We start from the raw sequence: 72089 nt of genomic DNA, 5'->3' as shown, positions 1-72089 counted from the left end.
AAATCCCCATTTGGGGATTTTGAAAATAAACACAGCTCAGTGTCAAAAATATATTTAGTACATTTGACGTCTTAATTTTATTCTATGTATACAGTATATGTCTGCATTGTATCTAGCAGAAAGAGTATGTTTTGTTTCGTTTTTTATTGCTTCTTTGATTATATGAAAATTAACAAAATTTAAGAAAAAAAATATATTTTTAATTTCCTTTTTTGTATTTTTCCTTAATTTCTTTTTTTGTATTTTTTTAATGTTTCATGTTCCTTAAGTTTATGGAATTTTATGTTCGTTAATTAACATATTGACTACCGTGTTGAATTTCTTACAATGTAATTTATATTGGACCACTGGTCACCAGTGAACCCCATGGCAGTTAAAGTGTTAAATAATTTAATAATGTGTGTTGTTAGAATGACTGAGACTCCAAAAATAACGTTTGGAAAGGAAATTAAACTTTATTTTTTGCACCAATGTATTTAGTATTTCTGTGAAGTTTCTGAAGTATTATTTTGTTAAAATAGAAACAATTATCAAAACTTAAACTGTTAAATGAGCTTTATAAACATCAATTAGTTTAAGCTTTTGTTATAAAATGTGATAAATTGTTTATTTTTATCTTGTTTTGCAGAAAAACTTTATATTCGTGTTGTCAAATTTTCTCTCCATTGGAAATTGGGAAAAAAAAAAAAAAAAAAAAGCTTTCATTATTTTAATCAATATTCAGATTTTTTTTATGAACTTTCGTGATCAAATTTATGTTCAATGAAATAATTAAATGTGATTCATGTTTGTTCCTGAAACTTATTCCTATTCATGTGCAGATGATAGAAGACATTCGAACATTTTCTTTTAGTAAAATTAAACAGTATTCAGATAATAATTTACTAAAATAATATTCTATATCAAATACTGTTAATTTAGCATAACTTTCAAAAAAATTTTTTAAAGATATATAATTTAGAGCAGATATTTAGGGATAAATATTTTTTTAAAGAATCAAAACAGCATATCTTTCAATGCATTTTTCCAAATTTTAATTTCCTGTATTTGATATATAAAGTACTCCTTAAAATTTGCAACATCATAATTGTTTCTGTTTCTCAAATGTTTCATTGAAATTTAAATATTAAGTTTTGTTCTGTAATAATTTATAACCTGTAATTTCTGAGCAGTCATACAGTCGTTATAAGAAAACTCCCAGTACTGCAAAATACTGCTGTGGCTGCACGAGTGTACCTTTCAAGGACTTACCAATCGATACAGAATATCGGTTTGTTGTGGTTCCCGATTAAAAGTGAGCTCAAAGTGTACCACTTTCATTTGTGCTGATGTAAACATGGAAATTATTATGAACCATGATCATTTCCTGCCTAAATTTTCAATTCTTCGATAAGTGAGCTTATAAAAATATGCAACAAAAAGGAGTAGGGGCAAAAAAGCCTACGATGTCGAATTTTTCCAGCTTCAAAATAGCTATTTTATATACTATTCCGGCTCCTTCCCCCAGTTGTTGCCTTTACAATAGAAGATACAGATTTATGTATCAGAAACACGTTGTTGGGCGCTGGACTATATAACCATTGTGAAACTGTATACCTTATAATCCAGAACAAGTAATTATGTGAATCTTGTTGATTGATTTGCAGCTGTTTCGATGTGTGAAATCGGGAATTGCCATCAGAGACCGAAAGAAAATAAAGTTGTTTGTAGCGAACTCTTGTATAAAGAAAGTGGACCTAGAAAGACTCTGGTGAAGGAATAAAATCTTGTAAAAGACAAAACTCTTGCGAGAAGAAATTAAAAAAAAAAAAACTCTCTTGCGAGAAGAAATTTAAAAAAAAAAACTCTCTTGCGAGAAGAAATAAAAAAAAATTCTCTTGCGAGAAGAAATAAAAAAAAAATTCTCTTGCGAGAAGAAATAAAAAAAAAAATATCTTGCGAGAAGAAATAAAAAAAAAAATTATCTTGCGAGAAGAAATAAAAAAAAAAAACTCTCTTGCGAGAAGAAATAAAAATAACTCTCTTGCGAGAAGAAATAAAAATAACTCTCTTGCGAGAAGAAATAAAAATAACTCTCTTGCGAGAAGAAATAAAAATAACTCTCTTGCGAGAAGAAATAAAAATAACTCTCTTGCGAGAAGAAATAAAAATAACTCTCTTGCGAGAAGAAATAAAAATAACTCTCTTGCGAGAAGAAATAAAAAAATAAACTCTCTTGCGAGAAGAAATAAAAAAATAAACTCTCTTGCGAGAAGAAATAAAAATAACTCTCTTGCGAGAAGAAATAAAAATAACTCTCTTGCGAGAAGAAATAAAAATAACTCTCTTGCGAGAAGAAATAAAAATAACTCTCTTGCGAGAAGAAATAAAAATAACTCTCTTGCGAGAAGAAATAAAAATAACTCTCTTGCGAGAAGAAATAAAAATAACTCTCTTGCGAGAAGAAATAAAAATAACTCTCTTGCGAGAAGAAATAAAAAAAAAACCTCTTGCGAGAAGAAATAAAAAAAAAACCCTCTTGCGAGAAGAAATAAAAAAAAAACTCTCTTGCGAGAAGAAATAAAAAAAAAACTCTCTTGCGAGAAGAAATAAAAAAAAACCTCTTGCGAGAAGAAATAAAAAAAAAAAAACCTCTTGCGAGAAGAAATAAAAAAAAAAAAACCTCTTGCGAGAAGAAATAAAAAAAAAAACCTCTTGCGAGAAGAAATAAAAAAAAACCTCTTGCGAGAAGAAATAAAAAAAAACCTCTTGCGAGAAGAAATAAAAAAAAAACCTCTTGCGAGAAGAAATTTAAAAAAAAAATCTCTTGCGAGAAGGATAAAAAAAAAAAAACCCTCCTGCAAGAAGAAATATAAAAGGAGAAAAACTCAAAGCCAAGTTACTTTACATCAACTTCTTGCCATTCACAGGAGATAGCTTCTGTTCGAAGCGGGCTCTCCTTAACCACCACCACCTCCATTTAGGAGATGTGGGGGAAAAATAGAAAAAAAAGGGGAAAACCTCTTGCAACAGAAATAAAAAAAAAATAACTTGTAGCAGAAGTGGAAGAAAAAGAAGGCAGGAGAAGAAATAAATAGTTGTACGAAATGGGAAGCCTGGAAGAAGGAATAAGCTCTAACTTTTAAGGAACTAATTTTTACAGAGTTGATTTTAACTTTGAGTTAAATGAAAAAGAATATACCGAAAATAATCTGAGAAGAAGTCGTTACTATACTTATCTTTTGAAAGAAAAGAGAAGTGTTGTACCCAACTGTCTTACGAATATAGCCTCTTCGACCATACGTTGAGCAGTGTACTGTGACAGGCACCACTGTACGCTTATGGACTCTGAACTGACTTTAAAACATCAAATGTTCTGTATTCAGTATGTTTCTTGAGCTGTTTGCCGATAAACTGAAAGGAAACATTAGTCTCATTTTTATATTCCTTCCATTCGGCGCACAAGCAGCCTTGTAATAAAGCAATTATTCCTTTTGAATTTTTCGACTGAATGTGACTGTTTTCTGCTAATGATGTTGCAATTTTCAAAATATGTGTTTTTAAAAAATCAACGTTGCATCATTTTTCATTTTTTGTGATCGAATTTCTGATTTAAGCGTAAAATGAATTTCATGTTAATCATGCCATATGTTCGGGATGTTGAAATTTTAATTTGATGTTAATTATACCATATGTTCATGGTATAATTAAGTGTAATAAGCAATTTTAAGTGTAGTACTACGTTTGCAGAAGTTTATTGTAAATTATTAAATGTATATGCATATTTTAATGCAGAATTAAGACATGGCACATTTCCGCTGATTTCAGTGTTTTCAGTATGTAATTTTATTATTATTGTAATGGATTATTTTATGTAATAATTCTAAAAAATTGTAAATATCTCATGCACCTTTTGTTTAAATTCATTTTACCGTTCAACTATTACTACTTGATTTACTTTTTGGTATTTATTTAATATTTAGTTCATTATTTAATATTCAGCTTTTTTCCAAAGTCTGTGTCATGTCTGAGAAATTGAGTATGAATTTAAAAACAAAAAAGACAATGTTTGTTAAATACCTAATTTGAAAGAAGAAATGCATTGGTGCAAAGAGTGTTTTTGCTTAAATGATAGCTTCGATAGGAGCACATCAACTTTATATAGTAAAACTTCTCCAGACTTTGTTTCTCAAGTTGATAAAAAGAGTGTGTTATTTTAACAAACTTTTTCTATTATTTTAACAAAGATTTTTCTTTGTTTTTAATAAATAATTTTAGAAAAAATGATTTGCGAATATTGTATCCATTGACTTAATAATAAGTATTTTTTGATGAAATTCACAAACTCCAAATCTTGCTTATCAAGATTGATTAAAAATTACGAAATTTGATTTTAATCATTTGAGGAAAGAATAAGTTGTAAGCAGTCGGAATTATCAATATGTTAAAATATGTATAGAAATACAGTTATTTTCTTTTTTGGCGTCTCAGTCGGCAAGCAAACATTTTAATTTCAATCATTGTGAAAGTGTCATAAATGTCTTTGAAGTTATCATGCTATTACAATTTGGGATTTGCCAAATTTGGGACTTGCCAAATTGTAAAATTCATTACTTTTCTATAAGGTTTGGCAGAATTAATCAAATCAGAAAATATCATTTTTCGGCTTTGATTATAATATTTTATCTTAAATTTAATTTTATATTGTGTGTTTCATGCATATGCTAGGTTAGCTCCAGTTAAAACCGAAGCCCATGCAGGGCAAATTATCTAAAAGAATTCATGATCTCTAGAAATTAGATTGAGATTATTTTCCTTTTAATAGTAAATGATAATAGTTTATGTGGAAGCAAATTAATGCAATATTGGCTAATATCAAAAATTTGATATTAACACTATAACGCAATAATTCTTAAATTTTATTTTCATTTAAATTATGAATATAATGATAAAATAATTTAATACATTTTTTATTTTATAATAGGATAATTTGGTTTATAGTTCCATTATAAACCAAATTTAGAAAAAAAAGTAATGATTTAGAGTTCGTAATGATTTATTAAAGTTTAGCTTTTAAAAATTAAGCTGGAAAATTAATATTCTATTTCTCTACTTCTATTACATCGATTTACAGAAATGTGGTTGAAAAAAAAGGCGCCATGTAGGGCTAAATTGTATTAACTTTTTGTATTAATCTAGTGATAATGTATGAAATATGCCGTATGTTATTCTGTATAGCTTATCTGTATTAATATTGTTAAAGGGGAAAATGCAAATAAATATAAAAAATAAAAAGAAAAGAAATGAAAAGAAAAAATTATAATATAAAAAAAGAAAAAAAATTGAAAAAAGAAAAAAAATAATAATAATAAAAGGAAAAAAAAAGGAAAAAAAGAAGGGAAAAAAAGAAAAAAATTAAGGAAAAAAAATGAAAAGAAAAAAAAAAACAAATAAAAAGGAAATTAAAAAATAAAAAATGAAAAGAAGAAAAAAAAAAAGTGATGAAAATGAAAGTAATAATTTCCAATTCTAAAAATGCTTTTACTTGTAATCTGTGTATATTTTGATATTTTATGTTACCAATTTCTGATGCAGAACTTTTGTGTATAATGCATATATATTACGTTGATGTTCTTTTTTTGGAAATTATGGGTTTATGAGACTTGTAGCACATTGACTGTCTCAAAATTGTAATTGAATGTAATATTAAAAAGTATTGTCTTAATTTAGCAATTTATTAAATCTGATTGGTGCAATTTAAATTATCTAAATAGAGCTGTTGCAATTTTTTAATGTCTTGTTCTATTAATGAATTATGATTCTTACACTTAATATTATGTGTCTTTTTAAATAAATTTTTATATAAGTAAATCTTAAGATGAGTAAATAAAAATTTAAATATTTATTCTTTGATTTTTCTTAAATTAAAATTATTTTATTAATTTAAATTTTACGTGTATTAATATCAATTTTGGAATGATAGGCAATTTTACTTAACACATTTTATTTTTATTTCGTAATCGTTAAGTAAGGAAATATTAAGACTTTTTGAGCAAACTGGAATTTTTGTAAATTAGCAGTACTTATTAAATAATTATAAGTAAATCAAATCTATTCAGCATTGTGTTGTAAGTTATGACGAAACATTCCCTTCGATCTAATCTGCCAGAGGAAAACAAGCGCCATTTAATTGTATTATATAATTTTCTTATAGCATATTTGCATTATATAGTTCTATCTTATCTTTAAAGTCAAGTAGACGGAGTGCCCTAAATTATTGGAAATTTATCAGTTATAATTTAAAAAATATCTCGCCAAGATAAGAATAAAATTCTTCGAAGCCCTTTCATGAATCTACTTGCCAACAAAAAAGTTTAAAAGTTTTTAAGCATCAAATAATTTATTATAATGATTAATTCCTCAGGGATTTTATGTGTTCCATTGGTTAGAAATTCAGTTCACCGCAAAATGTTATTTTGGGTCTTAATTTTCTGAAACTATTAATGATCATAATTGAAATGTGTTTTTTTTTTAAATTCAATTATACGAAAATTTGACATAAAAATAACTTGATCCTTGTAGAATTGAAGGTTGTAGAATCATTTGTAAATAGTTACTTCCTAGTATTTTTGAGTACTTCATGTATGTCCTTAAAAAGATCTTTCCTTATGAATACGGAAAATTATACAAAAGCGTCCATTTATTTTTTTGATAAAATAAATCAATCTAATGCAGTGAATTATAAATTTCATCAATACTGTATTTTAAATGTCAGTGGTTATCAGGATTTTAAAAAACAGCGAGAAGATTGATTCAAATACATTTTTAAATATTAAATTCTTTCATGCAGTTATTTTTACAATCAATTAGTGATATGAATTTCGTAATCGAATTTGACAAAGGATCTTTTTATCATATGTGAATAGTCAAAGCTCAGTCGTTAGATTATCAAAATAGTGTTGTCTAATTTAGGCTTATGTCATAGCTTTCCTGAGTAACTTATGGATTAATTTCAAAACTGGATATTCGTTTAGGGATTTAATCCAATTTTTATTGCACATCATATTTATGACTGAAAGTACTTTTTCTGATATAAAAAGAAATCAATTAAATTTGTCCTTTTTGTACTATTATTGTATCTTTTATATTGCAAAGCGGATATCAAATTTAAGATTTTTGTTCTGATTTGAATAATGTTATTGAGATATATCGAAACAAAAAATATTTGAAAAAAAATCTGCTAAGTTGTCGTTAATTTTTAAAATTAGAATTGAATTGCTATTAAAGGTTTAATAATTCATTGGCAAACGATTTGGTTTCAGTTGGACATCATTGTACTAAATGAATGACAGATTCGCACTTAATTTTGAGAAAGATGACTTAAACGTTATTTAGTTAATAACGTTAGTAATAACAATATTTCTCCATAAAACAAAATTGTAGCTGCTTAAATCATTTCCTTATCATTTGAGACTCAATTATTATATGAATTTGTTAAATTAGATTGGAAAACGCTTAAATCATGCAATTGCTACCTAATTTTATGGTACAAAAATAAAGCTGTGGAAAAAAAATATATTTAAAATTCAGTAAAATCAATGAGTAGCATATATTTTAGGATATTCTAGCGAAGAAATAATTAATATCTTGCTTTGTATTTTTACTTATATGAAGAAGAGAAAGTATTGTAATCACAAAATATTTGAACTTGAAATTTTGCGGAATCTCCATGTTTTAGACCTCTCAGATTTTAAAAACAGATTTTCGGCATTATGCTTATTTCTGACAAAGAAACCTCAAACACTTTAAGCTAGACGGATGAAATTTAGTATACGTTCTTCATGCCATATTTCTAGATTTAAATCAAATTTTAAGGAAAACAATTCAATCGCAGTTTGTCAGTTCATTGGATGATTATAAATTATCGTGATAATTACAAAACGAAAAGATCTAGATAGATTTAATATATGTCAATTTTGAGTTTGACCCAACAAGGGATTGACTGTCTGTCGATTTATATAATCTTAAACGAATCAAATTTGTTATGTTTTTTTTTTGGTATATGCAGTTTTATGTTAAATTTTTCTTTCAATCCATTGGGAAAAAACACGTCGAAAACCTAAATTCGATTTTCATATACTTACTATTAACCTTATGCTAGGGATCAATTTTTAAAACCTCTCCAAGGATCCCACAATAGATTCGACCAAAAATGCTGAAATTCCACGCCAAAGGTTAATATCTTTATACCAATGTCACAGAGGGCGTTCTCTGGAATAACACCTTTATTAATGAGTATGGGAGAAACTTTTAAGGAGACCATTTCTGCTGATTTGTTTTCTAAATATAATTAAATATACCCAGTTTTGTTGGAAATTTCGAAGACAGCGTTTCATTTTGGAAAGAGGTGCTCAATGTATTTATTTTATTGCTTCTTTGCGATAATTAATGACTGCTTATATTATCTTTTTACCTGAAAATAAATGCTCAACAATTCAAAATTTAATAATAGGTAAATTTAACAAAATGATTCATGTAAATTTTTTAACCAAGATTTTTGTGTTCTTTGAATAGTGAATATTTTAGATTCAAAATGTATTCGAAATTGCAAACCGGTTCCTTTTTCTAAAAACGTTGTGAATTTCACAGTTTTTAAATATAGAGTAAAACCTTTTCAAATATTTGCTATAATCACATATATTAATAAAATTGATAATATAACAATTTATATCCCATGCATTACTTATGAAATCGCTTTGTACTGATGAAATCACGTATTCGTTTATGCAACAAAATTGCAATGATAAGCAACTGCGATAAGGAGTATCGTTTGAAGGTGCGAATGTCAATTTTCAATCAAACTAGGTTGTCTCTAAGTTTTCTGTCATTAACGCAATTGAACTGCAGCATTCCCGCTGTATATTACTTCAATTATTAATTTATTTATCTTCATAATATTTAAATGTGGCAATACTCTTACATTTTTGAGCTAAACAAAAAGCATTTTTCCTTTCATATAAAGAAAAAAAATAGTTCGAAAAATTTCATTTTGCTCTAGCTCCAGTTTTCATATATTTTGCGTGTTAACAATACGTGGAATCCTCACCACCCCCCTTACATTGCTTGAAATTGTTTCAGAAAATTCATTTCCATATATTTTATAAATGGGTCGTGTAACGTTTTTTTCCACTTCAGAGTCAGCTATATTATATCAAAAATTTGAAAATAAGGATTAAGTAAATTCCTTGTTACTAAATATTAACCCTCCAAGCGGCAACCCCGGAAAAAGACGGAATCTTTTCTCCCTTCAAAACGGCGGACCCGTCTATAGACGGAAACAAAAACTCCCTTAAAACTGTCACTGCCCGTATTTTTACGGGTTCCAGTTTTTCCCTACCCCCAATCTCAAGCTGTGAGATAATGAGAAGGGAATGTGAGATAAGGAAAAGTGAATCGTTATCAGTGGACGATATGATTGATGTCTTCCTGCTCGCGCCCTTTTAAGCATTTTAAAATCTCGCTTGCGTTCTGAGGCGTTACTATTGAGATTTTGATAATAATTACGTATCCAAAATGAAATTTAAATAACGAGAATAAAATTGAAAGTATGAAAATATATACCTGGAATAAATACATACATAAACGTATTATTATTAATAATTTGAAACATAAGATTTTAAAGCTTTCTAGCATAAGAAAATAGTTAATGTAAAAAATAAATAAAAAATATATAATTAAAATTTGACAAGTTTCTTTTTTATAGCGTGCTTTCATTTAAGGATTTTAGAATTGACATTGCTTATGCAACTTATTTTTGAAAATAAGACACTAAACTTATTTACAGAATTTACTTAACGAACGAAACTTTTTAACTTTTAATGAATTATTTTTTTTAGTGTTCATTAATAAGTGTATTTCAAAACGGGGAGATATATAGAACCAATATATTAAAGCGCGATTTTTCGGAATGATTAGTATTCGTTACATTAAATACTTATTTTTATAACGTAATAAACTATATATGAAAATTGAATATTTGTTTCATTCTTTAAACCTTATAGAATTTCACACTCTTTGACGAATTCGAAAAAAAATGTAAGCATTGTAGAGATATGTTTCATTGTTTTTATATTTTTCCTCTGGTTTTTAATAATATTTTCAAAGTTAATATAAGCGCAGTTTTTAAAGGTTCTATTTTTTGTATCGAAATATTAATCTTGTTTCACTGTACAATCTTATATATACATCGCACGATTCTGTTTACATGAAAGTGGTTTATATTGACATTTTTACTTTTAATGCTGAGTAATTTAATCCACGAATTTTAATCCACTTGAAAGTGAGTGAATGTGTGAGTTAAATGTGAGAATAAATAATTTTAATTTGTTGCCATTATTTTAACTCCTTGATCTAATTTTATCTCATATGTTAGCATTGAAAAAATTTTTAATGCGTACAACTGGCATTTAGACTATTTTCTTCTCCTGTTTGGTCAGTTCGAGTTCACTGGATGTGATTTTTAACAAACAAGACGGGATATGATCTTTGTTTTATTTTATTTTTGATCACGAGAGTAAAAAAAATTCGGAAACTCCCACTTCCATGTAATTTGAAATTCTTTATTCTTAATAACCTTTAGCCTCACATTTTCATTTTTTAAAAACAGAACTAGTTTGAACAAGGGTGTCAGACATGAAGGTCGCTTGCGAATATTTCTATTAAAGTAGCGAATATCTCTAATTATAATGAATATGAATGTTCGTATTGGCGATCTCCAGATCAAACTGTTTGGCTTAGAGCGAACGCACTTCGCCATTAAATAATTAGAAAACTGTTAACGTTCACCTCGAGAGGAAATTTTCAAAATTTTAATTAAAACTTCTGTTAATTAAAAATTATTTAAAATTTTACCATTTATCAGCGATAAAATACGAAATTATTCTAATATAATTTATACAATGTGTCATTTATACATTTGAATGTATCACCAAGAAAAAGCATTCTTTGAGGTAAAATTAAAATCTTGAACTTTTAGTGTCTTATTTATTGAGATGCTAATTATGGAGCATTCTCTTCAGCCACATGGTTTATTTGTATTTCAGTAAAGAAATTTTTACCCCTTTGCTTTTAGCTTAGATCTTTTTAACCTTTTAACTAAATCATCATCAATGGGTAAAAAGCCGGAATGAAATATAAGGATAACAATGAAAACGTTTAGTTTCAATTCAAAAATAAAATATATTTTTAAAATATGCTAAAATATTTTTAATTTAATTAAAAGTGGGGGAAAAAATTTGAATTCACAATTAATGTACAAATTATTTTTCTACCGTGATATTTTCGAATGAACTTTAAAATTTTAATAATTTTTATTAACCCTTTAAAGGGCCTTTTTTTCCTAGTCATGTTGGAGTAAAATGTTTTTAAAATTAAAATTGGCCTAAGAAAAGTAATTCATTCAACTTATTAGATCAGTTTAATCTGATTTATTAATTAATTTTTTCCAATTAATAACTAAGAAATAAATCAAGACACTTCATTTTATTTGAGATAAACAATTGAAACCTCTAACCTACAATTGAAACCTTACTGAAAAATTCGTAAGAATTTATGCCAACTTACATAACTTTATTCAAAAATTGTTGAATTTGGTGATGAGCATACTTCCCTTGTCCCTTGAAAGGGTTAATTAAAATTTTAAAGAAATGATTCCCACTGTCCAATGTATGTAGATGCAGATTTTGGTAATTCTATTTCAAATTGTCTGGTCTGAAAAGTACCAATACAACCAGACAAGTAATGACACACACGCACTTGTCCATCTTTATTATTAACTTAGACGAATTTTTGTGCGTGGCGTCTATTAGATCTTCTATATATATATCTTAGTGGAATATGCATCTTAGAAAATAAAAATGTGTAAAATGTTTTTTTTTTTCTGAAAATTTTTAAAAATTATGAATTAAAAATAAAATGAGATTTTGAAGTGTATTCCATCATAACTTTCAAAATTATTACAGAATAAGAAGGAATTTTCGGAAATTTTTATTGAATAAGAGATATGAGAAATCATCCGAGTCATTTCAAAAATTAAAAAGAAATATTCAGTATATACATAAAACTTTATTGCTGAATGATTCTATTCCCTGTATTTAGAAATTTAATAAGCCTGATTGGTTTCAACAAAAAAGGTTTTGCATTAATTGAAGTTTATTCACTCCCGTTTTAAATTAAGGAATTACTATCAAGGAGCTGACAGAAAATTAAAAAAAAATCTGCAATATAGAATGGTACAATGAGTCTGCAATAGTATGAATTATATGACTATCAAAATTTGAAATTTCAAGATGTTTTGCTGAAGAAAACATTTAATTAAAAATTTTATATTGGCTAGTAACCTCGACGTAATACATGTGCTGATCACCAAAAGCAATAAATAATGTAAAAGTAATAAGTAAAAAAGATCAATGCAACTGTATTTGCAAAGCTTTTAAATTCAGATTTTTCTTTTTAATGATTCGTTTACCCCACGGTTTGTCGTTATCCGATTGCAAAATAGTAAGAGCTTTGATTCTAACCCGAAAAACTTAAAACTGAGATTTTTCAAAAATTGTAATTTATTTTAAAACAGTACTTAATATTCTGTAGGAACTTTATTTGCAGGTATTCAAAAAATTCCAGTTGCAAATGGTTAATTATGAGTCTAAATAATCTGTTTTATTTGAGTCATTTTTCCAGGCCAAATTTGTATCATGAATATTACAAAGAAATATTTTGACAATTATTTTTATTTGTTACAGTCATAAGGCACATCGACCAGTTATTTCAGCATTACTGAATAACTGGCCAATTAAATATTGTACAGTATATTTAATTATAAAATTTTAATCATGCAGATAAATACTGAAAATCGATATATTTGAAAGTGAAACATTGCATGAAATTCCCTAATTACACAATTATTTTTTTTGAATACTGACGAAACAAAGTTATAACGTAGTGTTACTTATCACAATTAATGTTTTAAACAAGCATTTTAAAATATTAAAATAAATTAACAATGCGCTGAAAGGGTTTTTTTTTAAAATTAAATCACTTGCAGGTAATGTCGAGAAATAATTTCACAGTACTACGGAATAAAATAATTTGCGAAACATATTGCAATGAAAAAAATATTAGACGAGGACTTTCATTTTATAAAAACCAGACTAGTATCAAAATAAACATGATAATAACTTATACCTAGCATAAATTTTATGTATTGTTTTATAAAATAATCGAAAAACCTCTAAAAAAACCAATCACATTTTCGCATTTTCAATCGATGTTATTGTCAATCTCTTCCTAAGCACTGAAAGAAAATTGCTCTTCGAAATCGAAAGACTACGAAAAGAAACACCTGCTACTCACAGCATGAAATTTGCTAACCACTTCCCGCCTGCAGCGCTGAACTGACCGCAAAAGGGGAAAGCAATCCTTTTGACCAAACCGCGACAGTTTTAAGGTTGAACCTGTTATTCCGGCGTGCCGCTTTCGGTAAGGATAGCAATCTGAAAGCCGCCGCCAGGAGGGTTAAAATAATTTTCCAAAATATGAGTTTTAACTTCATGCATTGTTACTTTATTTTCAAGACTCAATTCTGCAGATGCAAATGGACAAAAGCAAGGAGTGGAGTTCATTAAGGCAAGGAGTTCATTAAGATGCATTTCCAGTAGTTAAAAACAATTTTTATTTAATATGAGGTTTAATATTTATATAAAGCAGTATCCGATTAACATGAATAAAACGATTATTCCGTTATTAACGTTCTCCAATTACAATTATTTTTAGAAAATTAATGACTGAGTGTTTTCATACTTTAATTCTTTTATTAACTTAAGAAGGTTTCCTTTTTTGATAAATACCAGTAAAATGTTATAAATGAAAATTAACGATTCAACTTGTGACATTATAAAATGTCATTGCAAAGATAGCCAACGCTGAAAGCCGAGAAATAATTGCAATATTTAAGAAATCGTCTCCCTTTCATATTCTGTGAGTAATTATTTAATTTTAACATGTATAGGGAATTTTCACTTGTTAGTTAATTATTAAAACACACTAATAAGATCAGAAGAGATTTAAAATTTTCTGAAGACTGCCATCTATTGACAGTATGATTAACATTTTGTCAAAAACAACACAATCAGATTCTACAATTTTTTATATGTCTGGTCGGATTCTGAAATTTCATCATATATGAATTTTCGAAATCAACGTTTATTCATCCGTTTGTTTTAAATAATCTCGAGAAAATCCTTTCTAAATATCCTTTTAAAACGCGATTTTTTTTTCCAAAAACAGTGAAATGCTTCGCCGTTTTTTGAAAGATGATTATGGTCGAGAGATTTTAAATTTAATATTTCCTATCCTCGTCTTTCTCAGGGTGTGCAACAAGAATGGAAAATAATTTTTTTGATAAATTCAACAGAAGCGACAACATCGCAATTAAAGAAATTAAACCATATGACCTCATACTTCTGAAAAACGCCAAGCGACCTCGGCATCTCATATGTGTTTGATAAAAATTTTTGTTTTATCACGCCGAAAAATACCTTACTCTGGATAGGGGACTGTTTTTGCCGAAAAATACCTTAGATAAAATTATCTTTCCTTATTATATGAATATATAAATATATTTTCTTTTCTCTCTTTCGAAATATTATCAATAATTATCTAACTTCTCCATCTGGCGACCCTTCAAAATGTGCAACCACTTCATAAGTAATCTCAATGTCTTATCAATATTCATATCATCTGTTATGTCCCGAGTTAGGAACTTCGGTTTTAAGAACCTCGTGGGCCATCCTTCAAATAGGCAAAACAAAGGAATAGTATCCGCATACAATCTGCTGGTAAAAGTTAACTTGTTTGCAATCGATATAGACTCAACTCTACTTAAAATTTCTAAGGGATCGTTCAATGCACACTACTTTCTATTTCTAGAAACTATTTTGTAATTTTACAGTAATAGTTCGGTTTTAGCTTTTTGAATAATTGACTATCATTTGTCTGATGATATTAAACATTGATTTTATTTGTTTAACAAGTATTCAACTGTATGTGCATATCGGCAATTGAAAATGTCTTTTAATTCTTGTTTTTATTATTCTTGAGTGCGGCATATCTTAAGAAAAGTAAACGAGGTTTCCTTCTTGTCTCTATTAATGTGAATGAAAACTCTTGACTTTTTTTTCTAAAGCTTTTTTCCACAAGCATGTATAGGCAGATAAATAATCGTAAAATAAAAGTATCGTTTGATTTGTCGTGGACTCGTATATATCGACGAGAAACACGCCTTCCATCAAGCAAAATATTTATAAATGGGTATACCATTTCATTCAAAGCCGCTGCGTTTTGGTTCGTAACAAAGCTGCACTCGAAGAAACATTGGAAGGTTTTAGCTATAAGATGTAATAAACCTAAGTTAGATGCAGCTAGTTTTATGCTATTAAAATGACTATCCCTTGTAACGTAGTTGCAAAGTTAATCATGATTCGTAACTGAGAATTTTAAACGAGCTTGGACAAAAATTTGTCTTTCTGAATATTTATTTGCAGCTACCCATATTTAAATACAAAAAAGCATTGTAAAAATAATTAGAAGTCTTGAATATTTGACTTATTTAAAAATGTTAAGCTAAGGAGGTATCGCCAGAGAAGATAAAATATTTGCAGGTTTCAAAAATTTATGCTTCACAGAACGGAATGAAGACTTTCAAAACTTTACCAAAATTCCTTTTACTTACCTACATCGGTGAATCTTTCTTGTAGATCAATGGTCACTGACTGATCTTTCTCTGGTGAAAGAGAGAAACGCAATTTTCAAAAACCATTGATTGGTCTTGCTTCCCTGGCGGTAATCAAACTGTAAATACGTCTCCATTCTTACTCAAAAGAATATATTTGAACAAGCCACTGACTAGCTTTGGCGTGAATCAATAACATAGATTAAACCAATTTACTCCACTGAAGCTGGAACGACGAATGAGTGTTTCAAAAACATATCCGTTTCTTCTGGCGTACCTTAAAAGAAAAAAAAGAAAGAAAAAAAGAAAAAAAAAGACAGGAAGAATAATAATTCCGAATGAGACCAAACAGCTTTCCTTTCTTATCTTTTTTTTTTTTATTTCGCCGAATTCTATCTTGCTGCCAAAACTTGGGAAAAAAAATAAAAATTGTTTCACCAATGTGAATGAGTCTAAACAATCGAACATCGAGCGGCGAAAAGTTAATAGCTGACTACACCTAGTCTTTTTGAGAGAAATAAAGGGGATTCTTCCGTCTTTGAAAGGGAGGCCGTTGGTTTCGTAAAATAATTGCGGTTTGAATTTTTTTTTTTTTTAAGTTTGTTATTCTAGTTTTAAGGCAACAGTTTCATCACACCCTATTTACACCTTGTAACACATTTCTTCCTCGTCCCATTTTAAATACTGAAATCTTGTATTACAATCACTGGCATAGTCTGATAGTTTCAATACTGGACGAAGCGTAAGCGAGTTCCCTGCAATAATTTCAAATGGATAAACATTTTATTTTGGTACACCGCTAAAGCAGCTTCTGTTGGAACTAAATTACGGTGCCATATGACATTCAATATCATGTAATATTGTCCTTGAATTCAAAGCAGAGAACTTATTCAAGCAGTAAAACAAGTTATAGTTATCTTATTATTATAGTTATTAAGTTATAGTTATTAAATAATTTCAAATGTATATTTTGTGGCGTAGAGGAGGGTAAATGGCGCCTTGAACATAATCATTTCTTTGTCCCCGTCTGGCTTCTCTCATTAGATTTCCGAGTCGCGATGTCCTGCCTACCGGTAAGATATCGACTTCGAGGTCGAAGAGTCCTTATCACGAAATCCTTTACACCATTAACGCCCTCCCCTCCCCTCCCTTGAAAAAAATGAAAAAAATTGCAGCGTTAGGTTTGTACTCTAGTTTTTGCAAATCTTGGTGACATTTTTTTTTTTTTCTCAGGTCTAAATTATTTGGTGACTTTACGCTCGCAGCCGCCAAAAAGCTCCAAATATGCTGTTGTGGTAATTTTCTACCGGAGCAATACATTCCATGTGTATTTTATGGAAAATAGGAGATTTAGAGTTTAGGAGGCTATTATATTAAATAGATAAGTTAATAGATAAGTTAATTTATAAAATAATTAACAGAAAATTAAAAAAATGCCGTGTGCAACGCTGCCCGGTGATATGTCAGTTGCTTGCTTAGTGAATCTCTCTGTGGAATAAGGCTAGCAGCATATTTTGAGATGTGACTCAGGTGGTTTGAGAAAGTAAATAAAGCATATTATAAGTCAGTGATAATTCAAGTTCATAGTGCTGTGATGACACATTATTATCACTGCACTATTATTACTACCTTACTCATTACGCTGCCTTAAATGGGTTTGCGTATAATCGTTATCTTAGTTTGACGAAAAAGAAATCTATGTATATTTCTTTTAGGAAGTTAAATGTTTTCAAAAATCGCTGAAATAAACACAATCCGTAAATTTAGAGAAGATATCTGTATCCCATATAAGCCTCCATTGTCGATTTCGAAACTTCCGTTATCGCTATTAACTCTGTCACTTCCATCTTAAAAAAGAAAGGGAAGTGAACACGATGATTTCTTAAGAAAACATCGATTTTGGAACTAAAGTTCCAGTTCAGGGTTTGAAGCCATCAAAGATCCATTGTGCATGCGATCCTGATGTTCAGCATGTACGATCCACTGGCGTGAAGAGGAAGTTTAAAAAATAGTTCTAGTAAAGTTGATATCCTTGTTATCTAATCATGATTCAGAATTGCAAAGTCCATTTCAAGATAGGCACTGTGATTCTTCAAAATGATGATCTTCATGCAGGTAATTGTTATTAAACAATATAAAAAATGCCACCGCTCAATATCGTTGATTTACAAAATAAAGAAACAGAATGTGCCAAATGAATAAACTGCCGTATTAGCGGAAGTACATAAAAACGATTTCTTCCATTAGCAAAACCTAAGTTCATTGAGTGGAAGTGGAATGGAATTTGAAACCATGCAATATCATTCAGAAAGATATTCTGTTTGTAATAAGTATAAGTCATGAGTGGTAGCTTATTGTTGATCTCGTCTCAACGTCACTGACGCTGGCATGGAAAATTGCCTGATACTTGCACGTTTAACGCATGAGACAAATGTCCATAAAAGAGTATTGCTAGTTTCACACTACTAACGTGAAAAACATTGTTTGAATTTGGGATCATTTACAACTTTTACTCTTCAGTTCTTATCACCGACTGTATTTTACCATCAAGGAGCTTTACAGTCTGACAATGGGGATGGATGTAGTCGTTAACCCTCCTCTCTATGCCACTGACTATTACTATAGAATATATCACTCAAATCCAATTTATTGTACACAATAAATATATTCATCACATTTCTTTGACAAGCGAAGATGTAAGAGCAGAAGCTGTGGTCTGCCGAACACTGCGAGATTCGTTTCCTGTCACAGGAATGTCGCGTCGACTGAATCCCACGAAACGCTCAAAGAACGACAGTGATGAAGCGGAGGCAGACGTCGAATCTAGGCGTTGATCGGAAGGATGGAATCACTCAGTATTGTGCATGTACAGTTCGGTAAATGCGTTAAAAATTCACTTTTGCATATGTATAGTTAGAATATGATTTTATTATAAATGCTTGAAATGGAATTGCTAAGATTTTTGTAAGACTTTTTAATGAAAGAATTTTTTTTTCAATGTTTTAAAATAGAATTTCCTATAACGAGTATAATATATCGAGCTTAAAATGCTTACAATTATAGGACATGGGGAAATTTATCTACATTGTAGTCTGTTGCAAATAAATTTACCGCTTAACAGTATTTTTTAGGGAGCATTCGTATGAAGCCGGCCTTTTTAACTGCGTTGTAAAAAAGTTTGCATGCAGTTTTGCAGTGAAAGAGACAACAACGATATTGCCGATTTTGGCTGGACTATTGAAAACTTATTTTTATTACATTTTCATGATAAATAAACTGCGATATTTTATGCATTAATTTAACTGCAACTCTACATTTTTCGATATAGTTTAGGTCATTAGATCTTTAAGAGCTTAATTTTAAATAATGTAATTTGAAGTTGGCTCCTTATTGAAAAACTGCCTTAGGTGAAATTTTTAACAATGCCGTGGTGAAAGAATGTTAGAATCTGATGTTGGTAAGTTCTATGAGGGCTTCTTAAATTTTGTCGTGAGCCAACCTGTTAGGTATTACAATTTTTATAATGCGCCCTTTTTGATATCATTTACATTCGCAAACATAATCAATTACGAAAATTGTTTTGCCTTCACATGTTTTAAACTAAAACTTATCAGTTAATATTAATGATTTCAATTTCTTTTAATTCCTAATTAATCTTTAAAATTTCCAATTTTTCATATTTGTAATATACCTATAATTTTTTTGTATAAAAATAGAACTATTACGATAAGCTTAAGAAGCCCTAATTTCTAAACAATGAACATTTACATTAAATAATTTCTCAAATATCAATATTGGGGAATAATTCCAATGGTAAGTAAAATTGTAATTTATAGATTTTTATTGTCATTTATAAATTTAGAATTTTATTAACATATATTTTTGTTGAAGCAAATGTTTTGTAAATGATTCACAGTTTTCAGGAGTGACCCATGTACAGAATTCTGCATTTTTAAAATTAAACGTTTTATTTATAATTAATAAATGATTATTGTTTTAAATGAAAATATCCATAATTTTCTACAAACATTATTTATTAAATAAGGATATTTTTGCATACCAGACTGTTAAGCAAGATAGAGTTAATTTTCAGAAATATTATTTTGAGTATTCAGTTTTAATTTCTAAATTGAATTTCAAGTTATGCTAAATGGCTCATTTCATCACTTGTTGACATCATTCTTTACTTAAAAATAGGATAACGGTTAAGAACAAGATAAAGAATGCCCGAGTGGCTCCTACTTAGCTCCTAAATAATGCCTTTGAGCAAGCACATGGTTGATTGATCCATTTTTATTGTTAGAGGGGATAATTCTTTGGTACAGAAAATATGTTAAAAATCGGCATGTCTAATGTAAAAACTATGTACTTAATTTTATTCACCTAGCACATTGCAGTTTTGAAATCTGTGTTTAGATGCGTATGGATACAGCCCTTTCATCAACGGCTTTTGACTAAAATTTGACACATCTATCCACAAAATGTATTTTTTATGCATTTATTAATAAAGTAAAAAAAATACAGCAGTATAATAAAATACAAATCATGTTTATATATCCTTACAAAATAAACTTGAAAATAAAAAAGCCATATTTCAATCAATTTATATAAAATTCTACATCGATCAATGTGTTAAAAGCTCTTCAAGCTTTCTTTTATAAGTAAACTTCTTAAAATTAAAAACATCAAGCCAGTTTAACCTAATCGTGCAGGCATTTCTCTGATACATTGGAATCGCCATTAGAAAACCGTTATTTGACCACTCGTGGTAGATTTAGTGTTACTTTCCTGCGAGTAATACAACTTGCTCTTCTTAAATGTGCATATTTTTAATGTCTACTCTTGCTAATGGTAGGTAAGGCGATGTACAAGCTTTGCATAGATTGATGCTTACCAATGATGTAACATAAATTTAAAACACACTTGATAATTTGTTTTAGCGCAGCTCCGTGGTTTGAACTACAGTTTAGTTGGTTTGTAACAAATCTTTCACATCTACATTTTTTACATTGATTAAAATTTATCTTGATCTTATATTAGTTATATAAATGGAGATATGCAATGGTCAATTTTATTAACTTTTTGTTTTTTACATTTCAAAATGCAAACTTCGGGAGCCGAGATGTTGCAAGTTACAGAGGTTCTCTGGAAACTCTGAAATTAGTCAAAACCTCTGAATAAAAAGTGTTGTCACAGGAGTCTAATGATGATGGATGATCTTTGGCAACGGATGATCCTTCTAAAACATTTATTGATATCAAATCAACTCTGGAGTTTTACCTTACTAGATCAATGGATGAATTTTTTTCAGCTACAAAGAGAATGAAAATAGTTGGAAGGTAAATTCATTTTCATTCATTAATTTAAAATTATTTTCTTTTGCAATTACTGTTTTTTTCTCTTATACAATGGACTCTCCTATGACACAGCTCTATATAAACTAGATCACATAAAGCATTAAATAAATTTTGACTAGGTTTCACAAATCTCGGAAAAAAAAAAGTTATATATTAATCTTAGCACTTAATTTTTGTCCTTGTTCAGTAAAGAAAATTTATGCAGATATATATTAATATAAACATTAAAACTGATGCTTTAACTTCCCCCTAGCAATAAGCGCACATAAAAGTTCGAGACCTGTTTGAACTTGATATTGGAGTTATAATTAACTGGTATTCATTTCACCACATACTGACATAATTTGTCATTTAGAAATCAGATGCCTGTTCAGAAAAAGGTAAAGATGCATGAATATTTCCTGGTTAATTGCTGAAAATGTCCGTTGAATGCTCCATTTGATATAATTATGATCACTCTTCGTTGTTGGAGAGTCTATTTCATTTATGTTAATTATATAATAATTGTATATATCAAATTATTTGTAAACATGCCATTTTATTTTTACAAAGTAGATTGAGAACCGCAATTCTCGCATTGATTTAGTATATTAATTTATTCATTAATTCATTTGATTTTGTTTATAATATTTACATTTATCTAAAGATTTAACGCAAAGGGCCGTTTGACACTTTCAGTATCCTGGGGAAAACGCAGAGGAAAGTTGTGCTTGCCTCTCTTAATATATAATAATTTTAACTGCACCTCCCCCACAAAAAAATTATAATTCCATATTAGCATAAATAGTTTTTCATGGAAATATGATGTGTTGCTCATGTTCTTTTATAACTCTTATAGGTATCGGCATTTGTATAAATCTGCGAAAAGACTGATAATTTGAAAACATTCCAGTCCTATAACTTAATGGTATGTATAAAATATCACTTTTTTCCCGAATATTTATCTTAAAAATGGCAATGTCTTTCCTAAAAATAAACAAATAAGAGTCCATCGTTCGAAACGAATCGGCATTGTGGACAGGAACAATTGGTGAAACTGCTTTTACATGCAATAAAATATCGATTTTGGAATGCTTAAGTTTTCTTTTTCTTTACCATTTCCCGTTATGTCAATAACTTAAAAAAAGTCATGCATGCTTTTAACTTTTCGGTAAAAAAAAAAACAAAAAAAACCCCTTTTCTTACTTACAAAATTTGCATTGCTTGTATTTGCTACGTATTGCTAAAATATCAGAAAAATACATCATTATGTACAGTTAAAGATATGTATGATATTTTAAACTTTGAACACTTTCCTTCAAAGGAATGACCGCCAGTCGATTTGTAAATTTACGACTATGTGAATGGAATAATTCGAAAACCCAATTTCTTTAAACAAAGTGAATTTGGAATGGGATCTCATCACCATTACTTTTGATCTGTTTGAACTTTAAATCTAATCAATGGGAAGGAAATGTTTCAAAATAAGTATTCGATTTTCTTCTCTGTGCTATGAAGCTCAAAATTTGCCATCTTCTGTTAATATAAGAGAGAAAGGTGAAGGTAGAACACCACCTCTGGCTCATCACTGCTGTCCCCAAGCTTTCAGCCAATCTTGTACTTGTATTACAATAATATTGAACCCTTGCATTCGTACATAAATTCCGATTGTTATTGTGCAAGAAGCATCGTTTTCAAATTCTTGTTGGGTAATGATTATTATATAGCCCGTACAAGAGAAAAAAACTAACATTAATTTTTAGGAATTGTAACAAACTTGCAATTAGTTTTGAGATCTATGCACTAAAAGGAAACTTTATATCCACATATATATAATAATGCACCTCATTAATTTTAGATCTGAAAGAGTTAAATAAATTGGTGTTTTTGTGAGCCTGCACTGTTTTGTCTTGAAGGAAATTAAGACGCATATGTTATGGCATGTGCTTTAAAGAGCTCTATAATGAAAACAGCCGTAACAAAAAACTTAACAGTAAATAAAAAGTGAAGTATTTGAAATGAATTCTCCGAGTTTTGTTCAAAAGAGACTTTTTTACTCAACTACTAGAATTGAGTAATATATAATATAAGGTAGAATTTTGTTGTTGAAACTTCATTTCTTTATGTGCTAAAGTTAGAATTTTTCCTTTCTCGTTTACGAAGCGCTGAGGAAGTATTACAGTAGGCAAAAAATTCAAATTGAGAGACTGAATCTCCACGTTTCAGATCGTCCCGAGTTCGGAAAATACATTTTTAAAAACACTTTAATTATATCAAGAGGATCAGCGTTTTGAAGCAGTTGTAGAAGAATTTTGATGCAGATTATATCTATGTAGAACCAAATTTTCATATCGGATTTTTAACTTAGTGTTTTTACTTTCTCGTGTACAAAGCATATATACAAAGGAAAAGTATTGTATTGAATTCGACTTTTTGACGAATCGCCACGTTCTGAGAGCGAAAAACACATTTTTGGAATTGTTTCATGAACTTAATATCGCAAAAACATTTCTAGCTAGACGAATGAAATTTGATATGTAGTGTTTACACAAAATTAATGGTTTCTGTCTGATTTTGAACGGAGTCTATTCGTAGAAAGTCTGTCTGTGCACGAACCTACAACTCTATTAAAGATGAATGCGTATGTTAATTGAACTTCTCAGTATCAGACCGTTTGACCTACAGTTACTAAATTTGGGTCATACATACCTTGGAGGCTAAGAAAGTGCATTTCAGATAGATTTTTAAAATTTTAATTAAAAATTAAGTTGAATTTTGTCGTTTTTTCTTCATAAATTCCGAAGAATGAAAAAACCACAAATATTTTATCATTCCAATATGTATAAAAATACCTATTTAATAAGCGTGCAAAATTTTAAATTTTTGGAATTATTATTTTTTTAATTTTTAATAGATTACATCTGTTACACTGAAGTTCAAACTATTTTCCTTATTTCTTCACCTATCTAATTACTTGAATTTTTTTCTGTAGTTGAAAGAAGAAAGGTTCTGTTTAATATTGTTACGAAATTTTTTTTCTACAAAAATACAACTAATCAATCGTAAAGACGCAGCACATTTAATTGCTAGTTCAGCAGCTTTCTTGCTGTTTAATCCTCCAGTTTCTCTACGTGTCGGCGACTCCGACTTCTCTCACACACCATCTCTGACGATATACACGACTTGCCACCAGAATAGTAGTTTTTGATGGAGAGCCTGGGCGATCAGCCTATAATCTCCGCTCCCTAATCGTGCTATTGGAAGATAACTGTGCAAACATAGTATAACATAATAATGTAGTGCATAGTAATTTAGAAGTTTTTGAAAAGAAAGAAAAAAAAAAAAAGAGAGAAGGAAGAAAAGGATAAAAATAAGAAGATTACAAGAATAAAATAATTCCATAGTAAATAAGAAAGAAGGGATGAAACTGATAAGAATACGTCTAAGTTAAAGTACTTAATGGGTTGGGAAGGGTTAGTAAGGGCGTTGGCTGGTCAGCAATTCGATCTTCATTCTCGTCCGTCTGGCAGAAAAGGAGATAAGAACCGGTTCGAACAGGGTTCTTAGTTGTTTATGAAGTTCCCCAAGGTCGACGCGTGCCTGGCACATGGCTTCTTAATAGTCGTCGTCTTTCTTCTTTGCGATTTTGCGGTTGGTCATGCCTTTGACTCCTTTTTAATGGATTTTCCCCCCAATTCATGCGGTCTTTTCTTGTACAATGGATCGTAAGGGTTGTATGTGAAAATTTGATGATGTGAAAGGTTGATATGAAAATCTTTTCTCATGTTGTTATTTCTAACAAACCAGGGCATGTTGGAGATTTGCCTGAGGATTTTATTTTGCAGGATTTCTAGCTTGGTGATGTGGGTCTGCGCTGCAACCTCCCAAATCGGGGCTGCATAGGTGAGAATTTGTCTAAGAATAGATTTGTAAATGAGGATTTTATTTTTTATGGAGAGTTTGGAGTTGTGGTTGATAAGTGAGTATAGGGTGGCTTTTGCTGTTAGGTATTTCTTCCTGATGGAACTAATGTGTGGCCCAAACGTGAGTTTTTGATCAAGGATTACGCCTAGGTATTTAGTTTCTTTTTGCCAGGGGATTGTAATTTTGTTGAGGGTAGGAGGAGTTGGTTTATTTTTCTTGCTTGAGAAGTAGATTGCCTGACTTTTTTCTGCGTTTACTTTAATCTTCCATTTAATGAGCCATTTTTCCAATTGGTTAAGGTGAAGTTGGAGGTCATCTGCTATTTTATTTCTGTTTTCATTAGTGCTGAGAATTGCCGTATCATCGGCGAAAAGATATAGTTGCGTTCTTGTGGTTCTAGTGATGTCATTGATATAAATGTTGAAACAGATTGGTGCAAGAATGGAGCCCTGGGCTATGCCAGCTTGGAGTGGTTTGGGTGAGGATAATTCCTCTTCAACACGAACTTTGAATTTTTGGAATGTTAAGTAAGATGCTAGGAGCTTGATTAGGCCGTCCGGGATATTTAGTTGGATTATTTTGTAGATGAGTCCCTTGATCCAAACCTTGTCGAAAGCTTTCGCAATATCCAAGAAGACTGCACCAGTGTCTTTTTGATTAAGCCATCCGTGTTTGATAATTTCAGTCATTCTAAATAACTGGGCTACTGTGGAATATTCATTACGGAAACCAAATTGATACGGAATAATTTTGTCTTCGATTTCTGGTTTTAACCTATTGTAAATAATTTTTTCGATAATTTTGCTGATGGTGGGGAGGAGGCAAATAGGTCGATAACTTGTTGGGTTGTGGGCTTGTTTTCCTGGTTTGTTAATTGGGATGACTTTGAGGTTTTCCAAGCATATGGGAAGTCATAATATTTCATTATTGCATTGGTGAGTTTAGTGATTCTAAATATGGTTTTAGTTGGTAGGTTTTTGAGCATTTCATTTGTCATGCAGTCTTCACCCGGAGTTTTTTTTTCTTTTTTGTATTTTTAATAGCTTCTATGATTTCGTCAGGTTTACAAGGTTGAATTGGGTTTTGAGTTTGCTTATTTCAAAATTTTCTTATTTTTTCTGTGGTAGCGTCTGCAATGGGATTTAATTTAAATTGGTCTTCAAGATTGTGAGCAAGTTCTTCTGCCTTTTCCTTGTTGCTGTAGGCTATTGTATTTATTTCTCTGAGGAGGGGGGATGCGAAACTTGTTGCCTGTGAATTTTTTGATAAGTTTCCAGATCGAGTTATCTTCGACGTTAGCGTTTTCGATTTTATACTCCCAGCTATAGCTTCTATGCTCTTTCCACATCCTGGTTAATATTTCTTTAGCACGATTGTAATTTTTCTTGTCTACGGGGTGTCTTGTTTTTTGCCAAGTTTTCCTAAGTCTATTTCTGATGGTTGTTTGTGCTTTTATTTCTGAAGGGGTTACAAGGGAGCTAGCTTTATGAAGTTCGGCAGTTTGATAGAAGGCATTATAGATTTCGGTGGTTATATTTTTTGTTTCTTTATCTATTGCTTACTGGAGAGTTGAGTTTATTATTTAGTTGCGTGTTTTCGTTGAGGTATTTCCTGAATTGATACTAGTTTGGCTTGATTTTGTAGTATTTTTTTTTTTTTTTTTTTTTTTTTTTTTGTTGATTTCTGCGATATTGATGTAAAGGGGGATTGGTAGGTGATCACTGGAGAGTTCTGTAACTGTTTTAATTACGTGGAGGTAATTAATATTTCTGGTTATTGCAAAGTCAATTATTGTTTCTATGATTTTGGTAAATCATGTTGGATAGTCAGGTGCTATAATTTTCATTTTAAGTTTTCTGGTGAATTAATTTAATCTCATACCGAGAGGGTTGGCTTTTTCACAGTTCCAATTTTTATGTTTTGCGTTAAAATCGCCAATGAGGATGGTTTCAAAGTTGGTCTGGATTAGCGTTTCGATATCTATTACAAAGGCGTTATCAGAGCATGGGGGAAGGTAGGTGGAGATGATATTTATATTTTTGTTGTGGATGGTAGTATGGATTGAGACTATAGTTGCTTCCAGGTATCTGAGCGTTGGGTTCGGATAGTAAGAGTGTTTAATATTATTTTTAATGAATATGCCAGTTCCTCTGATACTACGTCCTGTTCTGGTGGGGTTTGAATAGAAGGTATAATTTGCTATTGCAGTTTTATTATTAGTGCGGAGGTGGCTTTCTTGAACTGCCATTATGTCTGGGTTGTATTTTGTTGTGAAATCGTGGAGTTCGTTGATTTTTATTAATGAGTACATTTGCGTTCCAAGAGCAGATAAGGAGACCAGATTTGCTATTGTTCATATTAGGGTGTTGAAGAGGGAGTTATCAAAGGCTTCTGCCAGGATGAATAGTTTGTTTTGTGGGTTATTGTCGTTGTCTAATTTATTTAGTAAATCTTTCATATTTGGTATTGCTTGCATAATGGACTTCAGATATTTCACTAGCTTGAATATGTCGGAAAAATCTTGATTGCTGTCTGGGTTGCTTGGTATTTGGGTGGGATTTCTGCTTATGGTTGGTGCGGTGTGACTTTTTTCCTGTTGTGGGGTTTCCTGAGTAGGTGGGACTTTAAATAGGGATGCAAATGATTTTCCTTTTTGAATTGCGCTGGTGTTCTGTAATTTTGGGAATTTATATACACGACTTCTTCCCAGCTTCAGAGTGTTCGTCTTTTATAGTTCCGGGAGGCGGGGCTATAATCTTCAGATCAATCAGAGCGTACCTGGCTGTATCACGGGTCTTAGTGGATGCATCGTAAAAGTTCTCGAACTTTCCAGTATTATCCATTTAGTCGCCAAACTCGTCAAATTCGTCGCCAAGTCGTCTAATGATCGCCAAGCTCTCAGGTTATTGACGCACAGGACAGATCTTACAAAGGGTTTGAATGGTTTTTCCCAGGATGACGCTATTCGTGCCGGGTAGCAAAATTACCAATTTGTAACAATATCTTTGTAGTTCATAACATGAGTTATAAAGTGAAGTTACAATACCGCAAACTTTCGAAGATAGATTAATAGACAATCGACATTTACATTTTTAGTAGCGTCATGATGTCACGGTACTGGCCCCCATTCGGAAGGTTCATATTCACAATCGAAACAACTTAAGACAATAATGTAGGACGACTTTATCACCCAGAAATTTGGTGGAGTCACAGTTATATATAAATTATTTGACTGAAATTTGAAATATGTACTCAATCGCACTGGCTGGTTACCTGAGGCGATAAGTAAATAATAATTGCAAAAAGAAAAGGCTTTGATCAAATTTTGAACCAAATTCATTTATTGGTTGGCTGTTGGTTTCCTGCATTTTCAATTCCAATAAATTCAACTCTGAAACGCAGCATTTTTAGATAAATAGAATTTAGTACTCAATTTTAACATCTAAAATATAGAACTTTTCAATAAAATTGAATCGAATTTGACAAAGAGTTGATATCTGTCTAAATTATCTGTCTATATCTATTTGAATTATCGGAAACACGATAATTCAAATATAAATGATTTAAGTAAATAAGATTTCGTTATGTAGTTATGTTGCTAAAATTGTAATTCTGCGTCAAATTTTGTTTGATTTAATTGAAAAACAATGTGCCCAAAATGTATAAATATTGCTTTAAACTATACTATGAAGCACAAATTTTTCCTGTACAGGTCTCTGAAAATAAAATTCTGAATACTCGTGGCAATCAAAGCTTTTCCGAGTTCCACAATTTTATGCAGGCAGGGTCAAAATAACATACCTATTCCAGAATAGGCCAGAAAGTTTCGAGAAGACCAACCTCAGGTTTTAATTTTTAAACCAGATTTAGTGGCTTAGTGAGACACTTTTCATTGATAACTAAGAATATAATTAATTTTTTAAGTGGAGTGGGATACTTTCGGCAATGTTAATAGTCAAAAATTCAGTTCTAAAATGGAGTTTTTCGCCAGTAATTTTTGTATCTAATTGGTAATTTAGATCATATAAAACGAATGATTTATTTTAATTATAAAAAAAATAGAAAAATATTTGTCTTTTAAAGTATTTTTTAATGGCAAATTGATTATACGTTGTGATGCGATAATGTTCAAGTTCATAACCACAGATCTGTATCCTTCAAAAAAAAAAAAATAATTCAGAATAAATGACTCCAAAATTAGCATAATATGAGTATAGGTTTAATAATTGCAGTGAATTTATTTTCAGTAAAAGATGCTAATTATAAAAATTTCAAAAAATGAATATCGTGTAACTTGAAAATCTAAAAAAAAATATATCTTGCATGATAAATCTAATATATAGAAATCTCGTGTCGCGTTGTTTGTTCGTACTGCTCCGAAACGACACCAACCGATTTTTATGAAATTTTTTATGTGTATTTGGTAGGTATGAGAATATGTCCTAAAGTATATTTCATTATGCTAGGTAATTAGGGTGCCCCTATCCAAATGTTTTTCTATTTTTTTTATCTGACATCAAAAAATACCTCTAACCACAAAATCTCATTCTCCTACCCCCCCCCCCACACACACAATTTTTTAATCGAGATTTTAGTATTTTTGTGTGAACTATATCCAAAGAATTAAGCCGTCGTTAATAAAGCTCAATATGTATGTATGTGTGTGTGTGTTGGCGCTCTACCAACCATACCGTTTTACCTACAGCTGCCAAATTCGGCATGTTTATACCTTGGAGGTGGATATGTGCACCTCGGAGCAATTTTTTAAAGTTTTTAATTAGAATTTTAATTAAAAATCAATCGAAATTTCGGCGTTTTTTGCCATGAGTTCCGAAAGTATTACTGCACAAAATTGATTTTTTGCATCAAATTAAAGTTTAAAAAATTATCTTTTTAATGATATCAATTCTTTAATCTATAAATTAAGTTCTTATTTTTACGAATTTTTAAAGATGTATTTCAACCATATTTTTCAACACTATATTTCTCACAAAATAAAAATAAAATTTAATTTGCACGAGCACGTTACGAGTGCATAGGAAAAATTATCTAATTATTAGCTTTCATCAAAATGTTGTCATCATATTGACAAAAGCTTATATTTAAAATAAATAAATTGAAAATTAAACATACAAAAATGTAATTTCCACCATGTATCTATATGAAATTAAATAGGATATTTTATAAAAAGTAAATGCAAAGTAAATATTTCTATGATCTTTTAAAATACCAACATTATTAATTCCATAAATCAGTTATACTTAAGGTAAATATGGTTTAATATATATCCATTCAATTCAATGCCCAACGGTTAATTTGTAAACCTTTAATAATAGAAATGCATGTAGTAAAATTGTCTAAATGAAGTAAACAATTATATTTTATACTAGCCGCCTTTGGCGACCAGCCGGTTCGCCAATCTTAATGTTCGTTTAAATTTTAATAATTAAATAGGTTGAACCGGAGTTTAACCCCCTTCTTCGCCAAGTTGCGATAACGCGCCAAAGCTGGCAATCTATAATTGAAGATCTGCTCCTTTGCTTTTGAACATTTCGCAAGACCGTTGCTGGCGATTTTTAAAAATTGGCCATTCAGGGGGTTAAACTCCGGTCGTACCATTAAATATTTTACGCAATTCCAACTTTAATCGATTCTTCATCACAATATTTTAAAACTTCAAATTTTGATAGTCATATAATTTACTCATAATATTATAAAGGCCTTCAGTCATAACGTAATATGTATCTCTCTAATTTTCTGTTACCTCCCGTAGAATTTATGCTTTAAATTAAAGTGTAAATGATTAATCTGCAATTAATATACTAATATTTTTTACTGACACAAAGCATTTTATTTTAATAATATGATTACTGATAACAGAGTCACTGAGCGTTTAAACTTTATGGGCACCAAAGAACATCTTTCTTAATTTATGTAATATCTCAAGAATTTGTCAACAAAATTTTCTCAGATTCATCATGAACAGATCGATTAATTAACAATTTATAATTTTAAATGCATCAAACACTAAGAAAATAAAATGAATCGTTTAAAATAATCGGTCGGAAACAGGTTTAAAAAAACTACTTAAAAAACGATGTACTTAAAACTATAAGCATATACAAAAAATATATAACTAACGTAAATACAATTTACTTACAAAAGCATGCAACTAACCTAAAAATAATTTAAATCATCCATTGAAATGGTTGTCATGTCAACAATCAGAACACATTGCGCATGCGTGAATTTTCTTCGCCAGTTACGGTAACGCAAATGTGTGAATTTTTCTACGCCAGTTGGGGTAACGCTATGCAGATTAGACATTTTTAATTTAATTTATTCTGTGTTATTTTAATTCAAAAGTACTTCAGAATGAATCTGAAACATGTATTAATTAACAATGTTTAATTTTAAATGCATAAAATATTAAGAAAATAAACAGTATCGTTTGAAATAATCGGCCGAAAAATGTTAACCCTAGCCTCATTACTGTTGGGAGAAAAAAAAAACCCCTGAAGCCTTACTCATTTGGCGGTGGGGAAAATGGAAAGTTAGTTTTTAATTAATAATTAAAATTCTAATTAAAAATTCAAAAAAAGGGACCCCAGGTGCACATTCCTGACCTCTAAGGTATACATGTGCCAAATTTGGTATCTGTATGTCAAATGACCTGGCCTGTAGAGAGCCAACACACACACACACACACACACACACACACACACACACACACACACACACACACACACACACATTCAGCTTTATTTATAAGTATAGATAACTTGAATCTATAAATTCTCTAAGAAATGACGAATGTTTATCTAGATCCTCTCTTCTTTGATTCTCAAGAATATTTAGCAAAATATTCTTGAGATACAAATATTTAAAATAAAAACAGTTGCTTTCCAATCAACTAAATTAGTCTTTAAAACTGATTTATTTATGAATATTTAAATATCATTATTTAATAAAAATGGGTGATTTTAGACCACTTTATCTCAAAGATATCTCAATCAGCGCCCGGAGTTTCTCAAGACTTATTGGCCTAGGATTATGAAAATGTTGATTTTTCTAAACTATTCTATTGAAATCTTCATAAATCGATCATATCTGACAACAAAAGATAGATCATTTACTTATTTAAAAGTTGCGGTGTCAAGAATATTTCGAGAACATAATCTCTTAGGACCAAAAGACTGTATAAAATAAAATAATAAAATTTAGATAAAGATTAATTTTGATAATTTAGATTTTATAACTTTTTTAAGTATATTTATAGACAGAAAAAAAGTATATATTTAAGTCCTTTTGAAAATAATACCAAAAACTGAATTTTATGATAAATCTTTGTAGAATAATTCTTAAGATACTGCATAAATTATGAAAATTATTCTGTAGTGCACGTATAACTTAAATTCTGAACAATTCTGTTTCCAGTACTCGTATTAAAAAAAAAAAAAAAATCGTTGTTTCAGTAAAAAATGTTTTTTTACATTGATTGCAGTTTAATCATTGCCACTTTAATTTTATTAAAGCGGCACGGATTGAAAATTAGAGAGAGTGAGATAGTACATTATGGCTTTAGGTCGTTTTAAAAGTATGAGTGAATTATACGACTCTCAAAATTTGAAGCTTAAAATATTTTGATGAAGAAGCAATTGAAAACACATAAAATATTTGTGTGTAACGTGAAATTTTAAGGAGCATTAAGATCGGCGAACTAGCTGGTAGCCAAAGGCGGCTAGTAACCTCTAAAATAATTACTATTCCATAAAAAAATAAAAATATAATTAATAGATGTATTATGTTTGTAAATATTGTTGTATACATCTTCATAAGATTCCCTCTAGGCGTACCGAAATTTGTAGAAAACATGCTTCGAGAAAGAGGCAAAAATGTCTTTTTTCTCAATAAATTTCTGTTGGATTCATTGTTAAAGCCTAATTTATAAACTTTTCATTTTTAATATCTACATAAATTATGCATATTTTGTAATCAGTGAAATGTCCCCTAACTTATTAGATTATAATTGAAAAATCAATTTTTTGAAGGCTCAGATGTTCCCAGTATCCTTTAATTGGTGTTGAGACTTAATATTAAATACTTCAGTTCATTGTATCTTTTCATTCATTTTTTATTGCTCCAGTAGATCTAAAAGCAGAATTAATCAAAATCAAGAAATCGTAATTTGATTATTACAATTCTTTTTCTTAATTGCAGTGCTTAATTTAAAAATTAAAAAGCTGGAGATGGATGAGCAACTGCTGCGAGAGTTGATTCTATATAAACTAAAAAGGCTTTAACTCGTTCTTTTTCACTCTTCAAGACTGATATTCTTGCCGAAATAATTCCATGTTAAAAAAATTTCGGAAAATGCTATAAAAATTAATGGCGATATACAGATTACCTCTTATTATGCTCCAGTAACTGATTTCTAAACTGGTAAAGACAGAGTTTGTAAATATATATTTTTTAAAGTTACGAAATTAAACTTTTTATATTTTTACCCCTCCTGTCATTCATATTTAATTAACAAGTAATATATATGTAAACTTAAGTCAATTCCTTCTTAGGCCAATAAATTTGTTTTATTGTAAATACTTTTTATTAAATAATTACAATTAATATAAATATCTACATACATATGATAGAATTACAATATTAATTGGCAATATAGAGCTTGGCGATCATTTGGCGACATAATAGAAAATACTGGATAAATTTAATTATATTTGAAAAAAAAAAAAAAAAAACTGTTTAAACATCAAGTGTCTTTCAATACAGGTTTAAAGAATGTATTTGAACTTGAGTGGCTGAATAAAAAGTATTTTTATTAACGATTGAAAATTTGAACAAGATATTGTGTGTTATAATATAATATAGAGAGATGGAGATTAGTAGGAATTGAAAAAGGCTCTTGATACTATAAAATTTTAAAGAATACATTCATTCTTCTATGACTGACTACTACTGTTGAAATAATGATGTTAAAGACCGCCGTTTGAGAAAAATTTTGCTACTAAGTTAGCTGACTCGAGATGATAAATTTTAAGGTATTGTTTCGAAATTTAAATTATGCATTTCATGCTATTTCAAAATGTTCCTTAAAATAAATTTGGAGGAAATCCCTACTGAAGGTAAACGCCTGAAACTCAATCAATTTTAATCAGGAAACAGTGAAATTTTCTTTAGCGTATGTTTTAGTGCATCAACGTTTATTTAAATGCGACTGATGGTATCTTATAAACAGTTAGGAGTCTGTAACTTTATCAGAAAAGCCAGTATGATAAAAATAACAAAATATAATTTTTTCCATCATTTAAAGCATTTTTCCCAACTGCAACTTTCTGTCAATATCCAACGAAAAAACTAATAAATTTTGAGCCATTCTAAGAGAAGGCAATCTGTGTATTCATTTGAAAACTTATGCCGATAAATTTGTTGAAAAAGTAAAAAGTTGAAACTTGCGTAAGAAATAGCTGACGTTTCTTTTTATATGTTTCTTTTTATTAATAGATTAGAACTCGGTTAAGTATTTTAGTGTAAATTCACAGCAAAATGATGAGAATTATAATATATGAATATGGATAAAGCTCGGTTGTTCTAAGAAATAGTTTACTTAAAACAACCGGTGGGAATGTTCTTGTAACTTTCTCTCAATATAACCTAAGTCGTGTTCAGTTTCATCCATTAGTGACGAGAATTAAGTATATATTTTGGGATAAAACCTTCTTCCGTATTCCGATGAGGTCCAAAGTTTGACATAAATCATTATTTTTGTTATGGAGGTTGCATCCTAAATGACATGTATCTAGTATATTTCATTTATAAGTTGCCACTTAATTACAATGTAGTAGCCATTTTATAAACTGCTTAAACATTTTTAATGTGTAGAAACGAAGAAGTGGTTCTAACAAAACCCCTGCTTTTTTATATTTTTCTCTTCAAAGTAATATAATTTTTAAAAGCTAAACTTTAATGTCGTGAAACTGGAGTGGTCTCCGAAAAACTTTCTTTCGTTCTCTTTAATAAAAGTGAATTTCTTTTACGCATTTCCCCCAATCGGTTGATATGAAAATTTGACACACAACACAACTGCAGTCAGAAAATAACACACCAGATTTGAAATATATAAATCATTGCATTCACGTTTCTGAAAATACATACTGACCGATAATGAAGCCTTCGTTGGATTTCACATATAAGTTGTCTACTGCAGTTTGCAGTAGAATAGAAAATACAATTATTACATGTTTTACAATTGAGTTTACATGTTTTTGAAAGTAATAAATGATAGATGGTCAATCTCTTGTTGGATTTGGATCTAACTTTGAAAAATATCTATACTATAGATGTTCTGTGTATCGAATTTTATTTATCTTGCTTTCTTCGTTTCGTAATTATCTTGCTAATTTATATTCAAAAAGACTTGCTCTGAAACGAATTTTACTCAAAATTTGATGGAAATCTGCGAATTAGTGTGAAACATATACCAAATTTCATCGGTCTAATACAAAGTATTTTTGAGTTATCTTTCACAGATGGACAGATAGACAGACATTTTCCAAAAATGTGTTCATTGAACTTACCGAGACGTGGAAATTTCTCAGTCTCGAATTCGAGTTTATTGTCGATTAAAATATATTTTTCTATACTTCATATACGAGAAAGTAAAACAATTCTTGTATACTTTGTGATTAGAGTATCCAGTCGTTTTCCGATTTATTAAAACATTTTTTTCAAATTTCTGTCAAGTTGAACTAACTACTTTTGCACATCAATTCTATAAGAAATTTATCGACTTTACGTTTATTGTAAAGATTCGAACAAGAACGGTGTTAGGGGACCGGCTAGAATTCCATGAAACTGAATCTTTTGAACACAGAAAGCAGATAATGAATCGGTAAATTTCAAAAGTTATATTGCTTCTTATTCCTAGTACTAACAATGAAGGTGAACATGTGTATATATTAAATTTGATATATAATATAGGAAGATGGAAATGTGTAGCGCGTAGCGATTTGTTTGATATTTTAATTTAGTAGAAATGAAGCTGAATTTTGGAATTTTTTTGACTATAAATTTTTGGAAATATTATTGTACAAAAACGAATTGCATGCCATTTTAATGTTATAACATCAATTTAATAATAGATCAGTTTTTTCCTGAATTTTGGGAATTTTTTCTAAACATTTTAAACATATTTTCAATTTATTGCCTTTCTGCCTTTTAATTACATTTTCATTGCTCCATCAAGTATTTAATAACGTATTATTATTATTTTTTCATCTTCAAACCCTAAAGAGGAACCTCGTCTTCGAAAAAGGATACGGTTTATTATCCATGTGGCTTCCGAGATGAATAAGAGTAGTTACACTTCATCACTCTTTTACGTTTCTAATAACACGTTGATATCATGGGATTAGTCTGTATTAGAAAGATTCATGCAGGCTACAAATAGAAGATACGTCAAATAATTAAAACGGTAGGGCTTTAATGACTCACAAATTAAAGGAATAACGCAGCTAAACAACTGGACCGAAATCCTATATAATCACTACTTTCGGTGAACTTGCCTTTGCTCTCCCGAAATCTTTCTCGTGTGCTCTTTAATAAATTGGCATTGGCGTACAATAGTTACGAAATATTAACTTTTGGCGTGAATTTAGTATTTTTACTGAATCTCGTGTTGTCCTTGATGAATTATTTTGCGATAAATCCCTGGCATGCGCGAATAGTGTCCACAAATCGATTTTTTCTTTTCAGACAAGTATTTCTCTACCGATTAGAACAAAAGTTTGACGCGAAGCTGCACATGTAATCGCAAAATCAATTACAAGATTTAATATATTTAAGTCACTGCGTTTATGAATGATGGAATTTGTTTCTGAAAGTACAGACCGACAGTCAACCTGTTGTTGGATTTCGCACAAACCTTTATAAGTGCAAACACTATAGATGTTAAATCTCTATACCAAATTTTGTTTATCTTGCTCTCTTTGTTTTGTAATACTCGTTGGTACTTATATTAAAACAGCCGGACTTCCTCTGAGCAGATTAAAAATTTGATAGAAAACTGCAAATTCTGTATAATCAGCATATACCAAATTTCATTCGTTTAGGTCAAATCGATTTTAAATTTGTCACAGATATATGGAAGTCGGGAAGGTCTAAAATATCGAGATTCGTCACAATCTCCAATTCGAATTTTTTTGGCGATTATTATACTTTCTCTATACGTATTCGAGAAAGTAAAAAGGCCGGTTAGTGATGAATAGACACTTGGAATTTCGTAAAAACAGCCTATTTTTTCTGAAAGATATAAAGGTAATTTTTTAATCTCGCATTTTTTTCAAGTGTTTTTTTTAATAAAATGCAGAATTTTCAATGAAATTTCATAAAAATTTGCAGAATGTTTGAAAAAAATTGAATTATTATATTCACATGTAAAATGAATGCTGTACATGTTCAATGACTAATTATTTTTTGTAAATACGTTTTAATTGTACATGCGTTAAACCCAGTATATTTGCCCTCCCAAAAACCAAATATGGGCAACTGCATAAAAACTGCAACTGAATACATTCGCCATTCTGAAAAGATATCGCTGCTGCAGTGATCTAAATTTCATCATCTCTCTGAAGTTAAAAGATGGACTTTTAAAATATTTACACTTGAATCTTCGAATAAATCTTCAAATTCCATAAGAGGTTAGATATAAATTAAATATGTCTCCATATTTGCAAGAAACAGACTTAAGATAACATTTAAATTTGACTTAATATATGCATTTAAATTTGTGCAAAAAGTGAACTTCTAACATTATGTAACTTAATTTAACATATAATTAAAAGCATACGGACTACTTGAAGGCTTAACTTGTGCGCTAATCATGAAAGGGTATCGACAATATTCTTTACTGTATGAGGAAGTTTGTCCATTAATTTTGGGGATGATTCTGCCGGGATTGAATGCCGTTCGTCTAAAAGAAAATTGGAAACCCTGACATGCCTATAGGCCGTTAGAGTCTAAATCCAATTTGAAATTTTAGTTATTTTTCTCCTGTTTTTTAGGAATTTGACTGCATTGCACAGGATTTTGATCTCATTTCCATAAAATACTTGTGGGGTTAAACAGAATGTCGTATTTGAGCTAGATCATAAGGACTAACATCAAGGACAGGGGTTCTTAGTTATCTTTGTAAGAATAACATGCAATTTTTGTTTTCAATCTCATTATAATTGAAGTCACTTAATCGGAAATCTGCTATTTCTGCAAGTACTAATGGATTACATAATTAATTTTTTTGTTATTTGAGAACTTAAATTACTGCACTTTTTATTATGTATTTACAAATTAAGTATGAGGAAGCTTGTGTGATATATTTTTAATCTTAATTACAATTCGGGAATTACTGTTCCAAATTGAAAGAATAACTGTGTGTATTAAAGCCCATCTTTTAGCTGCTCTTTAGAGAACGATTTATTATTTTTTTTACTGCATTACGAGAATTTTAATGGCATTCATATGGAATTTTTTATACGGTGTCCTATATATTTGCCTTTAGAATTATAAAAGGTAAATATGCTATAATTCATTCATGCGTAGTTAATTTTTTTTCTAAAATACTTATATCTTTGAATATTCATTGAGGAGATTTGAGCACAATTTAGCATTTCACGAAATTAAATTTTGAACATTCTAAAAATAGTAGAAATGAAATTTAATTAATCCCTTCTGGTAAGGCTTATAAAAGTGAATACATTTCAATATGAGATACTTAGGTGTATTATGAGCCACTGAAATTATTTTTTATTTCCTTCCATGTAGTTGAAAATATCCAAATATTTATGAAATAAATATCAGTTGCAATTCCATGCTTGACCTTCTCTACGTCGATCAAGCAGTCTTATTGGCGAAATCTTTGACGTAATCCCAGATGATAAACCTAAATGGGATAAAATATAGTAATCGAGGAGGTCACAGAAATGGATCTTAAAATGGATGGATGGGTGAACCAATCCATCTTCGGGAAACGTTGGTTGAGGCAATCGCTCACAAATTTTGACGTGCAATATGGTAGTACTAATAACTTCCTTTTTAGATAGGGCGTCCCAAATATTAAACTTTGGAAAATCGCAAAGATGCTCGGCGGCTGCTTGAGACGTTTCACTGCCCCACATTCGACAGTTGTGATGATTCACACCGCTTGATATTCGAAAAATTGTTGAAAAAAAGAACAAAAATTCTAACATCACATTCTTGCTTATATATAATTTTAATTAATTTTTTAAAAGGTCCAATATGTTCGGGACATTTTATGTAATTCACTTTAGATTATAATACGTTTTGATACACATTTTGTAAGTTTCATTTGATTTGGTTGAAAATTCTGCGTTTTATAATCCTAAAAGCTTGTGAAAAATTTGGGATTTGAAAAAAACAAACAAATTATATTCCCCAATGTTTACGCTGTTTGCACGGAAATGCGTATAATCGTGCCTCACAGCATCTACCATTACTGAATGATCCGCATCATTATCTGCTTTCTGTTAAACGGCGGGAACAAAATAATTTTCATTTACTGCTTGTTTCTCTAAATGCCACATGGCGGAATCTTCACGGTAAAATGTGGGATTAGTTGTATATTTTTTATATAATAGTAATTTTAAGAGTTCGTCCATCATTTATGGTGAAATTCGAAACAGTGTGTAAATTCGAAAGTAACCATATAGTTTTGATCATGTATTTACAATAAATGACATTAATCTAGTGATTACTTATAATTACCGATGATCGTTCATAAACCCCAATTTATTATATTAACCTATTATTTAGTAAATAGTAGGGAAAGCAAAGGGAGGGATTAAAATTCTGTCTTTGTTGATTATTCGAAGATTACAGATAAGTTGAATATTCGGATTTTTAAGAACATTATGTTATCCATGTGGCACATTGGTAATTAAGATTACAGTCCTGAGCTGCACATGCTCTTCATATATGGAGTATTCCTCCAGTAAATGTTAGCTCTTGTTTTCATCCATGGAGGGAAAGGATGGAGGGCGCTACATTGATTAGATATTGGCTCTAATGAATAATTATTTGGTAATACTTTGGTCCGGGCATCTTCGACTAGCTTGAATTATTAGCAAATTTTAAGATTCTTTCGTAACTAAACTTAAAAAACAGAAAATATTTTTTTGTCCCATTACACCATGACAAATCAGTATTATAAACATTTAATTACGACTTCATCAGCAATGGTTTTGTTAAGCATCGCATTAACATAGTATTAAAATGTCAAAATGGTGGGGTCATAATTTTAGTTCATAATTTCGAAAAGAATAGACTTAAACAAATGAAATTTAGTTTCCAGGAGTGTTTGATGTCGTCTTGAAATGTATTGAATAAAATGGTTGTTACCATTGGAAGTTTTGAAATGTGTTCTTATTACAGTATCGAAGGAACCTTGTGAAATTTTTAATTCAAAAATCTTTACATTAATTCCTTTCGAATGGTTCCTTTTTTAATAATTGTACTATGAATGAGAGTAGAATAAATATAGGTGGGTTCTTTATTTTTTCCGAGACTCTATGTTGGCACCAATTTGAACACTTTAGTTTGATCTTCATGAGATGACGTCGACAGAACAGTTATTAAAATCCGCTGCATTTCGTTCAATCTGTTCATTTCTTGTGAAGAATCCAATGACAATTTATTTATATGCATTTTTTTTTAATTTTTTTTTTTTTTTTTTTTTTTTTTTGTTGTTGTTGTTGTGAAGTGCAATAAGTTCCGAATTCTTTAGCAGTTAAGGCATATCTCTGTTGGTAGCTATATTGGTTGGATTTCTGAATACAATTTGTAAGAAATATAACTTGCCAAGGACTTCTTTTGCCGATGAAGATTTTACAGAATAGAATTAAACAAATGTTGAAAATGCGTTTACGAAAGTTAAAAAATACAAAATGATGGTAACGCTTCATTTTTGAGGGAAGGGGTCATATGATATCTGTATGAGTATGGGGAAGTATCGATAAGAATGCGCATCATTTTAAAAACTATAATAAAAGATGGAGAGTGGTTCGCTTCAAACCTTTCTTGCATACTCTAATAAAATTATCCCCACGCATGCAATAAAAATTGTGGATCTTAGGTAAGACAAAGAGTATCTTGTATGGCATTGGCGTACAATAGACACGAAATGCCAACTTTTCACGTGAATTTAGCATTTTTACTGAATTTGAGATCCTTGGTGAGTTTTTTGGCGATTTATCCCCGGCATAGGGATAATAACATCCGACAATTGAATTTGTGGTTTAGACAATATTATCCCAACCGACTGGACAGAGAACAGCACTTGTATTCAGAAAAAACGAACCAAATTTATATGTTTGAGTTATTGCAAACATGTTTCAAAAACTATTGACAAACAGACGAGCAATCTTTAGTTGGAGTAGGCTCAAAATTTGATAGATACCTACTCTATTGATGTTAAATCCATCTATCTCTCTTCGTTTTGTAACTATTTTGTTAATTTATATTCGAACATATGGATTGACAGACTTCTTCTGAAAGGAATTTGCTGAAAATTTGACTGAAATCGACACATTTGCTGCAAAGACTGTATACCAAATGCCATTCCTCTGGCCCAAAGCGTTTTTCGAGTCATCATTGTTACAGACACACATAATGTCAAAAATGTGTTTTCGAGGCCTAAAACGAGGAAATTCTTCCAAATCTCGAGTTTGAATATTTTGATTACAATACTTTTTCTATTTCATTTACGAGAACGTAAAATGAGTAGTATGAAATTATTTCCATTTTACTACCTTTTTGGCATAACTACCATTTTTGTTGAGTCATTTCACTTTATAGCTTGAAAATCCAGATCTCATAAAAGTCCATCGTCTGTAAGCAGAGCCGCTCTTACAAAGCTTGTTTGAGGTCACCATCATAAAACTTAATTTTGATCATCGGAAAACCTTTTTATGGGTTCAAATAGACGGAAAATCGAGTTTTAATTCCCTTGCTGTTTGAAAGGAACTCCAAAATTTCTTAATTGAATATTTACAATGTTGAACGAATGGGAGGTAAATCTTCTCAGAACTTGCCGAAAAACAGCATTAAGTATTTGTTGATTACAGATAGCATATATGGATATATGTTTCCTGATGGGGATGTTGTTTAGGGTTTCAAAGAATTCAAAAGCATAGTAATTCCCATTTGGTGCTCTGGTTATTAAGAGCACAATCCTGAACGCGATACGTTTAGCATCTGCAAGGGGTAGATTACCTTTTTTTTTTTTTTTTTTTTTTTCCTTTACAGACAGGGAATGGATGAAAATTCTACTTAATTTGGAATACTGGTCGAGTCATACTTTCACATATTTGAGATAAAAATAAAAGATTGTTTTTACCGGTATTGGGAATATTTTCATGTAGATGCTTTGAAGTATATATTTACGCATAAGCATGTGCTTCTATATAGAATATTATAACTTATAAAATTCTCTTTTGGCCTGCAGTATTATTTTGAATTGAAAATATCAATCGCTCGAATGAGTTTTAAAAATTGCCGTTGCGAATATTTTCATAAAAATACTAATTAAGAAAAACTCTTTAAATTTATATAAGCATTTCTCAATATGCTAAATCAAATCAAAATAAAACAAAGCTATAAACATAATTAAAAAATTATCACTAATCTAAAATAAGTTTAATTTAAAATCAAATCAATGCAGAATTTTTTTTATTTGTAAAATGGAGGGTATCTGCAAAGAATTTGTTCTAATTGATCGAACAATGACTGGCAAATATAATTTAAATAGTCGAATGAAGTTTAGAATGGGTCGCATTTACCAAAATTGTATTGATGAAAACAATCTTTCTTTCATGGTAATATACTCAGACATGCAAGTTGCTCGTAGACTTTTGGCAAAAAAATACCCCAATGTTTTTGTATTGCATATTGTATTTATCTGATTTAGTACAATGAGTAAACTTAAAAGGAAATTAAAAAGTGATATTTTGATGTTATTTTAAGCATACAAATTTTCCCCTTTCTTTTTTCGAGGACCATTTAGAAAGTGATCTGGAACAGACATTGAATAATTATTAACTGCAACAAATGTGTTGAAACCAAAATGGAATATTTTGAATAGAAAGTGAAAGCAAACAATTTTTCTATTTTTTTTTTACAGGTCCAATCTTAAAATTCTTCGACACGTGGTACAGGACTAGCAAAGTGTGAGAGTGAAAGGTAAGTAATCACCATTTTCAAGAAGTATTCCTTCATTCAATGACTCTTTTGTATTCCTCTATTTTTCTCCTGCCGTCCTTTAATCCTTTTCATCTTTTAAGAATAAAATGATACAAAAGATTATGTAACAAAATAAGACTGTTTTAAAGTTCCGAATTTTAAAAAAGCATTAATCATAAAAAAATCTTTTTCATTTACATTTATGTATGCAAGTACGTCCTGCTTATTATTTGGAACCTTAAAATATTAGATTTAAAGTTGTAATTAAAAAACAAATATAGAGCAGACAGTACAACATTGTCAGTCGGACAAATTAAACAGTGCTTTTTGCTTTCTCATATACAAGTAAAGAGAAAATATTGTAATTGTCAAAACATTTGAATTCGAGATTTTGAGAATCCCGGTATATATCGATACTGTGCCCTCCAAAGTATGAGGGAAAAAAAGTACTATGCTGTAGCTCCTGCCACTCTTTGTAAATTTTTAAAAACGTATGTTTATTGTGTTATCATTGCACATGTAGAGAATGTTCAATTGCAAATATACTTGATCTCTTTGAATGTTCAATTCTTATTGAATTATAACCATAAACCAAGATTCACCCTCTGTTAACAGCATTTTCAAAGAGTTTTCACCATTTTCATTGAAGAAGTGAAATGGAAGTCTTTTTTACCCTCTTTTGGTCAAAAATCAAAGCTTAGTTTAACTAACACACGTCTCATCTTTAAATCTTCGGTTAGAATGAAGCATAAGGATTGAATCGAATCCTAGTGATTGCTTCACTCTTCAGGTAACTAAATGATATCGCAACTCCAGTGATATTGGTGATTTTGACTTATAACAGAAACTTAAAATCGTCAACAACAAAAAAAATGGACACCTCTGTGACATTGTTATTTAGTATCGCTTGTTTACGAAAACGGTGCTGATTTAAATGATGTGCGTTGATAAGTTTCTTCCCGTTGAGAAATTAATTTACTAAGTTAATAACTAGAATATCAAAATGTTTCCATTACATGAATCGAAATATTTCAATAAATCGACCCACCAGGCTATATATATGTACATCAAATTTTTTTCGAAAAATGTAGTAGTTCCCTTTATATATATTTGAAAAATCCGCCTAAAAAAAGTCAACCCGCCGGGGGCCGGGCGTTAAGTTATTTGAACACGTTAATTAGCAAAGAAAAAAAATCGTTTGCATTTTAAGAAATTTGAGAAATATAATCATCACGAATCAATTATATTCTTAATATCAGCATGCGTTTTCGATTCAGAAATATTTCCTTTTTACATATATCCTTTTTATAGATTGAGGCACTCCAATTAATTTTCAGATCTATACGTCATTCATCCTTATCAGTCCTGCCAATTTAAGGATTTAATAACAATCATGACGATTAAAATATCTTGTATATGCAAATTTAAATAAGATGCTGATTTGTGAGATGCGAATACCATAAAATCATTTTAAGCCAATGAAATTATCGGAGTTCATTCAAAGGAGAGAATTTTATTTTCAGAGAGAAATGATTGGAGATTAAAGTACATAAGGTTAATTTATAATAATAATAATGATACTCATGGGTTTTTTTACATAAAATTCAATTATATTTTATCAATTGCTTTCAACACTGAAATATTGCTTAAATATTTCTATAACATTTCACTTAATTTTTTTAACATATTTCACTTGTCCGTATGCGAATTATATTGAGCAAAGAACTGTAGGTTTCGAATAACGTGAATACTAGATTTCAGTGGATTATCACTTTTCAGACCGCTTTGAGTTGAGAAAAAAAGTTTTTAAAATTGCACCATTCTGTCCGGGAATACATTAATCTTAAAAATAGGTGGGTTTTAGAATCTTGAATTGGTTGAAAATTCTTCGTGGGGCTCTATGGTACTTTTAAATTTATTTTTAACCTTCTAATATTTGTAGACTAGCATTCTGTCTGTCAATTGCACAATGAGTTGCGTTGAATTAATTGAAAAAAATTAGTACTATAAAGAGTAAAAATAACAAAGTGATGGATATTCTTTTTGTTATGTAACGGCTGATGTATTCTGAATGAAAAATGACAAGCGAATCCAGTTTTATATACTATCATGCTATGAGTCTTTGAGCTCCTGGTTTAAAATTATTTTTTACGTTAATACAGCTGTAAAAGAGGAAACTACTTTATAATTAGAGGGTTGATTATTTTAATATGTTGATATTATCCCTCATCTAATCAAAGAAATTTGCGAATGAGTGCTTAGTACTAACTTATTACATATATAAATAATAGGCGTCGGTTCATTTCCTCATTTTAATATTAGTTCACTTACTGAAGGGTAAGAAATGGTCCTGATTTTCTTAATTTTTTTTTAAAAAAATCATTTATTTCAAAACGATAACTGCTGGTAAAGAATAACAATCGATTTGATATTTCTACATTTAATCTGCCCTCAAATCCATATTTCTACCCTGTGAGCGGAATAAAAAAGTCCTTTTTTTAAAATAAAAGATTTTTATTATTAAAATCGTATGATTAGAAAATAAATTTGAGATTTATATAACGGTGACAATATTTTCTTCGTGGAACATGAAATTTATCGGAAATTTATAAATTCAAATTACTTTAGTATATGATCCCTCAAAAGAGGAGCATCTATTCCCTGTGTGGATTTTAGAAATTTCACAAACACAGGATGCGTCACAAATTCTTGCAAACTTTAAAAAAAAATCATTGAATAAAAATAATGCTTGAAAGGAGTTGCAGTTTCCGTAAATACGTTCAGAGAGTTTTGCATTTTTTTTTCCCCACTAAAAATAATTAAAGAAAAAAATGGACGATAGTTGGTGTTCACGCGTTAAACTGAGATTGTTTATGCATATCAGGGAAAGAAAGCACAGTAACTTAGAATCTTTTATTTTAAAGCAAAAAGATGTTTAATAAGACCGCCACCACAAGGTATTGAGCAAGTAATGCGCGTAACTAGCAGTTGAATTTAGCATGTCGGCATCGATCTCACCGAAGACCCGTTGAACAGTACCTTATTATTCCGCCGAAGTGGCTGGAGAGAACCAGTAGACACCAGACTTTAGTTATTTCCATAACCAAAAGTCCGTCTGGCGATCTTGGGGGTCACTTAACCCTTAACTGGGGACGTGCAGTCTGTGAAACCTCTAGCGATGGATTTTCGGTCACCCCTATTCTATTTTTAGCTCAATTGAATGGATTGACCCTGTAGCTTCCTGTTTTGTGACATTCAATACAGTGCACTTTTTCAACCGATTTCAGCGGATGCTTTTTAAAATAAGTCAGTTATTTCTTTGAGTGTGGTCTCTAAGACCGCAGCTCCCTGTTAGTGTCCCAGTGATAAACAAGGCTTAGCAGATGGCACTAAAACTGGAGGGCCAAAATATCATCCAATTTACTGATCATATTATAAAGCATTGCTCCAGACAATTTTAAATGAAGCAAAAAGTGATTTTAGTGATGACGATAATTGTACAGAAGAGGTTTTCGATAAAACTTCGTATTCAACTGATTTTGATATTTATGTTCAAACATAATTAATTTTTCCAGTCATAATGTATTTCGAAAACTTTATCAAATTTATTAATATACCAAGAGATATAAGTACAGAATTTATAGGTTGATTTTTATACTAGTTCTTAACATGTATGTTTAAAATGCTTTAGAAAACCGTGCTATGAAAGCACGATAAAAAAAAAAGGCAAATTTTACCCTTTTGCATTTTTTTTATTTATCAAATAATTGCTGAATTTTATATTGTCTTCTATATACCTTCATATACTGTAAAAATAATTGATTTAAAAAGTAAAAAAAAAAAATAACATGTTTTTTTTTTTCAAGATTATTATTTATTGTTATGTCTAATTTGAGGAGAAAATGTATTCCAACGCATTTACTTTTTTCAAGGATAATATATTCTGAAAAATTTCTAAAATATATCTATCTCGAGAAAAAAATATCTGCGAAATGTATTGGCAATTTTTCATACTAATACATTCATTAGAAAATTTAATTTGAGTGTAAATGAAATGCGGTCTCGTAGTGAAATGGTATCCCCAGTTAAGTTCTACAATTTCACCTCCCCAGTTAAGGGGTAATCTTACATCCTCGACTTATCATTAGGTTCTCAGGGAATGTATCGAGGATGAACATTCTGACGGAACGAACAACGCGAGACGGAACATCATACTGCGCATGAAGATGACGGCAGGTAACACACATCTTTGCTGCAATGCAGACGTACCGTGGTGTCACAAAAGCACAAGATTCTGTAAAGGCAGAACAGGTTTTCCAACCGGAGATGGAACAATGTTCTTCAAAATAAAAAAGTCCAGAATGAGGGAAGTGGTGATCGAACAGTCACACGCAAAGAATTTGGTGATTTGGACTTGTAGCCGGTACAATAAAAAATGGGCTTCATCTATCCACATGATGTACTGCAACTATTGTGGGTCAGATTCCATTTGTGCAAGCGCTCATCCTGCACAGGCTTATCTTTCATCGGAATCGACTGGAATTATGTGGTGAAGTGCCTCTGTTTGGTACGTGTGCAGTTTCAAAATGCTGCGCTAATTGCGTCGGATCTACATTTCCGGAATCCTCATTAATCTCTCAACTTAACGTGCACTTCTACTTCCTATTGATGTCTCGGCTGTCAAATTTCTCATGGCTATCCAACAGGGATGTGGCCAACATAGTATCCTATTAAAAAAGAAACGGCTTTTGCTCGTCTTGATTCCTTTCACCGAGCGGAAATTTCACAATGATTTAGTTATTATTCATCGGTATTATGCAAAAGTTGAATCACTAATGCTCAAGAACGAAATCATTCTGCTGGCATCAAATGACGGATCCGTTTCTAACCTTGTGTTAATTAGTTATCTTCTTTTGTAGATAACATCTGGATTTGACATTTGAGTCCATTTGTCAGTCATATTTTGAATCATTTTTAATGGGGGAAAATACAAAAACTTTCAACATATTCCGAAACCGCATTTTTTTCGAGCATTGCGTTTCTTTATTATTTAGGTTTTTTTGAAGATTTTACGAGTTTCTGGCGCATCTTTTATACCTTTCCCTGTGTTTTCTCTGTGAAGTGTATGAAAGAGCCGTGAAAGCGAGTATGTGAGTTCATCTTCCCAGGAGCTAGAAGTCAGAGTTCTGCCCTCGGGTGCTCAGGGGCCTTTAGCCTCAGAATCTACTGCACATACTCGGCTTAAATTGCTGACTTCGGGCTTGTCTAGATGCCATAAATAACAACAACAATATTTGAAATATGGGAACATCTGTTAATTTTATTGTGTAAATTTCGATCTCATGCAAACCTTTTTCTTATGTTAAATTCACTTTTTCCGCATTAATAATTAAAAATTCATAAAAATATTTAATTTGTATAATTCATCCGTTTGCTGCACATCTTAATGAAAAAAAATGTAGTAAGAGATTGTTTTAAAAAATGTATAACAATCTAATATCTGCGCGAGTTCATAAATCATTTAACATTGAAAGGCTCATTTTTCAAAACACTGTAACTCTTGAAACTACATTTGAAATTCATAAACTTCTATCGTTAATGTTATGTCATGCCAAACTTCTATGTTAATGTCATCGCAATAAATCTATTCAGAAAAATAAAAGCCGTAATGGAAAAAATTAGGAATTGTTAATTAATTCCGAAATCGATTTGTTGATTGGAACAAACGAATCTCTTTAAGTCAATTCCATCGACATCAGTTTTATGAAGATGAAATAATAAATAACAAGTTACGGAGGTGTGCCATATTTTTGTTCACTGCTGTACATTTGGGACGCTTTGATGTATATCAATGCTTAGTGAGTCAACTTTTGATTTTTTTTTATAATTTTTTTTTTTTTAAGTTTACATAACATTTCAAAAATTTTCTTCGTATAAATTATTCCTCAGTAACACGAAACTTATAGTAAAATATGAAGTAGCTTCTCCACTATAACAAATACAGTAATTTCACGATTCATATTTTTTTCAAAAATCTGCGGAAGTTAACAGCATTTCTTAATTTTGAATCAGGCTTTTGGCAGGTTTCGAGATTCAGATGCTTTTTCTATTTTGATGTTAGATTTCCCAAACGCATTTGCTTGGGACTCTACCACTTGACTTCTTTTTCTGAATGAACCTTCTTATTGTTGAAACTTAGATTAAAAACTTAATTAAAGGTATTTTATTATATAATTGTATCAGTTGCATAAAATTATAGAGCTTCAAATATTTGTAGAAAAAGCAAAAACAAATTTTGTCTAGGTCATCAATATCGAAATATATATTAATTGTAGAAAAAGTTTTATATTTGTCTATAAATCTTTCTCTTAAATTCTCTAAGAAGCTATTATCAGTAGTGTGATATCATAGATTAAAATAAGAGGTGCACCCCGTCTAAAAAGTGTCCTAACACAACTAATTACCAAAGAACTAATTATATTCCAGTAAATTTCAAATTATTTTCTTAAAAAAGAAATCTAAAACGGTCTTCTCAAAACTTCCTTGCAACCTTCCTAATAAAGATATTCCCTCTCCCTAAATGAATACAGAACATCTTGGGCAATACTGAGATTTTTAGTTTAGGATTCCCACGTATTAAAGCTTTGTACTTTTTAGTATAGTGATATAAATAATATGCATTTTCTACGCTTACGCTTTATACTTTCCCGCTTGAAATCAAAACTTAGCAATTCTATTTACAATTCTGCATACCAAAGTTCATTTGTATACATCTTTGAAGTTTTGTTATTGCATTTCCATGCATGAGAATACACATATCAATAAATGGTCTACTCCTCTACGAATTGTATTTGAATGTTGATGCATTTCTGCATTTTAAATGGTAAAATCGCATACTAAATTTCTTTGCCTAAATTGTATTTTTGAGTTATCATTCATATGCAAGCGAAAATATAGAAACGGAGTCGGTCAGTATATCAAGAAATTTTGTTCCAAAAGTTCCATGAAATCACGCTTTAGATGCTAGAACTAAATTTTATTCATCCAACTATTTACATTTTGTAGTTATCGAATGCATTTGTTTTCAAACGAAGGGAAACGTCGTGGGATTGGCTTTTGCTAAAAAATTTCATAGAAATCGAAAATTTGGTTTAAAGATCACACAAAAGTTTGATCCGTCTGAAGCAAAGCATTTTTGAGTTACCTTCCGGCAATGGCAGTTAAAACAAACCAACTAAAAAATTGGATTTGAAATGGAGTAATCTCTAGTTCGAATTTCTTAATGATTACAATACTTGCTTTTTGTACAATACACATTCCAGAATGCAATAAATATCTATTTTTATGGTTAAAATCATCAACATCGTATTGAAATTCACGCAGTCACCCCTTGAAAACATAAATTTTTAAGATTAAATTAGCTTAAGTACTTATTATTTTTCACAAAACCATGTGATGAATCATCAGCAGTTGCAATAGTAGCGCACTCCTATAGAATGTCTCTGTTTAGATATATATCGAAAAAAAAATCTATTTCAATAATATTTGATTTAAAATAAATAATTACATAACACACACCTAAACTGTGCATTTTTGAAATTCGCAGATAAGTAAATGTTGTGTAACAAAACACTTAGATACAACAATTTTAGTATAATTGATTCCATTCCGTAGTGAACCAAATAACACTGTATTCAAAGTAAAACAAATTTGCGATAGAGCTTTGGAATTTTGTTTTACTAATGGTATCAATAAATATTTATAATGATAAATTGCATTGATGTTGATACAACACCCAGCGGACGTTCTAGGTATATTTAGTTGTAAATTCTCTCCTAATTAACCTGGAACCCCAAAAACGTTTTCTATGTAATCACCATGAAAAATGATTAAAAATGACGAAAATTTTCAAATTCCTTGCTAAAATGTGGAAAGGAGAACCAAGTATCTGCTGCTATACTATTTATTCGACACCGAATAACGTTATGGTGTTATAAAATAAAGATGTTTTCGAAAATTCATTCAATAAAGTTTGACTCTTTGAAATTGTAAAATCATCATTAATTAAATAGTAATTTGTTGCTGACAATCTGAGAAACTCCTGCTAATTAAAAACTAGTATATTAATCTTTAATTAAAACGGAGCACAATATTTTAATGGATACCTTAAAATGGAGTTATTAGCTATGTCTATATATAATTTTGGTTTTAAATGTAATGCAATACCGACTTCCAGAAGAAAATGGAAACGTCAAAATTCAAAATTATTCAACTTCCTTAATCTATCTAGTTAAAATACTATTGTGTAGTGAACACAAAATTATAAATTGTGGAATTTATCAAACTCGAGGCTTTATGTTGTAGTAAAAACTATTTTAGATGAAATATTTTATTAAATGATAAACTGAAATATTTTTATTTTTTGTATAAATAACTTTCAGAGTCGTATTCAAATGATTGATTTTCAGACTTTCTATATCTGGTTTTAAATATTTACTATTAGATAGGTGTAAGGTACACTTTGTGTATCGATGAAAGAATTGTAATCGCTTAGCTTATGTTAACTTGTGAAAACGAATTTTGGTAACAGATGTTTGGTTGTCGATGCTCGCCACGGTTGTAATCTACGCAGATGCTTTACCACAATAATAGATTTTTATTTTTCTAATTAAGAACTCTTTCTTAACATTTAAATTTCAAGACCCTGATTGTAAATCAGCCTTATATGGAGCAGCCGGAATCTAATGGACTTACAAAGGGAATTTCAAATAATATTCTATAAAAAAACATCGCACTCGTTAAGCATTCTTTGGAGCTTTCAGAATCCTCGCCAAGGAATGATAATCTCGCCAAGATTGTTTCTGCCTGAACGTATTCCAAAAAACGTCCACGCATAGTAAGTGAAGTTTATGAGATACTTTATATACTTTCATTTTACTTGTGATAAAACCTTGTACAAATCAGTGCGAGTATTCTAACGAATGTTGAATATTCATTTCGCATTACCTTCAAAAATATTATTCTCTTTGCAAAATGTATTGCTTGCATTTTAAACAAGAACGTCGCCAAGCAATCATCGCTTTTTAAACAGGAACGTAGCCAAGCAATCTTCGCTAATTTATTTCGTTCGTCAAGAACAGTGAACAGAAATTTAAAAAAAAATGTCAACAAAAGATGATATCATTTTTAATTCTTTAGACTCGCAACCGCTGCAAACTTGAACGATAGTTCAACTGAAAAAAGAATTACGTTTCAGAAATATTTCGCTAACTGGAAATAAGAATGAATTAATTTTGCGTATTGTAGAGGATAATAATAAAAGAAATAGTGAAGGAACTTTGGAAGAATTAAATGTTCTTCGAGTGCAGAATCTTAATAACGCTGAGGGGGCAATTTCTGATAATGCACATTTATTGACAGAGATTGAATCTCTGCTAAAACAAGTAGAACTTTTAAGTAATTCTTCTACACAATCGCCACTTCCTATGCCTCCGCCCTCTCAAATAGATCCGAATATCGCAGCTATTCTTTCTACATTAATGGAATCGCAAAAACTATTTTTAGAAAGACAAGTAAATCCAAATGTGATTCAAATCACATCTACAAATGACACTGCAAATTCAATCCAAATATTTAAAGGTGATATAATTGAAAATGCACTTGAATGGTTAAAGGAAGTTGAAAGAATTTCAACTTTAGCTAACTGGTCCGACGAATTAAAATTAACTAATGCTATTTCTCGCCTCTCAGGATCTACAAAAAATTGGCAATTAACAACAGGAAAAAATTTTAATGATTGGATTACTTGGAAAAATGCTCTCGCCTCAAGATTTAAAAGGCGTATTACAATGCAAGATTTTTTGGCTCACCAAAATGAACGGAATTTGAGGCATAATGAAAGTTTAGTAGATTATATTTATTCAAAAGACGCTCTTTTGGAAAAAGCTCCCTTCACCATTCCCCAACCTGACCGTATTTCTATGATCATAGGTGATATTACCGAGGAAAAATGGCAACTTGCATTAGCTACTCAAAATATGAATACTGTTGAAGAATTAATTGACAGGGCAACTGCACTTGATGCTATTCGCAGTGCAAAACAAGAGCATAAGAAACATTCTCCGAAATCTCAAATTCGATCTTCTTATACACATGATGAACAACGTCGTAAATACAATCCAGTAACTGACGATGTTATTGATATTACTTGTTGGAGATGTGGAAACAAAGGCCATGCATCTTTTATGTGCAGTTTACCACCTCCTCCACGTGGTTCAACCATAGCTCAACCAAGAAACGCGTCACGACAAAATCAATATACCAACAGTCAAACTAATGCCCAAATCCCATCTTCTAGCAGTACAACTAGTTCTGATAATAACACAGTAGTCAAAACTATAAGTTTGAACTCTTCAAATTCCCGCCGCAACAACAACAATCGCAACTCGACATATGGAAGATCTACAACCGCAAATAGTGCAAATAATAATTCCATAAATTGTATTAGAACTGAAACTAACATACGTGCCTTAATACCTGTTATTATCAACAATGATACAGAAATTCAAGCCCTCTGTGATCCATGTGCAGATATCACAGTCATTCAACAATCTTGTGTTCCAAATGATATTGTTATTAACCCGTGGACTGATGGGCAGTTCCAAGTTGTTGACCATGAAATAAAGCCAATAGGTTGGATTTCTTTAAACATAATTGTTGGTAATTTGGAACATATGATGCCTAAAATTGGAGTGTGCACCCAGCTTCCATTTAAGCTTATTTTATGATTCGATTGGCAACAACAAGTTCAAGCTAGATGCACTTACGACCCTAATGGCTCATTATGTATTTCTACTCCAACTTCATTTCATTTGTACGAATTTATTCATGCTTCGAAACCCAGCATCAACTGTGTCGCTCTTCATCCACCCTCACTACCATCATTAGATGACGTTACTTTGCCAGAAGCAACACCCAATATAATTTCATCCGAAACAAACCTTATCCCTAAATCCGCAGGACTGTCTACAACTCAACAAGCTCAACTTGATGCAGTAATTGGCAAATTTACTGATGTTTTTTATTCGAATGATGATAACATTGGACTATGTCCATATGTGGAATTCAAAATCGAATTGCAACATGAAAATCCTATTAGATGTAGACCTTATAGACTTTCAGAGCCTGATCGCCAGTTTCTAAAAACGCAAATTGAAAAATGGTTAAAACAAGGTATTTGCCGTCATTCCAACTCGCCGTACGCAGCACCAGCTTTCATTGTGGAGCAGCCCTTTCATGAAAGTACTCTTAGGCGAGTTGCGGTAGATTTCTCTCGCACTATTAATCTTATCACAAATATTGATCCGTATCCAATCGACCAAATGGAAGACGTTATTCAACGCATGGCAGGCAAGAGCTAAAATTCTAAAATGGATGTAAAATCTGCATTTCACTGCATTCCCATAAGAGACATTGACACCTACAAAACTGGATTTGTCACTCCTGACGGACATTATGAATTTCTTCGAATGCCTTTTGGTGTCACAAATGGCCCATATACAATGACAAGAACGATTAAATTATCCGACAATCATCTGGTACACCACAATGTCAACACATACATTGATGATATATCAACTTCTCATGATGACTTCAATAATCATCTCAAAGTTATATATAAAATCTTTGAAGCAACTCAAAAAGTTCTCTTCAAGCTGACACGAGAAAAAACGCAATTTGCAGTATCAGAAATCACTCTTTTTGGTCGAATTATTTCTCAAGATGGTGTTCGTCCTGATCTGGAACGCATAGCAGCAATTGAACGTTACCTAACTCTCAAATAAATTCATGAAGTTCGTAGTTTCCTTGGATTTGCTAATCAGTTTCGAAAGTATATTCGTAACTATGCTGTTATTGCTAAACCTTTAACAAGCGTTTTAAAAGGTTTAGAAAAGAAGACCAACAATGCTCCCATAGTTTTAACAGATGACCAACAGCGTACATTTGAATCTTTAAAAACTGCAATTACTACTGCTCCAATTCTTTCGTATTTCAAACAAGGATTACCAACCTTTGTAGAAACTGATGCATCTCATTCTGAACTAGGAGCAGTTTTATCTCAAGAACAGAATGGAAAGCGTCGTGTCATTGAATATGCTTCACGTACCTTAAAAGATGCTGAAACACGCTACCACAGTAACTAACTGAAAAATTTCGACTCTATCTCCTAGGTCACAAGTTTCAACTCAAAGCAGACAACTATACAACCGCTTATGTAGTTGCAAAATCTGCAATTAATCGAAAATTTGCACGATATTTAGTGGATTTGGCTCAATTTGATTTCACAACTGAGCAACGACCCGGAAAGCAAAATGTCATCGCTGATCACCTTTCACGTTTCCCAACACCACCTGTTTGTTTAAAAGTTACTGCATGTTATGAATCAGACATTTGAGTGAAACAGAAAAGTGATGACTTTGGTCAGTATATTTTTCGCTTACTCAGAGAAAAAAATCCAAACAAAAGGACAATGTCAATCATATGCAATTACAATATCGATAACAACACTCTTGTGCGAGTTAATAATTCGAAATCTGTAGTAGTGATTCCTAAGACAATGAGAGAGAAAACTCTGATCGCTTGTCACGATGATGTTGGACATATGGACGCAAACAAAAACTCTTTACAATTTGGAATTACGTTATTGGTGGCCAAATATGCGCAAGGACTGTAAAGCATATGTTCGAAGCTGTCATAAATGCCAAATTGTCAACCGACGTACTGCTAATCCCTATGGTCTTTTGAAGCAATTGCCGATTCCATCCACACCTTGGGAAATTGTATCTGCTGACCACATAATCTGTTTGCCAGAAACAAGAAATGGAAATACAAATATGCTTTTCCAAATTGACCACGCCACACGCTATGTAATTGCAACACCTTCTGCATCTCTCGCCGCTCATACAGTGACTGATGCTCTGTATCATAATATAATACTTAAATACATATTTGGCTGTCCATATCTATCAGATGGAGGAACAGCATTTACCGCACGTCACACTCAGCGGTTTCTTCAAAAATATGGAATCGCACAATCAACGACACCACCTTATTCACCACAAGCTAACAGTAACGTTGAACGAGCCAACGGCATCAGTGTGTCCTCTTTGAAAAAAATGACTGACAAAAACATGAAAAAATGGGACGAATTACTTCCAAATGCCTTACTTGCAATTAACACCACGAAACAAAATTCTAGTAAGAAATCACCATTTTATTTACTTCATGGATATGAGCCACGCCTTCCACGTGAACTTCACATTGGTAGCTTCATAGATGACACGCCACGTGAAGACCAATTAGACCTTTTAACTTTGGCCAGGGCAGAAGCAGCAAATAATATGTATGAAACACATTTGGAGAACAAGAAACGATTTGATCTCCATCGCAGATCCCATTCCTTCAAGGCAGGAGATCTCGTATTATACGACTGGCCGAAAAACGGAGATCACAAACTTTCTCCTATTTTCAAAGGACCATTTGTGATTATACGTCCAGTCGGGGCCGTGTGCTACGAGATCAAGTCTACAACACAGCAGAACAAATTTATCAAGGTTGTCCACGTACAACATATTTGCCATTACTTTAAACGAAATTCACCAACCATCGAGGAAAAAAGCACAGACGAAGAGAATGAGAGCCACTGAGCCATCATCAAAACGATATTAAATGGTCTGTGTTCCCCAGAGAATTGAACGAAAACTTTGTTTCTTTTATTTTTATGCTTCAATTTAAAATTTCTTCTGTCTGTCTAAATTTTATATTGAGCGGGGCCGAATGTAAGGTACACTTTGTGTATCGATGAAAGAATTGTAATCGCTTAGCTTATGTTAACTTGTGAAAACGAATGTTGGCAACAGATGTTTGGTTGTCGATGTTCGCCACGGTTGTAATCTACGCAGATGCTTTACCACAATAATAGATTTTTATTTTTCTAATTAAGAACTCTTTCTTAACATTTAAATTTCAAGACCCTGGTTGTAAATCAGCCTTATATAGGGTAGTGCATATTAGTGTATTGATGAGATGACATTTGAAATCTTTAATTTGTAATTTTGTTAATTATAAAAAATGCAATTTTGGATTCATATAATATGAAGTTATGACTTCCTTCCATGTTTCGATCAACATAAAAGATCCAGTTTTGACATTGAAAGGAATGAAATGTCAAAAGAAGTATTTATATGTCTAAGAATAGAGATTTTTCTGTAAGCAGACAATTCATAAGATCATTCTTCTTGCATGGATTACATATAAATAGTTTTGAATTGAAACAGAAGGAATTGCATATTCTAAAACTTTTGTATTCAAAATCGCTTAAAATGATAGTTTTTACAGAAATATTTGTAATTGCTTCTTTAAGAAAATACGATTTACGTGTGTTTTTAGAGGGTACATTATAAATTTAATGACGTATTTCGCTTTAATGTAATGGTTATAGTTTGTAAGTTTTAAGAAGTGTTAATATAATTTTTTGACAGATCTGTGCTTGTTATTGTCGGGTATTAAATGTTTTTGATATTTTTTTTAAACCTTTTATTTCAAGGTTTACACATCCAGTGAACTGCTATATTATTGTTTTAAATTCACCTTATTTGTTATCTAACAAATATTAATACTGCAGTTTTTAGGTATTGAACATAAAAAACTTGTTTTGTAAATATTTAAAGTAAATCTGAAAACCTTTCACCAGCGTATAAGCATTATGTTTTAAATCCTCATTAAGTGGCACAAACAAAATTAATAAGTTTGCTGCCTTGATTTTGGCCATATTTAATAAGAAGCATACTTCTTTGACGTCTCCTATTAACGGCCGTGAATATCTAATTAGATAATAAGTATGAACAAGGCGATTCACTTGAACAACAAATTAAACGAAGGAGATATAAAATAAACACCGAAGTTTTCACTCGCATCGAAATTTTCTCTGAAGGAGAAATTTTGTTGTCAGCGTGTTAAAAGTAGTTATCAAAATTTCTTACTCATTTGAGGTATTAAATTTCCAATTCAAGTTTTTCTGCTGTGCTGTTGTTTGATCAAAAGATGTTCCATATCCTTTGTATGCTATTTTAAATTTGTTTTAAAAGTTTTATCTTTGCGTTGCATGCTTAATAAATTTCTTTGATAATATTTTTTCTTTGTTTCCTCCTTTAGAAATCTTTTTGCATCGTACTGATGGTCGAATGGAGGGTAATATCTAATTTTCAGCTAGAAACTCAAGCCTTCAGAAAGAAAAGAAACATCTTGAGACAGTTATCCATACTTTACTACCAAATCATTCTAATCCAGCATCCTGGAGAGGGGGTCTGTGGTGGTTGTCATCTGACGATTCTCTGGAAACACCAAATGGCAGAGGTTTTGCTTTTAGCAGAAATATATTAATCTGTCATTCGTAAAAAAAATTTAGGCAAACTATACCCTTATTAAATTTTTGCTGCAGCTTCAAAGAGTGGTGGACCGATACCGTGGATATAATATGTAATTAGAAGAAGAAGAAGAAAACAAAAAATCTTAATCTGAAAGAAATATATTATTACTTCACCAGAGGAATTTTGTTATGGTAACCATTCTGGTTGTCTGTTTTTTCAAAACATACAAATATATTCTCTAACATCAATTCAAGCTCATCTTAATTTGCACCCTCAATATGAGTTGGTTTTCTCCTTGCAAACAAAGTTTGTATAAAGAAGTTGTCAAAAAGAATAACATTGTAAAGAAAAAAAGTGAAAACCGAAAAGAAAAATAATGTCATCTGATAAAGGTTGAAAATTATATCTCCAATAACCGGGTATTTCCTACCTTCAACTGTTTGTGCGACTATTTCAAAGATGCGAATAATATATTTTAAATTCACATGTTTCATATTCTTGTATGCAAATTAACTGATGTTTTGAAAAGCATTTATTAATCCTTTCATTACTGCATTATCAAATCGACGATCACTTCCAATTCCGAAATGTGAGAACACAACAACGAATTCTCAGGAAGCATTTAGGTTTTCTGCTAAATAGTAACTTTTTCTGATTCTGCTAATTGATTTTACTTTCTTTCCACTGCTTTATGGACATTATGAACGATTCAGGACTCGAATTATGACTAAAAAGACAATTATTACAAAGTCCAAAGAAGTAATAGTAGAGCATTGTAACTTTCAACTCTTGCGCCTTTATATTTTAGTTATGTAACTTGTGACTTTTTTTTTCTCCGACTAAAAATATCGTATTCAGTGCTTTTTTGAATAATAATACAGCTCTCCCACAAAAGGGAGATTTCGTAGAAGCCAAAAAGACTTACTAGAGATCCCTCATCACTTGCATCCAGACGCTTGCCTATTTTATGAGCTGGTATGCTAGTGCTTTGTGGTCAAGCATCAAAAGTGCGTCGGTGTTTTTTCCTCTTTAAGTCGCACAGATCAACTACTTTAGAATACTCGAAATGTTAGATAAATTGATATTTAAAATTATTAATCATGTTTCATAATATTCGATTTAAATCTTTTTCCGCCATTAAATAGTGAATGTTTAGGGATTATTTAGTTTCAAGTCGAATGTCACTTCTTTGTCAACTTTGGATGTATTGTATGCATAATAATTTTGTAGTCCAGAACCTAAAATGATTATGAAAGAATCAATGTCAGAGTTTTGAGAAGGAAGGTAAATCTTCCTGCATTCGGCACTAAAGAGCATGAAATATTTAAGAAGTTAGCTAGTTAGATTAATTTTCATAATAATTTGCAAAAACAATTTTTTTAAAATTTAATCCATTGTTAGTCAATAAAATTTAATTCGTAATAAATTAGTTAATGTTAGTAACGAAATTATCGTAATTTCTTTAGGTTAAAATAAAAACTAAAGAGAAAAATTTTATTTGAATATTATTAGACATTTTGCTATGAAAAGCTGAGCTTCTTTAATTCTCTTTATGGAGAAAGAAATGTCCCATGAAATAAAGGAGAGATGTGAGAAATTTAATTTTAGAAAGCTAGTCCTTTTATGATTAAAATGAACGCGTGCACTTGAAATTTTATATTTTCTAAATATGACCATTAAATGCGGGTTCCAAAATATTGCTATAGACTGTTAATTAAAAGCCATAGATAAAATGACACAATACGTATGCAATGTTGTGTTGAGTTTTGAATAAGGTATTTCGTATTGTATACTAATTTATGTATAAAATATAGATGAGGGTAAATTTTTAAGCCTTACAATTGATAAATTTAAATTTACTAAATAATTGTATAAAGGAGAATGTAGCATAAACGGAAGGTTTTCTATGGCAGAAGTTGAAAACATTTCAAAGTCTCTATTATTAAATAAGTTCTAAAATTAATGATGAAATGAATTTAAAAATACTGAATGTTGAGAAAGCATTCTTTTATGAGAATAAATATTTAATTTAATCACCAGAAATTTCGGTATAATGGAAGAATTTAGTGATTAGGTTAAATAAGAATGCGCTGAATGTTTGATATGTATAGCCGATATTGAAAGGCGTACGGGGTTTCTGGTACTCTCTTGCAATTCTACATTTGGTGTTTGTCGAATTTGATAACAAAAAGTAAATGTAATAAAATATTAGAGGATAAAAATTTGTAAAAGTCGAATTGTTGGAACGTTAGAAGAAATTCCTATTTTAATTGTAAAATTATTTGGTTTAGAGTTGGATTGCAATGGTATTTTGTGGACCTTTAAAAATTCCATCAAGAATTCTTGTGGTAGGTTTGACAGTTTGAATTTGTGATTGCATTAAGTAATTATAATGAGATGAGCTATTCATGAGACAAAAGTTAGGAGATCTTACTAAGAGTAATAATATGTTATTGTGTTTAGAGATCATAAGTAATATTTAAAAGTGTTTAATGAATGGTTAAAATTGAATCGTAGCAAGTCCAGTGTCAATGTGAAGCATCTAAATTTAATTTGGCAATAGATATGCATTCTGAACTTCAACAATGTAGATTCTAAAGCAATAAACAGCTTTTCATTACGTTTGAGGGGAGCCATACTATGGTGAAAAATAAATTTTTCATTTGCTTCGTCCTTGGAACATTGTGTTTTTATGTAATCGGGTGATGTTGAAATCGTTTCTTATGATAGTCTAATAATAAAATGATAGGGCGTAATAAATTCAAATCTCCCATATGCGTTGGGTGAGAGAAGTTCATAAATTGCACGGATTCTAGCATAAAACTTAAAATGGGGGAACACACATATTTTTAAAAATTGATCATATTCATTAAAAATTGATTGACAGTATATCATATTCGAAGCAATGTTCCCAATGCTATTTTATTTTATTGTCTACAAAGAGACAATATTCATCTTTGGCATCGGTCTGTCTACCCGTAAACACGAAAGCAGACATACTTTGAGTAGTTAGTTCTCTATAATTTGATGCATGAACTCCATACCAAATTTGCATCAAATATTTGAATGGAATATCTTAAGCAGTAGTCTATTTGTTCAGGTCCAAATAAAATAACTAGATAAAAAGATATCGGGTAATGTTATCAAATTTTTTTAACTATCTGTCAGTCCTTAATAATTCAAAAATTCGATATTTCAAGTAAATGGAAATGGGTAGTTCATTCTCTGATTACAATTACAGTTCCATGTTAAATTTTGGCTTTAATCAAATCGGAAAAGAATGTAAAATATAAATTTCATTTTTGACTACCTTTTTCCTACCAAATGCTAATTATTATTAGTAGCAGATTACACGATATATTCAGTAAAATTGTCAGATTAAAGTCTAGCCAAAAGTCGACAGTTTTATATGGAATGAGAAAACCTGCATGCGAGAAAATTTTGGGGAAATCACTTCCAGTGGTCCACATTACAGAAAGCATACAACACAGTTTTATTTTTTCAATACAAAGACGTAAATTTTAATTGTGTGTAAAGGGGGAGAGCAGCTTATTTGGTCTTTATCATGCAATTGTTGGATAACGAGACTGGACTGGATTTTTTGGTTGAAATTATGTATGTAGACATCAGAATAATGGATCCTGTATGCATCTAAATTCTTATTTAATTCGCAATCAACGAACGTACTTTTTACTAAATCAATCATTAACAAGTGCAGGCGCAGGTATTGGTATTAACGCTCTTAATCTAAATACGTATTAATTGTGTATACAAATATTGTTGAATTGTGTGTGAAATGAATTCGATAGTGTGTTGGGTGAAGAATACGCGCATGTTGATTATGTGCATAAATATTTAAAGTTTCTGCTAATAACGCTCTTTGCTTGAAACAGAAAGGCTCCGAGTTTCATGCAGTATTGAATATTTTTAGTTATTTAGGGAAACATTTTATTTTCCATCGATATGTTTAGTTTTAATATTTGATCCTGCCTTTAATGCAATTACTGAGCAAAGTTTCTCCCATCTGTGTGAAATATTAGAGACTAGTTTTCATTTGCATGCAATGATTTACTTTGGCTTACAAGTGAATCATTCCTGAAACTCCAGTTCTGCTTTACAGGCAGAATGTTAAACTCTCGTTGCCTGACTTCCAGCCGTTTTGGAATGAGTCCGATTCTTGCCTTAAAAATTGACAAGTAGTCGATCATTAACTCAAATACAAAATTATAAATTAATAATTTCAAAAATCTTTGAGACAATAATACCAAATTTCATCCATCTCGCTCACTGCTATTTTTTAAGTTATTGAGTGACGTAAGCTAATGGATATTGGAATAAAAAATTTATTTTGGGGTTTGTGAAATCTCGAATATAAAGATTTATGTGAAATTGGTTTAAGGGTGGTAATTTTTATACAAAATAATTAACTTGATCTTAAGCTTGTTTCTGCACGAGGGAAGAAATGGATTGGAAACCGTTTCTGTAGTTTTAATTTTCGAAGATTGAGCATTGTAATGAGTCCAAAAATATGGTCATTAGATCCAAGCTCGGAAAAAAAATAGATGAAAGCTGTGCATTGTAAATAAATTAAGCATTATAAAACAAACAAGTGAATTGATATATGAAGCTCATGAACTTTGTTGGCTGAAGTCAAAATTTTGAAAGGCTACTAATTTATTTTCGTTTGCATACTACTGACGCATCATAACCATGTTTGGCTTTTGTGCCATTAAAATTCACTCCAAACTATCGTTTGCTTACTATTGCTTTCACCTACTTTTAAATTATTTTTAGTACTTTAATGATGCCGTAAACTTAGATTTGCTAAATTTCTTCCAACAAACTTCTAATTATTTTGGAGTTCGGAAGTTTCTTGTATACGAATGGATAGCCAATCATTACCACAAATTGTTCTAAATTTAATAACCTTTTTTTGTAAGTACTTATAATTTAATCCCTCTCGCTCACTGCATTTATTGAGTTATTGTATGGCTACTCTGGATCCTATAATTCAGTTTAAAATTCCATTTTTAGGATAGCTAAGAGTATGGAAGATGAGTCGAAATTGAATTTCTATGTGAAAAAATAAATTATATTTTGTTTTTGCACAAGAGTGTAGCAATGAATTGGAAATAATGTCCAGTTTAAATTGTTTGATATGTCGTATCGTATTTCTTTTAAAAATATATTTTGACGTATGTTAGATAATTATAAACAAAAATTGTAGATTAATAAGCTATTATAAATCAAGTGAGTTTAGACCACTGTTCCTCAACTGGCTCAACTTGAATTCATGAAATACACTACGAGTTTGAATTATTAAGGGAAAAAAAATGTGAAAACTTATTCGTATTTCGACGATTAAGGGAAAGTATTAGGATCAAAGTTTTAATCATTTATTATTCAGATCATTTATTATTCAGCGAGAAATTCATAGGATTTATGATCGAAAACTAGTTCGAATTTTCTTTGGAGTTTCAATTTCTTTGATGGGGGAATACAGTTCATGAAATTAATATCAAAAATGCGCTTAAAAATCGTAATATTTTATGAGTATTTGTTCTTTAGTTAATATGTGTAAAATTGTCCAATAATTTTCTATGCATTAAATCAATAATATTGATTTCGATTTTTCCTTGCTAATTGATGAAATTACATTTATTAATTAAAAGATTAATGAATTGAAATGAAATATTCCAAGTATTCCAATTTGTATCGAAACTGATATGTGAAATAAGAGATATTAAATTTAAAATCTTTGTTATTGAAAGGAAATGGGAGTGCGAAGATTCAGGAGAAATCACAGTACTAAATCTGTAGTGCATTTAATTGATGTTAGCTTACAGTGATTAAAATACTGCACTTCTTGAAAATGTGAGATGTGACGAAAAGTTCTTTGATGGTGGAGGGTGAATGTTTTCTAGTTGCGTTGGTTATTTTCCGATTTGCATTGTAGAACATAACAAAATCCGCTTTGGAAACATTGATTTTCATTTTTAAATTGAGTAAATTTTCAAATGTGTATTGAGGCCTACCTGGATGCATTTCGAAATTATTTCTGATTAACTTTGCTATAGTACTTCAATGCGTGCGTCAGCATAATATTCAATTTTTACTTTCTCGTATATGAAATATAGAGAAAATATTGGAATCGTAATAAAAAAAAAATGGAAATTGAGGTTTTACGATTATTTACGTTTTAGATTCTCCTGGGTTCTCTAAACACATTTTTCGAAAACATTCGTCTGTGATAAATTTACCTCAAAAACGGCTTGGAGCTAAACGGAAGAAATTTTGTATAGTGTTTTCGCGCCAAAATTTGTGGGAATTCCGTTCAGATAAAGTCTGCCTTGCTCTTCGAATATAATTTAACACGATAGTTACAAACCAAAGAGAGCTACATGATTGAAATTAAGCTTATATATTTAACGTCTTAATGTAGACATTTATCCAATATTGAATCAAACTCAACAAAGGGTTGGACGTCTGTTGGTCTGCAGTTGCAGACAGATGTAAAAGTGTTAACTCAAAAACGCAATGGCAACTATACAAAATTTGGTATGTGAGTTCGTGACTACAGGTGTAATTGTGTACCAAATTTTGGCTTATATCGATTTGGAAACTACTCGTTTAAAATGCAAATTAATTAACATTTTTAGGGAGTATGCGATAAAGTATTGGCGAAACCACTGCCGCTGGTTTGGATATATCGAGGACAAGGCTGAATAACGATTCTCAACAAAGTTATTGATTATTGGACTTCTCCTCTGTTTATTTAATCAATGGAAATATTGCGAATATAGTTTTAATTAAATATTAGGCTTCCTTGTAAGCAATTACGAGTAATTTAAGAATTACATTATCGATTTGAATTGTTGGGAGCTTTTGTATATTTTTTCAAATCTCTTATGGACACGCCTGTGCTCATTGCTCAAACTAATAGAATAGTCTTAGATTGTCATACTCATACTTAGTAAGAACAAACACAATGAATGTATATTCTGTTAAATGTACTGATGAAGTTCGATTTATCTGTGATGATTGTGTGATACTATAGCAGCTGTGATACTATTCATTGGGCATGAGTGTCAATACCAAACCAAATCTCTGGGTAAAGCCTTAATGTCTCAAGTGACTTCTATAATTTCAGAAGAATTGGAATAAAAATAAAGGTGTCAAACAGGAAGTGTCATCTGATTACGAGATTAAATAAATTCTTAGATGAAGGGGCTAATAGAATTAAATTTTGTAGCTAGCCGTATGATCCTGGTGTTATTAAAAACTTTTTGGTAGGTTTTTCAGCCTGGATATCATGAATATATATATATATGACAAAGTATAAGCCGGCGTTCTGGCATAGGGGTAGAGAGTCCTCCCCGTGATCTGGGCGACCCGGTTCGGGCATGGTTGTTTTTGTTCTATCTGTGAGGTATGTGAATGTCCCCCCCCCCGCGCCTGAAAAAAGGGGTTGTGCAAGCAAATGTGACGCATGAAGTAGCTAACTCTTACTCTAGGCCCTAGTTCGCTCTACTAAAAAAAACTATGGCTTGTAAAGTGCCATATGCCACAACAAAAACAAAGTATAATCTCTGTTTTGTTAGATGCAATATGTAAATTTAAATTTTCAAAAATTAAATTTTATGCACATTTTTTTTTTTTCCTTTTTACTTTTTACTTTCCCGAATACGAAACTTTTAAAGAAAAAATGTGGGACTCCAAAAGAATCAAACTTGAAATTTTCACGAATATCCATGTTTCAAATAACCTCGAACTCGATTTGAATTAAGGGAAAACATAATTCCGAAGTTGGAGGATTGGACAGACATAATTCAAAGAAATAATTTTCAAACTGCATGTCTGTGAACTCGATAATTCAAAAGCATGAAATTAGGTAAAGTTAGGTGAATGAAATTTCTTATATAGTAATTACACCAACTTTGTTGATTCGTAGCAATTTTGAACGAAATCCATTCCCGACTGTTCGAATACAAAGGAACATGGCGAATTCAAAGTATAAAGTGGAAGTTGAATAAAATTCAGTTCACAGATTTACATAATAAATAGATTATTTTCATCTATATTGCAGTCCTGCATCAAGTGGTGAACCTATAAGGCATTGCTAGCATGTATTATGGCATGGCTTATAAACTCTAGAAACGCTAAGACGTGGATAAAAGAAATTTGCTTCATACTTTTAGCATCTAATGTGTAAATCTTGAATTAAATCTCTGTAAGTGCTGATTTAAGATTACAAATAATAACTTAAACAAATCAAAATTTGCATTTTCTCTTGTATCTACAACTACGCGTTTCAATCGATCGGAAGAATTTTCATAATTCGATTTTTTTAATTATATTATGTAACACAAATATGTTGATTTCTGGAAATGAAAATTTGTGGACCAATATCGTTTACGATCTTGTCTAAGTGTCACAATTTTGTTTGAGGGGGATTAAGCCTCTTTTTACTAATATTTATATATAAAATGTTAAGTTAGGTAATTAAGTTATATTAACGCCCCGTTTTAAAGCAACACTAGGGTTATTTTGGGACGGACCTCGTAATTTTGAATCGCGGTCAGATGACGAGGATGACACCTGAGCTGGCCCTCCCACCCCTTCCGCACCACACAACACCAGCGGGAGCGCGTTTGGCCGCATACTTTAATGTGCACCAGACCCGCTTACATGACGGTACTTCTGTGGAATCGGATTACGAATATGAAACCATCCGGTTCTGAAACCGAAACCTGACAAATAGGCCACCGCGGCGTTATATAAAACTTTCAAGCACTTGAAACAGAAATCATACTTATTACTTATTTTAGAATGACAAAAATCAAACAAATCATTGTGCGAAATCCAGACTGGTTTATTGCACGTTTTTTACAGCTGTATTGAATCTAGCCCTTTGCATAGTTAATTAATAAATCTGAAAAATGTTATTAGAAATATTCCAAAGAGAGTTCGCTGCATTGCCATGAAGTTCATTCTGGGAGAGAAAAGAAGATTTTAAAGAAATCAAGAAATAGGCTTCAGGAGAGGAAGTGTAATCGAGATTAAAAAGGGGCCTTAACCATCACCAGATGGGTAATTGCAATGACTTGCTTATAGAAATTGATCTCAATATCTTCTAAAGTAATTATTTAGTAAATATTACCTTTTCAATGATATCAATTCAATTTCCTTACATTTCCCCCCCTTAATAATATGTTTTTATGCAATTGGATGTACAACCGTAACAATATTTTTAAATGCTATGATGGAATTCAAACTCATCCATCAAAATATTCAATTGCCTGCTTTGAATTCCATTATAGGATTTTCACTTCATCTTTTATTTCATAGTATATGCACTCTTTTATAGTTGCAATACATTCACTCAATTGAGTTTTTTATGTCATATGAAATGACAAGATGATAAAATTCAAAAAATACATCCATCATAATTATTTATCAGCTTAGAGAGTTAATAATACGGACAAGCATGTTGATCGCCAAAGGCGGCTAGTAACGAGAAAGTTTCAACTTGAGAACTTCCGTAGTATTTCCTTCTATTTTCTTCAGACAACTAAAATGTTTATGATTGTTTTTGATGACATAATTCATGAAATATCATTTATTAGGTAGCAACTCTAAAAACAGTTCGCAACTTGCCATAGTAATGAAGCTCTATGGCGAATCATGATCAGTACTTTTAAATATTTCAAGTATAAGCATGCATAAAATATATAGGCATCAGGTATAACAAGATGTAGCGCATTAGCAGTAAAAAATATAGCGTTACTTTAAAACTAAATCTGAATTCTTTTAAAAACTAAGATTAAATTTCAGCATATGTTCAGAAATAATGGTTGATAAAAAATAAGATGGGATACTTTGCCTAAAATATGAAATTCAAATTCTTCACTTATTATATTGACAGTTTTTCTCTTTCTCGTATCCGAAGTATACACAGAGCAAGTATTGTAATCGTCCAAAAATCCGAAATCGAGATTTTTAAATCTCGAGACCACTGTAATTCCAGAAAATACAGATTTTTAAAATTATCTTATTATGATCTTTACTCCAAATATGTAGATTTTTATCAAATTTTAATAAAAACCCATTTCTAGGAATTATGTCTGTTCGAATGCTCGAGTGCGGTGAACTCTCATAATAACTCAGAAACGGTACAGTTTGTGTAAATGAGTATTGGTATATAATCATGTTACTGAAAATGTAATTCTGTATCAAATTTTGATTTCAGTATTAAGTAAAAGTTTTTGAAAATTCGAATTCAATTTTTCTTTTCTATACAAAGAATAAAAGTCTCATGTGCTAGAATTCAAGAAAAACCAATTATGGCTTACATTGAATTTGATGCCCTACTCGTAGGATTACACCTTCATTAGGCAGTATGTGAAAAATTTCAATCTACTGCCGTTGGTTTTAAAAAAATTCAATTCTTTCTAGAATTCGCCTTCTTTATTATTAAATTGAAATATAATTTCTAATATTCGCTTTGATCGTTATGAGTAATTTTCCTTTTATTTACTACACGTAGATACAATTTTGTGATGTATTCAAAACTTCGAATATCTGCAATAGCTGCTTTATATATATGAATTATTCGTTTGAGATTTATTTAATTATAGAGAAATGTCATCCCCATATACTCATCAATAATGTAATTCCATTAATGTTGGATGAATGTTCAGAGTTCTATATTCAGGGTGAAAGTCTAATACCTAAGCTACCGTAAAGCTGTATTTCTAGAAGAGAGATCGAAGGAAATTAATTTGAAGAATTGGTTGATGATCTGATTTTTTTAATAGAGTAGTATATAAAAAATGTTTCACAATATTTTAATTTCCACATAATTTAAAAAAAAGAAACTAATACATTCAAAAATGTTGGCCGTGGGCAAGGACGTAGATATTTATCCGTTGACGAACAAAGAGTACGAAATATAAATATTTCGCATGAATTTAGCATTTTTATTGAATTTAGTGGGATATTTTTGACATTTTTTTTGTAAATAATAGATGACATGGGGATAATATACAAATACTTGGAAATCGAATATGTATTTGGACGCCATTTTTCAGCCGATTAATATAAAAATTGGATATACAAATACTGCTGTATTTACAAGATCACTTACTATATCTCATTCCGTTCTGCGTTTTGAATATTACATTTACATGATTGAGATAATACAAACATACACATTATTTATATTTTGACAAATTTTATTCAAAATTACATAAATAAATGCTAAAAATGGGAACCAAATTTTATCTATATATATCTTTGCTTTTTGTAGTTATAAAGTTCATTTGTATTTAGAACGCAAAATAAGTTGAAATCTTGTGACTAGATTTCGTTAAAAATTTAACAGAAATCTACAAAGTAGTTCTTCAGAATCGTATAAAAATTTTCATCTGTCTTGCACAATGCATTTTTGAGTTATTATATTCAAAAATAGAAACATACATTTTTAAAAATTCCATTATTCATATTTCTGGATTCTAAAACCGAATAAAATTTCGAATTCGAATTTTTCAATGTTTATAATACTTTTTTTTTATAATGAATAAGTAAAAAATAAATTTAAGAAGATGGAACTCCCACCAGCCTACGAAGATTATTTGCTAGAAAATCATTGTCTTAGATTCCGATAGAGATGGATACACTGGTATTCGATTGTATATGTAGGTATTCGAACTTATCTATTCGGAATGTCCTATATCTAATCGGAAACAACCAATTCACATATGAAACTGGACATTCCTATTTGTATTCTCTATCTTAATATTCATAAATTATTGTATTGTCACCGTTCGCGTTCTGTATATCAACAGAGAAAAATAGCACCATTGATGAGCATCCTTTGGGTAATCCTATTGACCTTTTATTATTAAAATTTTTATGTGATCGTGACCGATTTCTCTACCTGGGTCCTATCATCTTTAATAGTTTTTAGGTAGAATTTTGAATCAATCTGAATATCCACAATATTTGAAAGCTTATTTTTGCAACTATCTTATCCATTCTTAAAATCCTGCATAGTAAAAACATTCGAAAATGTCCAGGTTTATTCGTTATTCTTGAAATGAAAACTGATAGTAAATAAATAAATAAATAAATAAATAAAGTTCCGTTAATTCTAAATTAAACATATCGCATGTTTACGATTAAAGATAATTACCATTCGCCAATACTCATCAGGCACAAGGAAAACACAATATTTTTACATTGTAAAATATTGTTTTAAAGGGGAAGAAAAACTTTGTTGAAATGCATAAATATTTCTATGAATTCATTTTTTTTATAGTTTGAAATCTGTAGGAACAGCATATCACAATGCCAGAAATCTAGTGTAAAAATTTTCGTGTCGTCATCTAGTGCATAAAGATAACTACAAATGCAAGAATTTAAATCTTTCTTTAAATAAAATACTTAATCAAATATTGAATATGTGAAACGAGTTTTATATCATAAGAAGCTACATTATAGAGTTTAAAGTTTCATTCCAAAAAACTTTTTAAAAATTCTATATTTCATTACATTTTATGAAGCAATACGTGTCTCATGTTGTCTTCAATGTGCAAAATCTGCAATATATATATATATATATATATATATATATATATATATATATATATATATATATATATATATATATATATATATATATATATATATATATATATATATAAACACATTCATAAAAGTTGAAAAAAGAGACATATTGATAAGAATTATATTCCAAAAGTTGAATGAAATGCTAAGCAAACAATAAAAGTAGTTAATCTCATATGTTCACTGAACCATTTGTTGAAAGAGAAATAATGCTATCAAAGCTAACTTCCTAAACACAAATTTACAAAACATTATATGAAAGATGTTAGAAAATTTGTACATTTTATGCCTTCTATTTCAATGACAAGTGTAAGAAATTATAAAGGCAATATACTGAATAATGCAAAAAAAAGGAATGTAATAAATACATATTTTGAATACAAAACATCTTTCGTATAAAATATGTATAAAATATCGGTTGATACGATTTCATCTTCTATTCCATGAATTTCAAAATTAATTGATATTTGTAAAGTCATATACGAATATTTCAGATCTTACTTCGCTTCTGTTGCCATTTTGCTGTCCTTTTTATAAATGCTTTTAAAGGTGAAAGATAACATGCAACGTATCACAAGAATCCAGCAACATATCATTCATAGGATGACTTGTCTGCTTTTTATAACACAAAATGGAATCGATAAATTCAATAAGTGAGGCGTTATTTCATTTGCTGCAGAAAATTTCATTTCTTTGTAAATTTTCATTTTTTTTATCGAATTAAATTATTGCAACTGTAATAACAAT

The 72089-nt window shown here is 30.5% G+C and overlaps 1 long non-coding RNA gene across 1 annotated transcript; it reads left to right on the top strand.

Moving 5' to 3' along the window:
- The first annotated feature begins 21963 nt into the window (after positions 1 to 21963).
- On the top strand, positions 21964 to 58927 carry LOC129976728 (uncharacterized). The gene is made up of 3 exons (XR_008785182.1): positions 21964 to 22030; positions 43229 to 43287; positions 58501 to 58927. It is a non-coding gene; the product is annotated as an uncharacterized LOC129976728 (long non-coding RNA).
- Positions 58928 to 72089: the final 13162 nt, after the last annotated feature.

Source organism: Argiope bruennichi, chromosome 7 (genome assembly GCF_947563725.1).
Source record: "Argiope bruennichi chromosome 7, qqArgBrue1.1, whole genome shotgun sequence".
Lineage (NCBI taxonomy): Eukaryota > Metazoa > Arthropoda > Arachnida > Araneae > Araneidae > Argiope > Argiope bruennichi.
The sequence above is the reverse complement of the archived record's forward strand: the minus strand, read 5'-3'. Positions and strand labels throughout refer to the sequence as shown.